Source organism: Stenella coeruleoalba, assembly GCF_951394435.1.
Source record: "Stenella coeruleoalba genome assembly, chromosome: 15".
In the NCBI taxonomy this organism is placed as follows: Eukaryota; Metazoa; Chordata; class Mammalia; order Artiodactyla; family Delphinidae; genus Stenella; species Stenella coeruleoalba.
Genome location: NC_137161.1, coordinates 33,813,015 through 33,885,103, shown reverse-complemented (window position 1 = coordinate 33,885,103; position 72,089 = coordinate 33,813,015). Strand labels below are relative to the sequence as shown.

The window sequence follows — 72,089 nt, the reverse complement described above, 5'->3', positions numbered from 1 at the left end:
TAAATACATCGAAAGGTTAACAACTAGTATAACAAGGTACTTTTTTCTATAAAATCTTAATGTTAATTATAAAATCAGATAACATTGTTATGGCGTGAAATATGAAATACACAAGGCAGCACTCCCCTGGGGCACAATTGATGTGTACTCTGTTCACAATGGAATTTTCCCACCTTCAGAGGATAAAAGTGTAAATAATTCTTTCTCCCTGGAAAACTAATATGAAAATTAGCTAATGTAGCAACATTTCAGAATCTCTGCTTTACATAGGAAGGATACACGTCTGAAGCTACAAACTATAGTTAAGATAGCCATGTATTAATAAACTAATGCGAGGCAGGAGATGGGGAATAACAAATAATTCCTACCTCCCACCAAAAAAAATTAAAAAAACATTTTTGGCCAATTTTGGAAAGCTGTGTAAGGCATTATTTTCCTTTAGATTTATCTTCCTAATGATGTTTATTCTTGTTAAATGAATGCCTCTCCAAATGTACTCAAGGTTAAGACACACAGGAGTGTGTCCACTTGGAGATTAAAAACAAAGCAGTATAGGATAAAAAGGTGCACAAATCATTTATAAAATGCCCCTGAAGTTGCAGTAAACAGTGAGTGAACAGTGAAGAGTGAACTGTGTAGACACAGCAGTTTAGTGGTTATTAAGGAATTACAGAAGCTTTTGAAGAGTAAATTAACCCTTCCAGGAGTGGCTGTATCATTTGTGGGGCCCAGTGCAAAATAAAAATATGAGACCCATGTTAAAAATATTATTAAGAACTTCAAACAGATAAACAACAAAGACCTATGGCACAGGGAACTATATTCAATATCTTGTAATAACCTATAATGGAAAAGAATCTGGAAAACTATATATATATATGTCTAACTGAATCACTTTGCTGTAATCTGAAACTAATACATTGTAAGTCAACTATACTTCAATAAAAAATAAATAGGGCTTCCCTGGTGGCACAGTGGTTGGGAGTCCGCCTGCCGATGCAGGGGACGCGGGTTCGTGCCCCGGTCTGGGAGGATCCAACGTGCTGCGGAGCGGCTGGGCCCGTGAGCCGTGGCCGCTGAGCCTGCGCGTCCGGAGCCTGTGTTCCGCGGTGGGAGAGGCCACGGTAGTGAGAGACCCGCGTACCGCAAGAAAATAAATAAATAAATAAATAAATAAATAAATAAATAAAACATTTAAAATTTAAAGAAAAAAAATATTAAGAACTTCAAGATGGTGTCAGTAGAGCATTAAACCAAGTGCAAGCCCTTCTGAGCACAGGGTCCTGCATGACTGCATAAGTTGCACACCCAGACCCCTTCTTTGGTTAAATGAACACCTCTCCTCTGCCTTTCTTATAGCACCTATCACTTTCTATTATTCTTAGTCCTTTGAGTCTCATCCTTAATTCTCCCTCTGGTCTGGACATTCCTTGTGGGCAGGGACTCTGAAAAGAGCACAGACTCTGGAATCAGATAAATCTACCTTTACATTTCCAGCCTCCACCACTTTTTAGTTGTATGAACTTAACCACATTACTTAATTTCCCTGAAACTCAGTTTTCTCATCTGCAAAATGAAAGAGGAAAGGATTGCTGTGAGGATAAATTAATTTCGCAGTGTTTGGCCCATAGTGAGTACTTAAGAATAGTGGTTGTTCATATTATTGCATTATAAGGTTGCTGTGAGGATTCCTGTGAGATAATAGAAGGAACTTCACAATGTTTAATGCTATGGGGCTGGTTGAAAATCGTATGGGAAGTTCATACAGTGGTGTGTCCAGAGCACTCTATCAATGGTACACCAATTAGCAACAACAGCAGTACCTGAGAGCTAGTTAGAAATGCAAATTCATGGACCCCAGCCCAGACCTCCTAAATCAGGAACTCTGGGGGTGGTGCATTGGGTGTGCCAAGCCTCCAGGTGATTCCAATATGCTCTCAAATTTGAGAACCACTGCTCTACTACATGAGTTGGATCTGTGAGCTGACGAAGAAAGTCTTCTATGCTATATTTTTATTAAATTACAAAGCAAGGTGCAGAAGGGTTCCCAAACTGATTTCAAGCCCAGAGATTTTCCAAAATTGAAGCCCATTTCTCCACCCTGGAGACGTTAATGATGGTATTGCTCTGGCCAGGGATGGAGGAACTAGTCTCACTCCTCAAACTTGTACCCGTTTCGCCTCTGGGGAGAGGAGCCCTTAAAGATTTTCCTTTTTCCATTTTGACTTTCTATACTGTTAGAATTTTCTTAACCATTCATATACATACATATGTGCATGTATACACACATATATATATACATATATAAATCTTGTCATGTGGTTTTTAAAAACTATTCCTCTTTATTTTTTTAACAATTATTTTAAAGTAAATAAGCACATGCATTCTAAATATGAAAAAAGCATGGTTCTGATTAACTAGAATGAGGCCAGAATAAAAGGTGTTTGAAAATCAGGCCAAGTAGTAAGGGCCGTTCCTCTAGAAGCAGAGAAATAGCCATAATCTGTGGACCTCTAACCAATGGAGCCAAGCAAACCCTCCTTGCCTGGGAAATCCTGACAGCAGGGCCTCTAATTTCATGAAATAAGCCAAGTTGACCTCAAAAACCGTTGGCAAGGAAATTACACAGGAGCCAAGGTACTTCACACAATCTCTCTTCGGGTTTTCATTCTTTTAGGGTTGGTTTCCATGGAAATCTGCACCTGCCAGTTCCCTGGGGTCTCTAAGCCTGAGGACTGTGAGGAAACAGGGAGGAGAAAAGTGGAGACAGTGCAGATTGTATAGGCTTCTTTTACTTAGCATTTTCACTTACAGTGTTCTCAGAAGCCTAATTGTGAGGCTTAGAGAAATTCCATTTGTAATATCCCCTTTATTTACCACTTTCGTGCTTTCTGGAACCTTGAAAACATAAGATAGCAAGGCTTCAGTGCATAGTTATTTTGTGTACAGATATGAAATTGGGTCAAAAGCCAGGAACAGTATTGTTTTCAGAATGTTTTAGTAATGATAAGAATCCTTTATATTTACAAAGAGAAATCCTTACCCAAAGACCCCAGAGCCCTTTAAATCTTTGAAATCTGCCTTGAGCCAGAGAAGTAAGAGCACATATTTCTACAACTTTGAATCCAGAGTGTTAAAGTCACTAAGACAGGTGGTCACCAGCTGGGAAGCAGTGAGCACAGCCAGGTGACCTCTGAAAACCCCTTCTGAAGTAAGAATGTGTGACAATTGTAGTTACAGACCAGAAGTGTCTCTGCCGACCCATATGTGAAGCTCAATCCTGATCGGCTACATGGCTCTGTGCCTTCCCTCTCCTCCTGTAAAAATTTAGGTTGAGAAAGGATTACATGAATTTCTGCTCCAACTGAGAGGGCACCAGTCAACTTTGACTGAGTTCTGTTTGTGGATTACTGAGGGGGCCATAGGAAGGTGATAGCAAATAAATAGAAGAAAGTACCTAAAGAAGCTTACAACTGTTTAGGAATACACAGTATATGATGCACCTAATATATTCAAAGGGCACTTGTGTTACTTTTACACAGCAAAATTAGCCTTGTTTCTGGGACACCATTTCAAAATTGACCAAGAGGCTCAAGGCCAGGTTGGTGTTAAAAAATTGGAGGTATAATATCTATTTTTTGTATCTGGTTTGCTTGCTTGATGGTTGATTGGTTTTATGTAGAATATCTTAAATAAAACAGTTTTACTGAAGTATAACTTACATACCATAAACACCCGTTTTTAAGTAATTAAATGAATTTTAGTAAATTTATAGAGTTGTGCTACCATCACCACAATCCAGTGTCAGCATAATTCCATCACCCCAAAAAGATTCCTCAGGTCCGTTTGCAGTCAGTGTGTACCCCAGACAACCAATGAACTGCTTTCTGTCACTATCGATTTTCCTTTACTGGGCATTTCATATAAAGGGAATCATACTATAAATATTGTCTTTTGGCTCTGGCTTCTTTCATTTAGCACAATATTTTTTAAATTGATCCATGCCGTAGCATGTATCAGTAGTTTTATTGCTGAAAAGTATTCCATTGTACGAATATACTGCATTTTGTTATCCATTCAATAGTTGATGGGCCCTTGGGTGGTTTCCACTTGGGGCTATTATGCATAAAGCTACTATAAACATTCACATAAAAGTCTTTGGGAGAACACAAGTTTTAATTTCTTTTGAGTAAATACTTAGGAGTAGAATTACTGGGTTGTATGATAAACTTATGTTTAACTTTTTAAGAAACTGTCAAAATGTTTTCCAAAGTGGCTGTACCAATTTACATTTTCATCAGCAATGTATGAGGGTTCCAGTTTTTCTACATCCTTAACAATATTTGCTACAGTCTGATTTTTTTTTTATTATAGACTTTCCAGGACTGTCTTATTGTGGCTTTGATTTGAATTTGCTAAATGACTAATGATGGTGAACATCTTTTCATGTATTATCAGCTATTTGTATATCTTCTTGGCAAAATACCTAATCCAATAATTTGTTCAATTTTAAATTTGCTTGTTGTTCCTAGTATTGAATTGTAAGAATGCTTTCAATGTTATGGATACAAATCCTTTAACAGATATATGTTTTGCAAATATTTTTATCCAGTTGTGATTTGTCTTTTCATTTTCTTAACTGTGTCTTTGAAGTGCAAAAGCTTTTCATTGAGATTTATGAAATTTTTCTTTATGGATCTTGATTTTGGTGACATATCTAAGAACTCTTTGCCTATCCTAAGATCAAAAAGATTTCTTGAATGTTTTCTTCTGGAATTTTTATAGCTTTTCACATTTAGATGGTGTGGTACATTAATCTATTTCCAGGTATTAAACTAACTGTGCTTTCTTAGAAAAAATGCCAGTTGGTCATGGTGTATAATCCTTTATATATGTTGCTGGATTTGGTTTTCTAATATTTTAGAACTTTTCATCTGTAATCTCAAGGGATATTGGTCTATAGATTTCTTGTAATGCCTTGTCTGGCTTTATTATCAGGGTAATAATGGCCTCATAGAATGAGGTGAAAAGCATTCCCTCCCCTATTTTCTTGAAGAGTTTGTGAAGGATTGGTAATGTTGGCTCTTTAAACATTTGATAGAATTCACCATAGAAGACATGTGAGCCTGGGCTTTTCTACATAGGAGAGTTTTAATAACCAATTCAATTTCTCTACTTGTCAGAGTGCTAGTCTGATTTTCTATTGCTTCTTGAGTCAATTTTGGTAATTTCTGTCTTTCTTGGATTTTTTCATTTCATCTAAGTTGTCCAATGTGTTATGTAAAATTCTTCCTAATATTTCCCCTTATAAGCCTTTTTTATTTCTTCAGGGTTAGTACTAATATCTTCTCTTTCATTCCTGATTTCGGTAAGTAGTGTGTCTTCTCTCTTTTTCTCTCAGTCAGCCTAGCTAAATAATTGTCAATTTTGTTGATTTTTCAACCTTTGGCTTCATTAATATTCTCTATTGCTCTTCTGTTTTATGTTTTACTGATTTCTACTTCAGTCTTTATTGCTTCCATTATTCTGCTTGCCTTGTGTTTAGTTTGCTCTTCTTTTCATAGTTTCTTAAGGTAGAAGCCTCAGTTATTGATCTGAGATTTTTCATCACTTCTAATATAGTTTTAAATTTCCCTCTAAGCACTTCTGTGGTCGCATCCCACAAAGTTTTGGTTTTCATTCTATTTAAAGTATTTTCTAATTTCCATGTTATTTCTTTCTTGACCCATATATTATTTGGAAATGTGTTCATTTCCAAATTGGGGTTTTTCTAAATTTGTTTCTGTTGTTGATTTCTAATTTAACTATGTTATGGTCACAGGAAATAATTTGTATGATTTCAATTCTTATAAATATAGTGAGTCTTGTTTTATGGCATAACATATGGTCTTTCCTGGAAAATATTCCATGTGCTCTGTTGTTGGGTGGAGTATTCTACAGATTGTTAGTTGAAGTTGGTTGATATACATTATATCTTCCTAATTAATTGGCCCTTTTACATTATAAAATGTGAAATTTTGTCTCTAGCAACATTTTTAAAGTCTATTTTTTTCTGATATTAATAGAGCCATTCAAACTCTCTTACGGTTATTGTTTGCATAGAATATAATTGTCATGCTTTTAATTTTAAGCTATTTGGATCAAAAGTGTTTCTTTTATAGGCAGCTGGAGCTTGAAGTTTTATTCAGTCTAATAATCTTTGCATTTGATTAGTTTTTAAGCCATTCACATTTAATGTAATTATTGATATCATTTGATATATATCTTCCATTTTACTTTTTATTTTCTGTTTCATGTCTCTTTTTTTCCTCTGTTCCTGCATTACTCCTTTTTTTTGTGGTAAATCGATATTTCTAGTGCATCATTTTAATCCCTTTGTTATTTTTTTTCTTAAATAGTTTGGGGTTTTTAAAGTGGTTGGTTTAAGACTTGCACTACAGATCTTAGCTTATTTCAACCTATTTCAAATTAATACTAACTTAATTTTTATAAAATATACACACTTAGTCCAATATAGCTCTATTTCTTCCTCCCTCCTTTTTGCTATTATTTTCATATATATTACGTCTTTGTGTTATAAGATTAGTAATGCAGTTTTATGAGTATTGTTTTATGCAATATTACATATTTTCAACCAGTTAAGAGGAGAAAAGAGAAGAAACTATATTTATACAATTTCATGTATTTTCCTGTATATTTAATTTTGCAGTGTTATTTATTTCTTCACATGGGTTCTAGCTACCATCTAGTATAATATATCTAGTATGATTTCCTTTCAGTCTGAAGGAATTCCTTTAGTATTTGTTGTAAGATAAGTCTGATAGCAACAAATTCATTCATTCTTTATTTATCTGGTAATGTCTTTAATTTTGGAATGTCAGTTTGGGATTGTCCGTTTGTAATGGATTTAGAAATCTTAGTTAGCAGTCACACTCTTTCAGCATTTTGAAAACATCATCCCATTGTCTTCTTGTTTCCTTTGTTTTCAATGAGAAGTCTGTTGTTAATCATAGTATTGTTCCCCTGTATGTGATGTGTCATTTTTTTCTTATTCTTTTCAAGATTTTCTTTGTCATTGGTTTACAACCACCATTTGACTATGACACCTCCAGGTGGTACTCTCTTTGTGTTTATCTTCCTTGGAACTCACTGAATTTGTTGGATATGTGGACTAGTTTTTAATAAAATTTGGAAAATGTTTGGCCATTATTTCTTCAAAAAATTTTTCTGACCTTTTCTCTCTCCTCTTTTTCTGAGACTCCCAATATACATATGCTAGTATGATTGATAGCATCCCATAGGTCTCTGAGGTTATCCTCATTTTTCTTGATTTTTTTTCTTTCTTCTCCAGCTTAAATAATTTCTACTCATTCACCTTCAAATTTGCTGACTCTTTCTCCTACAATCTCAAATCTGCTATAGAGCCCCTATGGTGATTCTTCACTTCAGTTATTTTACTTTTCAAATGAAGAATCTCCACTTAATTATTTTGTATTTATTGAGATTTTATTAATCTAGACTTTATTAAGAGTCTCAATTTGATTAATCATTGTTATCATAGTGTTCTTTAATTCCTTGAAAGTTACTTTTAGTTGCTTGAATGTATATATAATAGCTGTTTTTAAGTCTTTGTTTAGTCCAACAACTGGACTCCTCAGAGAGAATAGGTATTCATTTTTTTTCCTGAACATGGGTCATAGTTTCCTATTTCTTTGTATGCCTTACAATTTTTTTTTGTCAAAAACTGAACACTTTAAAACTGGACATTTTGTGTAACATGATACAACAACTCAAGGTTTCCTATTTTTCTTTCCTGGAAGCTATTATTGTTGCTGCTTTTTTGTTTGTTTCTTTATTTGTTTAGTAGTTTGCCTGGACCAATTCTGTGGAGTCTGCCTCCCCCATAACATTTGACCACTAGTGTCTTTGCTCAGATTTTTCTTCATTCTTGCTTTTATTTGTTGAGTTTGGCTTCCTTTGATTTGCTCTTGCGTAAGCGTGGCTTAATGGTCAGCTAATGCTTGGTCAGAGATTGTACTCAAACACCTTGAGCCATTCTACCACTTGACAATAGAGCTACGTGTAGACTGGGAAATGTATTTAAAGTTTAGGTGGTTTACAAAACTGCCCTGACTTACTGTCTGTGTGTTCAAAACCTCACAATCAGCCAAAATACATAGCTAGGGACCTTTCCAACCTCTCCTGAGTATGTGTATAGCCAAAACATGCAGACAGCTTTCCAGATGACCAGAAATATCTTGGAGCTTATCAAGGTCCATCAAGCCTATATTATTCTCTGGCTCTCCCTGTAAAAATTTTCCCCCAAGCAAGATCACAGCTTCAGGCTAGTTGAATTATTGGCCTTCTTTGTTTGCCACCAAGATCACACTATTTTCAATAACACTTAGGGATGTGATTTTTTTGCACTCTGTTCCAAATCAAGTCATTCCTTCCAGCAGTGAAGCTGCTGGTCTTCTTATCTTAACATGCCACAACAGAACTTCTGTACTAACTGAAATGGAAGCATCCCCAGGCTGAAATGCCATCAATTTTCACTGTTCTACCCCAAAGTTCTAAATTTGTTTTTATATCTTTGGTAGATTTATTTGTTCTAAATAGTTGTTTTCACAATTTTGCCCAATTTTATCATTGCTTTCTGGGAAGGGGATTTGCCTTGCTCCTTACTTCTTCTGTCTGGAATCCCTGAACTCTAGAATAAAATTGTGTGTCTTTGGAATCCCAGCAAAGAGATTACTGATGGGAAGAAATCTAGAAAATATCACTTTATTACAAAATAAAATAAAAATAAACAACCTGGAGTTGATTGCCCCTCCCAAATTGGTACTAAGCCCAGAGATTTCCCAAAACTGTACTCATTTATCCACTTTGGCAGGTGGCACTAAGGGTGCTCCCCAGGCTGGCCAAGTTTACCCACTCTGGTGTATACTGTTTGTTGATATGTGTGCCTTTTTACCAAGCCTCTAGGAAATAGCCTCTCCAAGTGAATCAGGATGTTAAGGGATATATTGGCTCTTACAACTGAAAAAATCAGGGTGAGGATCAGGTGTGGTTCAATCAGGCTTCCTATGAGGTTCTTGCCTCTGCTCATCCTTACCTTCATCATCAGGCTGCAGCAGTTTCAAGAATAATACCTGCACAGCATCTCAGAGAGAGGGAGGAAAGGACTATTACTTCCTCTGGCTCTCTCACTAAAGAAAAAACTCCCATTGCCACATTTCCTTGAAAACATACCCATTTCTGAGCCAATTCCTTTGGTCAGAGGAATGCCATATGCTGATTGGCTATAACCTGGGTTTTTAAACTGACCCTTGGCAAACTTCTCAAAGTTCCATGTACACATGAACCCTGTGGGGATCTTGGTAAAATGCAGATTCTGAATCAAGAGATTTGGAGTGGAATCTGAGATTCTGCATTTCTAGCATCCCAGGAAACACTGAAGGCCTACATTCTGAGTACAGAGGAATAGTGGCTATGTGGACTAGATATAGAAGGGCTGTAAGCTTCCTGAAGATGGCAACTTTGTTTTTATTCACCATTGAATTCCCAGGGCCTATAATACTACCAAGTACATATTAGGTATCCTATAAATATTTGTTGAGTTTTGAAGAATTATCTTCCAAAAAACTGGGAAATTGATGGCTAGGCAGGTAACAGATCTTCCTAATCCATTAACCCTCTCCAAGCACAACTGTCAACCTTTGAGCTTTTCCAATATTACTTAAAACACCCAATAAATTCTGAAAGCCCAGAATGAATAAGTGATACAACACTTGCACTTTGAAATTGGAAAGTTACAGAAGTCTCCTTTCCTTGAGAACTTTGATAAGAACAGCTCAATAACCCCATTGAGACATCAATATTTAGACAGAGGGATCTATTTTCTAGGTGCACAAAATTTTGCAATTAGAAGTATTATATACAAAGATTATTGAATGTTTGAGCCTCCAAGAAAACTGCATTATTTTCTGCAAACTTTTTAAAAATTGAAGTATAGTTGTTGTACAATATTATATGAGTTACAGGTATACACTATAGTGATCCACAGGTTTTAAAGGTTATACTCCATTTATAGTTATTATAAAATATTGGCTATATTGTACAATATATCCTTATGGCTTACTTTATACCTAATAGTTTGTACCTCTTAATCCCCTACCCCTATATTGCCCCTCCCCCTTTCCTTTTCCCCACTGGTAACCACTAGTTTGTTCTCCATATCTGTGAATCTGCTTCTTTTTTGTTATATTCACTAGTTTGTTGTATTTTTTAGATTCCACATACAACTGATATCACACAATATTTGTCTTTCTCTGTCTGACTTATTTTACTTAGCATAATACCCTCCAAGTCCATTCAGGTTGTTGCAAATGGTAAAATTTCATTCCTTTTTATGGCTGAGTAGTATTCCATTGTATATACATACTAACTCTTCTTTACTCATTCAACCGTTGGTAGACACTTAGGTTTCTTCCATATCCTGGCAGTCATAGATAATGCTACTATGAACATTGGAGTGCATGTATCTTTTCAAATTAGTGTTTTGGGGTTTTTTGGCTATATATCCGGGAGTGGAATTGCTGGGTCATACGGTAGTTCTATTTTTAATTTTTGGAAAACCTCCATACTGTTCCACAGTGACTGCACCAATTTACCTTCTCACCAACAGTGTGCAAGTGTTCCCTTTTTTCCATGTCCTTGCCAATATTCGTTATTTGTGTTCTTTTTGATGAAAGCCATTCTGTCAGGTGTGAGGTGATATCTCATTGTGGTTTTGATTTGCATTTCCCTAATGATTAGTGATCTTGAGCATCTTTTCATGCATCTGTTGGCCATCTACATTTCCTCTTTGGAAAAATGTCTATTCAGTTATTTTGCCCATTTTTAAATCAGGTTGTTTGCCTTTTTGATGTTGAGTTGAATGAATTGTTTATATATGTTAGATATTAACCCCTTACTGATCATGTCATTTGCAAATCTTTTCTCCCCTTCAGTAGGTGGATGGTTTCCTTTGCTGTGCAAAAGCATTTAAGTTTAATTAGGCCCCATTTGTTTATTTTTGTTTTTATTTCCTCTAGGACGTGGGTCAAAAAGGATCTTGCTGTGATTTATGTCATGGAGTGTTCTGCTTATGTTTTCCTCTAAGAGTTTTATAGTATCCAGTCTTACCTTTTGGTCTTTAATCCATTTTGAGTTTTTTTTGTGTGTATGGTGTTAAAGAGTGTTCTAATTTCATTCTTTTACATGTAGCTGCCCAGTTTTCCCAGCACCACTTATTGAAGAGACTGTCTTTTCTCCACTTTATATTCTTGCCTCATTTGTCATAGATTAATTGATCATAAGTGTGTGGGTTTATTTCTAGGCTTTCTATTCTGTTCCATTGATCTATGTGTCTGTTTTCATGGCAGTACCATTGTCTTGATTACTGTAGCTTTGTAGCATAGTCTGAAGTCAGGGAGCATGATTCGTCCAGCTCTGTTCTTCTTTCTCAAGACTGTTTTTGCTATTTGGTGTCTTTTGTGTTTCCATACAAATTTTAAAATTATTTGTTCTAGTTCTGTGAAAAATTCCATTGGTATTTTGATAGGGATTGCTTTGAGTAGTAGGATGAGTTTAACAATATTAATTCTTCCATTCTAAGAACATGGTATATATTTCCATCTGTTTGTGTCATCTTCAATTTCTTTCATTTCAGGATCTTGTAGTTTTCTGAGTACAGGTCTTTTACCTCCTTAGGTAGGTTTATTCCTAGGTATCTTATTCTTTTTGATGTGATGACAAATGGGGTTGTTTCCTCAATTTCTCCTTCTAATATTTTGTTGTTAGTGTATAGAAATGCAACACATTTCTGTATATTAATGTTATATCCTGTAACTTTACAGAATTTATTGATGAGCTCTAGTAGTTTTCTGCTGGTGTCTTTAGGATTTTCTATGTATAGTATCATGTCATCTGCAAACAGTGACAGTTTCACTTCATTCCAATTTGGATTCCTTTTATTTCTTTTTCTTCTCTAATTGCTATGGGTAGGACTTCCAAAACTATGTTGAATAAATGTGGTGAGAGTGGGTATTCTTATCTTTTTCCTGATCTTAGAGGACATGGTTTCAGCTTTTCACCATTGAGTATGATGTTAGCTGTGGGTTTGTCATAACATTGCCTTTATTATGTTGAGGTATTTTCCTTCTATGCCCACTTTTCTGGAGAGTTTTTATCATAAATGGATGTTGAATTTTGTCAAAATTTTCTTCATCTATTGAGAAGATCATATGTTTTTTATTCTTCAGTTTGTTAATGTGGTGTATCTCATTGATTGATTTGCAGATATTGAAGCATCCTTATATCTCTGGGATAAATCCCACTTGATCATGGTGTATGATCCTTTTACTGTATTGTTGGATTTGGTTTGATAACATTTTGTTGAGAACTTTTTACATCTATATTGTTCATTGATATTGGCCTTTAATTTTTTTTATGATATCTTTGTCTGCTTTTGGTATCAGGGTGATTCTGGCCTCGTTTAATGAGTGTAGAAGTATTCCTCTGTAATTGTTTTGTAATAGTTTGAGAAGGATAGTAGAAGTGGCCTGCTATAGGTGATGTCCTATGTGTCCTAGCAGTGCACTCCCCTCTTGTTACCCAAGCTATATGCTCTAGGGGTTCCCCTAAGAGGGCTGTATGGGTCCTTCTATTGTAGTGGGATGACGATGGGCATGATCTGTTAGGCTTGTTTGGACCCTAGCCTGGTTGGTTGCCAGGCCCTGCCTTGTGCTGATGCTGCTGGCTGTTGGTTAGCAGGGACTGGTCATGAATGGCTGATTGCAGAACCCCAGGGGGCTCCAGGGCTAGTGCTGGCTCACTGGTGAGTGGAGACAGGGTCCAAAAGACTCCAGGGCTGTTGCCCTCCCACTGGTGGGTGGAGGCAGGTCCTGGGGTTAGTGGCAGACTACTAGCAGGTAGAACTGGGTCCTGGAGTCTGGCTGCAGGGCCCAGGGTTCTTACAGCTGGTGTCAGATCAATGGGGGTGGGGGGGGGGTGGGGAGGGCAGAGTCCAGTTCCTGACATAGTTGGGTATGGGGTCTTAGGTGTCCCAAAGCTTGTGTTGGCTGGCTACTGGGCAGGGCTGGGGCCCAGTTGGTCCCAGGGTAAGCTCTGGCCTGCTGTGGGTGGGCTGGATCAGCAGGCTGTGGAATTGTGGTTTTCTTGCATCTGGTGTCTGCCCCCTGGTGGGTGAGGTTGGTCTAGAGGCTAGTGCAGGCTTCCTGGAGGGCAGGGCCAGTGCCTGCCCCCTGGTGGATGGGGCTGGGTCTTGGCCCTCTTGTGGGTAGGACCATGTCTAGACATGGTTGTGCGTTTAGGAAGTCTTTAGCCAACCTGTCTGCTGTTGAGTTGGGCTGTGTCCCTACCCAATTAGTTGTATGGCCTGAGGCATCCCAACACTGGTACCTATAGGCTGTTGAATAGGGCCAGGTCTTAGTGCTAATGAACTAGAGGGTGGATCCCATGATGGCGCCTAATTGCACCAGTGTTTACACAGTAGAAACCTCCCAAATATGGTTGACACCAATGTCTATGTCACCAGGGTGAGTCTCAGCCGCCTCCCCCCACCCTGTCCCTCTGGGAGACTATCCAAGACCAGCAGGTAGGTCCGGCCCAGGCTCCTATCAAATTACTGTTTTTGTACTGGGTCCCAGTGGGCATGAGATTCTGTGTGCACACTTTAAGAGTGAAGTCTTTATTTCCCCCAGTCCTTTGGGACTCTCAAAATTAAACCCCACAGGTCTTCAAAGCCAAATGCTCTGGGGGTTTGTCTTCCCAGTGCAGGACCCCTGGGCTGGGGAGCCCAACGTGGGGCTCCGAACTCTCTCTCTGCTGTGGGAGAACCTCTGCAGTTAGTCTCCAGTTTGTATGTTGCCCACCTGTGGGTATGGGATTTGATTTTATCATGAGTCTGCCCCTCCTACCCATCTCGTTGTGGTTCCATCTTTATGTCTTTAGTTGTAGGTTCTGGTATGTTCTGGTCTTTTTCATCGATGGTCATCTGCAGATAGTTGTGATTTTGGTGGGCTCATGAGAGGAGGTGAGCTCAGGGTCTTTCCATTCTGCCCTCTTGACTATCCCTTTGCAAATTTTTAACATGCCTTCTCGTATGGGACAAGGGTAAGTGGCATGTAAAAATGACACAAATTATCCAAATTCATATTGAAATATAGAAATGAAATGAGATATTCTTTTGTTAACACAATATACTCTGATTCAGTAGAAAATATAAGAGCAAGTGATTTAGATTTGAAAGGACTTCTAATACTTTCTAAGAAGTTATTCTGAAATATTTTTACATCTTTCTAAGTGTTTCTTTCTGATTGCAGCCCTCAGCAGTAGCTCTGCATTCTGTAGAAGGAGTGAAGCCACTTGGATCGATGCCTTCCTGAATTCCATGCATTCACCCAGACTGATGGCTTTTGAGAGAAAACATTATCTCCAAACGAAAAACTTCAAATGGAAGACTGTAAACCATAAAAACAGCCAACCAACCAAACAAACAAACAAAACCCACTCAGACTTGTGACCCTTGGTACTTCCCAACTCTAATACCCTAATGAAGCAACTTTTCTGAAGTTAGAGGGAATAACAGCCATCCTCACAGCAGTCAATGCCAATGTAAAGTCTTCGTGGACCCCACCTGCTTGGTAGTAGATCTCAGATGACTGTCATAGGCCCAGTCAGTTCCTGTGAAAGGGCTAATACCCAACCCCCATTTTCTTATCCCCCTTCTCTTATCAGGGGGAAATGCATTTATTCCTTCTGGGGACTGGTTTGTGGAGGTGACAATTAGCCTTATGGAAACAAATGCAAACTTGTAACTGAGACTTCTCAGTTGCCCCTAAACTCCAAGCCTGCCTCCTGACAAGCTCATAGGATAGAAGGTTATTCTCTGGACAGGAAGTTTATGAATGACTGTTTTTTTTTTTTTTTTCATGAGAGAAGGATATATAGGAATAAGAAAAGAGAAAGCAGGGGACAAATGTTATCATCCATTTTTCCCTTCCTCAAGCAGAAAATGGTCTGTGCTTCACACAAAGGAAGCATAGGGAACAAGACCTATTGCTTTCCCTGGCAATGAAAGGGAAAAAAAGAGCATCATGCACCAACTGAAACAACTTTGAAAGCATCAGTGAAGCCAGTTCTATAGCTGAGGGGCTGGAACACACCATGAACAACTTAGGGAAAAAAATCTCGGTAGCTAAAATGTCTACAAAAGCCTAGAAATTGCTGCCTTCAGTGAGATATTTTTCCCATCAAATTCTGTGGGAAGACCAGGGGACAGAATTGAAGAGAGACACAAACAGTAAGTATCCCAGGTAGAACCCCAAATCTCTGGGTTAAACCAGAACTGTTATAACTCTTGGGTATTCTTGGAAGAAAAGAGAATTTTCCATAGGAATGACTATACATATTCTTCCCTGCCAACCACCCTCTGCTGTGCCCCTATATTCTTTTTAAGCACTTATGCATTTTCGGACTTCCCTGGCGGTCCAGTGGTGAAGAGTCCGTGCTTCCTGTGCAGGAGGCAAGGGTTCAATCCCTGGTCAGGGAACTAAGATCTTGCATGCCGCGTGGCACAGCCAAATAAAATAAAATAAAATAAAATGACTTATGCATTTTTGCTCTTCCTGCAATGTATGCCAATCTGAACCCATAAGAACTGGATGAACCAAAATGGCCACAAAATGATCAAGGAGATAGTCCACTTCACTTTTCCTAAAAGGTTCTTCCCATCTCTTATCCCCTCTTGATTTTAGACTCAGGAAGTTTTGAAGAATGGTGGTAGCAATCAAAACTAAACTAGGGAATGAGGCGTTCTGAAAGCTCTAATAGGAAATATATTAGAATTAGGGAATTTTGCTTAGGAAAGGTAATTCTCTGAGCTCATCATTGCCTTTGCTGTGTTGGAAATCTTTCAAGAACTCTAGATAATGGGTTTTAAGAGAGTAATCCAAAATAGTTTTTGAAATACTAGGCAATCTAGAGAATGTACAGGACCAAAAGTGGTCAGACGAAAGTATTACAGACTTTCATCATTGCAAAGTGGTGATTTTCCCCATCCTTCCCATTTCTATGCAAATCCTTAATCAAGGAAGTAGTAGTGATTACTAAGTGTCTCTTAAACTTCTGGATACAGTGTGAATAATCAAAGTCACTCATTTAAAAGATGAGACATAAATGAGTAACTATGAAGATCATATAATCAATCTGTGGAAATTAACAACATTTCAAAGTTCAGTTGAATCCCCCTGAAAAGTCCTAGCTTTGTAATTCTAAACAGTTGCTGCTTCCAAGCCAAAAAGTAATCCTTTAGTCTTCTCTTTGGTAACTATTCCTTCCTACCTCACCCCCACCACACCTATTCCCAGTGTTTTTCTTTCTAACAAACAGAGAAAGAAAAAGGAAAAGAAAAATAATAACTGTTTAAAATTCCAAGGTTTTACTTCAAGCCAAGGTCACCTTTCTAACTAACTTTGATCAGGTAAATTACCTCTAAGTGTCTCAATTTTTCCCTCTAGAAAATTGAAATAATGTATCACCTTTGATCTGCAAATTTGTAAGGGCATTTAGAGATTGAATGAAACCTACCTGCTGGGATTTCTGTTTCCAGGAAGATGGAGTAGCCATCCTTCTACTTACTCCTCCTGCTAAGTTCAACTAAAAACAACTAAACTAAAAACAAATATAAGAAGATCCTAAAGTTGATAAGAGGAAGACAGGCCAGCTAGAGGCCTTGGGACCTGAAGACCATAGGTGGTAAGTTCCCTGAGGTTTCTCGGCACTTCATGTATTCCAGACTGAATACTGGAGAAGTGGCACCCTACCAACACCATAGATGGAAAAAAAAAAAAAAAAAAAACCAAAGGGAAGCCTGCTCTCTCTGGCCAAAGGATAAGGAACAGAGTAGTCTAGAAAGGTAGAAAACTTTTAGATAACAACCAGTCTACACCAGCTAAGCAACACAGAAATAAACTGCAGCCCAACCCCTACCTCCACCAGCAAAGGCCAAGTGGAGAGCTTAGACATCCACCCTTGGCAGGTTGAAATCAGGGGCTCCAATCCTCTCTCCCCCAGCGTTTGTCAGAAGAGGCCTAATGGAGAGTCAGGATTTTCACCAACATTAAGTGGTAACAATAACACCCCAACCCACAGCATTAGTGGAAGCCATTCAGGGACCCTGAAATCCCACCCCAACCAACAGCAACAAAGATCCCCTCACCCCCTGGGTGTCAGTGGAGGCAGAGGGGACAACCTGGACTCCAACCTCACCCAGCAGTAAGGTGGTGGCACCCGCCACCTTCACCCACCAGAGCACTGTCAGAGGAGGGCTGCTACAACACAAGATCTGAATAAGATCTAGAATCTTATAACACACCCAAACTGTCTGGGTTTCAATTTTTAAAAACTCACTTTTTATACCAAGAACAAGGAGGAGCTCAAACTGAATGACAAAAGACAATCATCAGATGCTGCCCCAAGATGATACAGATGTTAGAATTCTCTGACAAGGATTTTAAAACAGCCTTCATAAAGCTGCCCCAATGAACATTTATAAACATACCTAAAATAAATGATTAATAGAAAGTTTCAGCAAATAAATAGAAGACATGAGAGAAAACCAAATGGAAAATTTAGAACTAAAGAATGAAAATAACTGATATAAAAAGCTCAGTGGATGGGCTCAACATAAGAAGAAACAAGGCAGAGGAAAGAATCAATGAACTTGAATAGAACAATAGAAATTATCCAATCCAAACAACAGAGAGGAAATAGACTGGAAGAAATGAACAGTCTCAGGGGTATGTGGAACTATAACAAAAGACCCTGTCATCAAAGTCCTAGAAGAAAAGGAGAAAGAAGATGAGAACATACCCAAACAAATAATGGCAAAAATTTTCCTAAATCTGGCAAAAAAAAGGGAGGTTGGTGGGGTCCAGTAGATTCAAGAAGCTGAGTGAAACTCAAACAGAAAAGAAAAAGAAATCCATTCCAAGACACATCATAGTCAAACTTCTGAAACTAAAGACAAAATCTTGAAAGTAGCTGGAGATAAATGAGGTATCCCTTAGAGGAGAGAAACAATTCAAATGGCAGTGTATTTCTCACCAGAAGCTATGGAAGCCAGAAGGAAGGGACAGAAGATTTTTTTAAGTGCTGAAGAAAAAAGAACTGCCAACTCTGAATCTTATACCCAGTGAAAATATCCTTTAAGAATGAAGGGGAAACTTTAGACATTCTCAGATGAAGAAAAACTAAGAATTTATTGCCAGCAGATCTACTTTGAATGAATAGCTAAAGAAGAGTGCTGGCTGCTCATGCGGTGTGGGACAAGTGCTGGCCTGGCTGCCTTGCTCTGTGGTGGACTTGCAGCCATTGCAAAGGCCAACAGGGAGCTCCCCTCCTCCTTCCCCATGGGCAGCAGCAGCCCCAGGGTGAGGGTGCATCCAGACCCCTCCCCAGCCAGCACTGTAAACAGAAGGCAAATGATAAAAGGACTCTTGAACATCAGTAAGGAAGAAAGTCCACAGAAAGAGGAAGTATATGGGTTAAGCACAAGACTTTCCTCCTCCTTGATTTTTCTGAATTATGTTTGATAATTAAAGTAAAAATTATAACATTGTCTAATGTGATTGTCAATGACTGTAGAGGAAATATTTAAAACATCTGTATTACAAATGGGGATGAGTAAAGTGACATTCAGGGAGGTAAGATTTCTTCACTTTAGTTAGGGATGGAAAAAGATATATGATGCAGTATATTTTATGCCTGTGATATACATGAAAGCAAAAATTGGTAGGCCTGCAAGGAAAAGTCAACAAATCCACAACTATAGTTGAATATCTCAACTCCTGTCTCTCAACACTTGATAGAATAACTAGACAGAAAGTCAAAGACAGAGAAGAATTGAACACCACCATCAACCAACAAGGTTTAAGATCTAAAGACATTCACAGAACACTCCACACAATGACAGCAGAATTCACATTTTCAAGTACTCACATAGCATATACCAAGATAGACCAAATCTTGGCAATAGAACAAATGCTAACAAATTTAAAATATTTGAAATCAAATACAGTATGTTCTATGACCATAATGCAATCAAACTAGAAATCAATGGCAGAAAGACAAAGTGAAAATATTCAAACACTTGGAAACTAAAAAACATACTTCTAAATAATCCACGGGTCAACAAGGAAGTCTCATTGAAAACAATAGAAAGAAAGTTAAAATAAAACATATCAAAATTTGTGAGACACAGATAAAGAAATGTTGAGAGGGAAATTTGTAGCACTAGATGCTTACGTGAAGAATGAAGAAAAGTCTCAAATCAATAAACTAAGCTCTCAGCTCAAGAGCATAGACAACAAAGAGCAAAAATAAACCAAATAGGAAGAAGGAAGGAAATAAAAAAGAACAGAAATTAATAAAAATTGAAAACAGGAAAAAAATAGAGAATCAATGAACAAAAAATTTGGTTCTTTGAAAAGATCAATAAACTCTATAAAGTAAGTCTGACAGAAAATAAAAGAGAAGACACAGTTAAAAATATCTGGAATGAAACAGAAGATATCACTGCAGACCCTGCAGACTTCAAAAGGATAATAAAGGAATATTACAAGAAACTCTATACATAAAGTTGACAATTTAAATGGACCAATTCCTTGAGAAGTATAAACTAGCATAAATCACTCAATATGCAGTAGAAAATTTGAGTAGCCCTATAATTATTTTAAAAATTGAAATTGAATTCATAATTTAAAACTTCTCCAAAAAAGAAATCTTCAACCCAGATGGTTTCACTGAAGAATTCTACCAAATGGTCAAAGAAGAATTAATGCCGATTTTGTACAATCTCGTCCAGAAAATTCAAGAAGAGAGAACACTTCCTAATTCATTCTATGAAGCCAGTATTACCCTTATAACAAAACCAGACAAAAATAGTACCAAAAAGAGAAAAAGGCAGACCAATATTCCTCATGAATATGGATGCACACATCCTTAATAATATATTAGCAGACAGAATTCAGCAATGTATAAAAAGTATTATACAATGACCAAGTAGGGATTATTCCAGTGAGGCGAGGCTGTTTGAAATTTTGAAAATCAATGTAATCTACCACATTAACAGAGGAAAGGAGAAAAATCATGTGATCTCAGCAATTGAAGCATAAAACACATCTCTTCTGCATGTTAAAAACTCTCAAAACACAGGAATATAGAAGGGTTTCTTCAACTTGATAAAGAAACATCTTTTAAAAAATACCTACAGTAACATTCCATATAGTGGTGAAAGGAATTCAAGATAAGAGAAACATGAAGATGAGACAGGCTGCCTGACAGTTGGTCAATGTTAGAGAGAAGATGTGTTGGGGAAGAGGAGCCAGCAGGACCCAGGAGGAGAAGGGTCTGAAAAATGCCCCCTTGCCTTTGTTTTTTTAATTGAAGCATTAGTCCATCTTCCATTTCAGAGGGGGAAAAGTGTATTCCACCTGGTGAATGTTTTAAGTTCCTAAAAAGTAAATAACTGTTTCAGCCTTTGAAATTTCACATGAAATTATCAATGAGTCAGGAGAAAAATGCTAACGTCAAAATTAAAATCAAATGAATCATGGCTTCTCCCTGCAAAGCAGAAGCACTTTGGTCTGTGCTTATACTCTGCTGATGGACAATTGGCTGCCAGCTCCCTCCCACCTCACCCCACCCCCACCTGCCTGACTGGCCCTTCCCCCCAGCATCCCATAGGCTGGGTTATGGAGAGGAGCAGAGCAATTCCTCTCCCACCATGAGCATTTTCCACGAGGAAAGGCTGTGGCATTACTCCTTTCCCCAAACTCAGTCCTACAACCCTGGAAAAAAGGGAAATCACGATAGGATTGTGTTCCCTGTCCAAGCTGGCGTCTCAGAAGAGACCTTCAGCAGAGTTACACTTCGGTTCAGCAAACTCTCAGATTGGTGACAACATAGGACCAATTCCCTCTCCTTTTGTGTCAGATCAGGTTAGCTTTTCTAGCTCCTTTTTCCCAAATGCATTTCCTCATCTCCCAGACTGTCCTGGTACCCGGAAGAAGGGAGAAAGAGAGAGAGAGAGAAAGAGAGACAGAGGGAGAGCTGAATGTAAAACAGAAGTATAGGAAAATTCTAATTGGTTTTTTGAAGATTATGTAAGTGATGGGGACAAAATATATCAATTTCCACTCCTGCTAAACAAGGACCACCACTTGACTTACCTCATCACTGGACAGCCTGTGATGTCCTTTGGGACCCAGAAGTCAAACCCCCACAGATCCACTTGGCAGGAGCTTTGAGAGAATTGTGTTTTGGCAACAGCTGCTATGGAGGGAGGCTCCTATTTTTACACCACTGGGGCTGAAACACAACCATCTCCCTGAACTTCCTAGAAATGGTACATAATATGTGGTTCTAGGAAGGGGGGATCCTTGAGACACTGCCCCCCTCCCCATGTTATGAGAATGCACCTGTATTTTGGGAGTATCTGGCAACCCCCTCTCTGCTCCTTCATGCCACACCCTTAAAAGTATCTTAGCAAACTCATGAGTACACCAAGGTACAAAGGAACATCCAGGCCTCAACCTGACCCAGTCAGTGAAAGTGATATTCAGGTATAAAAGGTACAAAAGAGAAAGGATCTAGAGTTCACTTAGATGTTATTCCCCAGCAAGGCAGAAACACATTTTTCTCTGGGTTGCTATTGTTGGTAAGAGGATTCTAGAATTCTTAGTCTCAGCTCTTTTTCAGGTAACAAAACTGAAACTCTTTTTCAGTTTCTCCACAGTTCAATAAAAAGGGAGGTATCAAAAGTCACTTCTGTGCCTTCTCTGCACAGGTAAAATACTCTGTAGCATCACCAAGGAAGGAGTTACTGTGCAATGGTGGTATTTGAAAATCACCCTTCTGCTCATAAAAGCTGCATTGATCTCACTCACATATGTATTTCTTTTCACCACAAAACAATGCTTAACTTCTCCAGTTCTCCCCATTTTCTTTTATTCAACCAAGCGATCTTCAGGTAAACACACAGCACATCCTTTGAGACTAGAAAATATTGGAATTTTCTCCTGGGCCTATTTTCTTATTTTTGTTTAGCTCACCCTTTGATTGTCATGAGGTTTGCAGTCTGATTCATTTCAGGGCCTTGATGTTGAAACATCATTATTGTCATGCCTCTTAATATTGACAAGACAAATGTGCTAGTGAGGACAGTAGGTTTACTGGTGAAGCCAAGTGACTGAGCAATGTTTAAGTAAGTCAGTAGTAAGATTTCTTTAGAGGAGAACATTTTATCAAATTGGTATGTACAGGCCAGATGGGCTTCAGAAGATCCTAATTTCCAAGGCAGTCTATGACGAACAAACTTCAGGGCTCCCTGTTTGATTCCCATGCCAGGAAATCCTGCCTGTAAATGATTCAGAAAAGCTGATAAAGTTTTCCATGGATTTGACTGAATTACAGCACAGGGAACCCTGCGAAGAGGAGAGGCAGAAAGACAGCATCTCAGAGGATGGAGGAGGGAAAAGGGTAGACCTGAAGTGAGCAAAGCACAAGCACGTCAGCTACAAATTGTGTACACATGCAAGATGAACTTGTGAACACACGTCCAACTTGGCAGATGTTTAAAGATTGGGTATTTATAATGTGCTCCTGAAACATCTTACTGAAATGATGATGGTTTAAGTGACTTTGATTTAGAATTAGACTTTTAAGAATTTTTAAAAGCATTTCCAATGTTATCTACCAAAAACCAAATGCAGCTTCATGGAGATAGGATTCTCCATAAACTGACGTCTTGTGTTTCTGAATGTTGCCTCCAATCTTTTCTCTACCTCTTTGCCTTGCAACAATTGAAGCAGCTGGGGGCTGGAGCTCACTTTATTAGTGATTTAAAACACACCCTTGGAAACTAAGCTGGCTTTTTTTTTGTCCATCCAGGTGGGAAGCGTGTTCCAGCAAATGGGAACAACACTTAAGAAAGTTCTCAAACAGCTAATGCTTTAAGAGCTCAACTTCAACAAATCTTCTACCAGCCATCTCGGCAACAAAAGACCAGGGTAACCTGGTAAGAGAACTAAGCCTTCCATATAAAGACAAAGATAAAACAGCTCAGCAGCCGAGATTCGACATCTTTAAAAATGCCTTTTCAATCTTTAACTTTTGTCTGGTTGGTTGTCTAGCAACCAAGTGCCGAAAAGAAACTCCACCCAAAACAAAGTGAAACAATGCAGACACTTATTTAGGAGTGTGTGTGTATTAAGGTTCTCAGGGTGCAAAGATAGAAACTTGCTTTCAGACAATTAAAACAGAACAAGTCCTGATTGTAGATGGCAGGAAAGGAAGTTGGGAGTGAGGAAAAAGCAACTCGAAAATGCGTAATGTGGGATGAGGGTATAGTTTCCACACACCGGGCTAAAGCAAGGTTTACACTCTTAAGTAATAAAAACAAACCATTAAGCTCGGCCCAGCACTGTCAGGAAGTATAAAACAGTTCTTGAAACTTTGCAGTGACTATACAAAGCTTTTCATAAACTCTGTTTCCTGATCTTCATTAAATGTTCACATCAAGTTGCCATGGGGCAATTAGCTTGCCTCCTGAAATCAATAAAGAATCAACAATTTGGAAATAGTTGTACAGTAAAATAGTTCAATAATTATTCTCTCATCGTGTTGTGGCCAAGCAGTTCCAGTGTAAATGCAGACCAGATGAGAGCCTGTTCCTCACGAGGGGAGCTTTCAGCAATGGGCGGTTTGCAGAGAGAGCTGCTCATCGGCACGCACTGCAGCGAGAATGCAGTCCTGGCACTGCTTGGAGTGTGGCCCAGAAGGCAGGGCAAACACGGGCTGGAAGTGGCGTTCAAGTCAATATCTGGCACACTGCTCACGCACCTCAGAAGGACTCAGTCCAAAGTGTGGAGACCTAAACGAAATGATAGACCCAATGGATACAAAATTAGGCACCCTACACTCAGCATTTGGACCCCAGACAGGAACAAACCAAGATTTTTTTTCCCCTGGGGTATATATATCTGCAAGAGAAAACGTAGGTATATCTATCTATCTATATATCTATATATCTGTGTGAGTATATCTATATCGATATATGTCTACGTTATATATGTATATAAAGAGTGTATTTGAGATTAGGATTCATTCATTTCAGCATTTCTTCAACAAATATTCAAATCTGAGTTGCTTGTAAGAAACCTTCAAAGTGCTCCCTTAGAAAGTAAAATGAGGCTACTAAACAGATGACCTTCCTAAGATGTTTTGCTACAAAAGAGGGGCCAAGACAAAGTTCTTTCTTTGCTGACCCCCTTTGCAGATGGAAGTCAATTCCTTTAACTTTTTCTAGTCAGAGCCCATTCACTTCAGCACCTTCTTCGAAGCCAACCGTGGCATCACAAATTCCAATATCCATTAAAGCAAATGTCAAATACTAGCTTGGGAAGCTTTATATCACCCTCTAGGCTCAATGGTGCTGTAGAGTGAACTGTCTTAGAACTTGAAAAAAAAATAAAGCATCATTTTTAGTATAAACAAATGCTTCAAATGTATGACATCTATTTGCTGCCTTCAAAGGGAAAACTTTTAACTCAGACGCTTGGCACTAAGATCACACGGGATCAACTCAGTGGACTGACTTAAGTGTTAAAACTTTTTAAAAGTACGTTAAGGGCTTGCACCTGCTCCCCCATCCACATAGATGTACTGACACGTATTTGACTAAACTGACTACATACATGCCCAAGCAAGCAAGCTGAGCAGATTTTACAAGATAAGCAACCAAGTGTTTTCATGTCTGAGGGTGGCTAGAACACAAAATTGCCAGTCATCTTGTGGGGGAAAAGAATGCCTTTGAAAAAAATATGTAGGGCATCATTTCAGATAAAATGTATCCAAATGCCATCCTGTATACAGGTTTTGTTGTTTTGTTTTGTTTTTCCTTTTAGTGCTATTTCTTAGCAAGGGGCCTAAACTTAGTCCCGCTTTCTGCTGTTGTGATTGAGAATTCTTACAGCCTTGCTACTCAATGTGTAAGACCTTAAGCCGGTGGGTAAAGGCAGCTACACCTGGGAATGTGTTGGAAATGCAGAATCTCAGGCCCCACCCCAGACTCATGGCAACAGAACCTATGTTATAACATGATCCCAAGGGGTCTGTATACACATCAAGGCTGCATTCTCCTGGAGCTAGTATTGGTGATTCGCATGCACATTAAAATCTAAAAGTTTTATTTAGAGCATTGGTCCCCCAAGTTAAGTAGAAGTTCACTTTGAAGTTTGCAGGGCAGGGAAACAGTGAGAAAACTCTGCCATGGAGAAAACCATAAGGATATAATTTATGTCAGTGGGGTGCAGGCAAGAGGAAAAGCAATTTACCTGAGTGAAGCAAACCTGCATTAATCCCATCTCACCCTACCTGCCCCCTGCAAAAAATAAAGCAGAAAAGGAATAGAATAGTGCCAGGGCAGTCCTACTTCTTTGTGATTGCCTATCCATGTCACACTTATTTCTACACTTAAATTGTTCTTTACTGCAACGCTAGGTTCCTTTTGCCTTATAACAGACTGGGGGGCTGTGGCATCTAACACTCCATGAATCAATATTTTAACATTAATATGACTCTAGAATAGAAATACACTATTTTAAAAAGTGCTGTGAAATGCACAAATGATTTTTCCACCTCCAATAAAAAGCTGAGGAAAAAGATATGGAACACTTAGATTATCCAGTAATGATGTAGCCTGCTACCTAGACCAGACTGATAGATCATCTCTCCACTCTTGGCCTCCTGAGGTACAATTTAAAGCAGCAAATGGAGTAGAAATTACGCAAAAATGGAAGCACAGAGAAATTTGTAAACGACTCATCTTCTTCTTCCCCAATTTTGAAGGCAAAAAATGAACAGAGCAATCTGGACCTGCCATACAGGTTAAAACCATGCCAGGGAGGTGCACACAGCCCAGACAAGCACAAAACGAGATGACACAACTTAATTTTGAAAGGTGATCTCCCCAAATTCAGAAACTTACTACATTTTTTGAAAAGCCAACTCTAAAAAGATTCAAAGTTTCCTATAGAATAATGACTGAAAACTGAAGACATTCAGTGCCATGGGGTTAGTTATGACACTTTTTTTCTCAGAATGAAGAATGTGAGACAAAACGTCTATAGGAATGTAGAATATATGTAAGAATATTATGTTTCTCAAATGAGCTGCCAAGAGGGTCAGAGTCCTCAACTATTAAAAAAATCTCTGAAATTAAACTGAAAGTGCCGTCATCTATATATATGTAATACTAATCACATATATCTTCATATGTATATTTATACATATTACATATGTCTATATATATTTACACATATATTTATATGTATTCACACATATATTTGTATATTTACCCATATATTTGTGTATATATTTATATATATTCACATATATATGTCTATATATATTTACACATATATTTATATGTATTCACACATATATTTGTATGTATATTTACACATATATTTGTGTATATATTTATATATATTCACATATATATGTCTATATATATTTACACATATATATTATGCACGAACCATTTGAGAACCGTTTGAGAAAAGAACATTTGAGAATCATTTTAACCGAGAAAATCAGACCCAATGAAGCAGAGAAATAAAAAGGGACGGAACTGCCAAATGTATGGTAATTCTTGTGCTGTACTTTTACAACTCTTATCTAGAGTATTTGGAGATGAGAAAACGTGGGTTATTATTTTTTAAGATGTTACGACTGTGCAGCCTGCCCCTCACACCCGTGGCAAGAGAGGGTGAAGAATGCCAAGGGACAAAGACGATCCCGCCCTCCACAGGGGTGTCTAACACCAATGATACATAAAGAGCAATAGAATAGGGATAAAAAGAAACTAAAAGATTTTAACAGTGGAAGGAATAAAAGATAACTTGTACTAATTTTTTAGAAAAATATGATCTACGTAATCTCAAAACGAGGGTTAAATCTATCACACCCAAAATATAACCCAAAATGTAACAGGGTCATTGCAAGTTAATTCCTGGGACGAATCTGATGATAACACTCTGTTCCTTTACTAACACACTTTTTTTCAGCCGCATCAAGGAAGGGCTAGGAAAGGAAATTAGAACTAGGCCTCACCAATCACAGCAGGATCAGAGGTGACACAAAGTCCTAGAAATTGACCTTAAAATACTTCCAGTAAAATTGTGGGGTTGTGGGTCCCCTGGCCATACAAGCATACCCACCGAACCCTTCCTTGGGTCTGATTTCAACCCAGAGCACAGAAGCCCTGCCACTGGTATGTGTTCATTCTGAGCGGCCTAATTCGACTTCATTCTGCTTGGGCTTCAGTCCAACTGGCAGATGTCCTTGTAGAAGCTTGATCTCAGACACTTTCCCTTTCTAATTTTTTGGCACCATTGCCTCTACTGCATGGGATATCATCTCTGAAACTTTATCTTGGGTTCCCCAGGTTTGGCTTGATTTTTGTTGCTTCGGTTTTCTCTTAAATCTTCCTGCCCCAAAGAGGTTCATGTGAAATACTAAATCATTGATTAATTCCTAGGAATTAGCCAATGACTTGCCTGCAAATTTCCAACTATTCCTTGCCTTCTCCCTACCTCCCTCCAAAATGAGTAGCCTCAGAAGCAAAAATGCAAACACAAGGTAATCTTTGTGAACGCTGTACAAATGCACCATTTTCTCTTACAGGTTGGCCTTTATAGAATGAAATGCCAGAGCTTTGATATTTATTATCTGAAATAGGTTTAACATTTGGAGAAATGTGTTCAAACACATAACCTTGGAAAGAAAAGCAAGCTGATGGAACAGAGAACAGGGGTAGGCAGAAAACAATTTTGCTGTGGAGAGGCAGTTAGAAAATTGAGTCCTTTTGAGCATAAAGAGCTCTTAGGTGAGGTAAAAGTAAAATACAAATCAATTTTCAACTCTTCATGAGGGCCACTAGATATCAATTTTAAATATACATGACCACAATATCAATAATGACGAAATCTTATGTTTTATTTAATACTTTGGCCAGACCAGCCCCTTTGAAGGGGTCACTAGTTTAGGAAAGAAGAACAACAAACCATCATTCACTTTCCTGCAGGTTCATCTTTTCTTAATTATTTCTATTGGTCCTGCTTTACTCTTTCTGCAAACTAAGGGGTGGGGGGTTTCTATATTCGATCAGCAATGTCTGGTTCTTATCCAAATATTCCACCTAATAAGGATGTAAGTTCTCATGGACTGGACAACCACTCTGCAACATTCCTGAGAATTGAATAATATAATAATCTTGAAAGTCAGCAGAGTGGATTATCCACTTTTTTTTTTTTTTTCTGGACATGAACTTGTGACCTTAACAGTAGCACTGCAAAAAAAAAAGCAAATGTGCTAAGCACTTTGCCAGAGTAACCTTCCATGTAGACTTTTCATCTTAAATACACACGACTGAAAACAACTACAATTTTTGGAAAATTATGTACAAACCCAATACTTCTTTTGATTACATATAAATACAAATTAGCTATTTTTCCTAAAAAGTGGTTATAATAGTAAATAAATACAAAATAAATCTGACCATTATACTTCATGTGCTGGGGTTGAACCCATATAAAATGTACAACTAAATACATTTTAAAATCTTTAAGGAATAATTCTCTGATTAAAATATTTGTTTTCCCAACTTCTTTTCGTAGATATAAATATATTTTCAAAATAGCTGTTTTTTTTTTCTCCATTCCATTCCATAAATAAAGTCTTCATTGGGAAATATTAAAGTGTCAACTTGATTTTTTTTTTTTTTGCTTTTTTCTAAAATATATATATATATATATATTTATTTATTTTATTTTATTTTGCTGTGCTAACGACACCCACAACCCTCGACAACCATGTCCTGATAGTTCTTTAATACCACCTTTTCATTCTCGTCAAGGTACAGCATGGAGATGGCACTGAGTTCTGTTGGGACACAGCACGCCTTGGGAATCTTAGAGTTAACTGAGTTGACCAGCGTCTGGACGATGGCGTGGTTTGTGGAGTTCAGGTGATCAGCCAGGGGGAAAGGGCACTCCCCGTGGCAGTAAAAGGCATGATACCCCGGGGGGGCGACGATCCAGTCATTCCACCCCACGTCACTGAAGTCCACGTACAAAGGGTGTCTCTTACAACTGGACTTGAGGCGTTTCCGCTGTTTGTGTTTTGCCTGACGCTTTTCTCTTTGGTGGAGAGGGTGTCCTTTCCCATCGTGGCCAAAAGTGACCAGCAAAGGCCTTCTCTGTGACCAGCTGTGCTTGTCTTGGTGCAAAGACCTGCTAATCCGCACGTGCCTCTTGGAGACCCCGTGGCTGTCCTCTGGGTGGGCCACCTCCACCACAAACCCGTGGTTGGCGAGCCCCTGCGCTGTCCACCTCATCACGGCAGGGGTGACATCAAAGCTCTCCCACCTGCTGGCATTCTGAGTCACCAACCTGGTGTCCAGAAGTCTGGTCACAGGGAACTTGGAGTTGGCTGTGGCAGGTTTTATAATTTCATAAATATTAATTCGGTGATGGAAACTGCTATTGTTTTCCAAAGTTTCCTGCATCTGTTCCCGAAAGACCTGAAGTTCTGCTGAGGTGATAAACTCCTCAGTGGGGATAGAAGTTAAATTAAAGAAGAATCTACGGGTTGTTTTTCCACTTATTTCTGGCAATTCTTCCAAAGATTCTAATTTAATGGAAAAAAGTAGAAAAAAGGAAAAATCATTCAGTAAGGCAAGTATGACAATTTGATTCTATATAAGGATTTATATACATCACTTCAGGGTTTGATTTAACACATGTAAAAATCTGCAGCCAGAAAGTTAAAATTTGCCCTTTAGATAAAGAAATGATCCTCCCTTTTCTATACATTTATGTCAATATACACACCATGAAACAAAATTTCACAATTCACTGTTACGTGTTTAATCTAATACGTGAATACTGCTTCCAGGTGGCTATAATGATGGGGGAAATGGTGAAGCATTTCTTTGGAATTCACAGACTTTAGGGCAAAAAAAAAAAAAAGTCAGCACTATAGTTAATAGAGGTCTAATGAGTGAGGATTTGAGGAAATTATTGCATTTCTTAAAAAGAAAAAGGCTTTAATGTCAATCCCTTAAGCAGTATTCTAAAACATTACTCTGCAATTTAGATGATTTACAAATCTCGATATACAGATTTCAGTTTCCTAATTAAAGACTCTGAAACTCAACATCAACGATGACATTTTGCAAAGTACACCCTACTATTTTACTCAAAAGTCCAGAGACAAAGGCATTTACAGGGATCTACTTCTTTGGAAACGTAAGGGTGGTACTAGGACACTGTAGTAATTAAGGCTGGATGATTTCAAGAGAAATAACTTCCCAACTTTGTCTCTTCTCTCACCTCTTTATGACCTCAAAAGCAAAATCTCATTGCAGATGCTTTTGGGAAAAAAAAAATAATTCTCTTCTGTTTGTAATTCCTTTATCTTTAAAAAAAAATAAACCATATTAAAATTATACACCTACCCAATAATAGGCTACAGGATACAGATAAATCTCTCCCAAATGTATAAAAATCTACAGAAATGTCATTATTGACATTCATGATGTAAGGGATAATCTAATTACAGAATAATCATTTTATATCTATTATCATTATTTTAAAATAGTCATTCAAGTGAGCTATTCATAAAAGTTCTTCCTGATTTAAAATTCCAGAATTTCAATTTTAAGGAGTACTGCTTGTCAAGCAAACAATAAAATATAACATAGCACCTTGAATGTATAGTCTGCAAATCATCAAAGGTGCACATTATTATTAAATTGATAGTAAACAGCACTAGAATTTGGGATATTTGGGTTTACTTTCTTCTAGCTTTATCACATCCTGTTATTTCACTGTCAACAAATTTTACCTGCTTCATTCAGGATCCAACCTGAGTGCTAACAAAATCTATTTGGCCCTGCCATCACCATAAGAGGAAACCATATTTTCATTAATTTTCTGGTTGTATTTCTCCTGAACCAAACGGCTATTCATTGTTCACAAAATTTAGACATTTTAGCAAAGGATAATCACTTCAGATCGCTCACTCAAAGATTCTACCTGTGTAAACCTTCATCATCAAAGCAACAGTCATCACTGCAAGCTAAGGTCAACAGGGGTGGTTTATACCAAATTATGGAGGAATGCTTTAATGGGACGTTTCTCAAACTTCAACCTCTGTGCAAAACACCTATAGGACACCTTAACTGTTCAAATGCAGATTCTGATTCAGTGGGTAAGTCTGGGGTAGGGCCTGAGATGCAGCATTTCTAGCAGCTCCGAGGTGAGGTAATGCTGGAAGCTGGTGAACTGCCCTTCGAGGCTAAAGGTTTTAAAGAACGTTTTTCACATGCAAGTATAAATTGCCAGGAACTTTTTTTTTTTTTTGCGGTACGCGGGCCTCTCACTGTTGTGGCCTCTCCCGTTGCGGAGCACAGACTCCGGACGCGCAGGCTCAGTGGCCATGGCTCACGGGCCCAGCCGCTCCGCGGCATGTGGGATCTTCCCGGACCGGGGCACGAACCCGTGTCCCCTGCATCGGCAGGCAGACTCTCAACCACTGCGCCACCAGGGAAGCCCCAGGAACATATTTTAAAGTGCCTTTTTGTTAAATAATATAGAAATGAATAGAAGAACCATTAGCGTTGGCCAAGGAGTAAGACTTGAGGCCAGGGGTGAGCAGCCAGACTCAGAACAGAAAGATCTAAATCGCCTCTCCTTGGACAGGGAGACCATCAGGCCAAGAAGGGAGTCCCCCACTGTCCCCTCAAGCCTGCTAACCGGTACCCGTACGGATACCTTTGGGGAGCCGCTCTAAACCCCGCTGCTGGCTAATGGTACTTCTGGCCAGGCACTATTTTTAAAATAATCCTCCCACCAATCAACCAGAGCTCTCCTCTGTGGCTCCGACAAGTATCAAGGGTTGTGTTTAGCCCCTTCTTTCCTTTCCTCCCTGCAATTCAGGAGCCCTCTGATGTTTTCCCTGAAGGCATTCTTTCAGCAGAGAAGCCACCAGCTACCAGAGAAAAGAAGAGTGACCTAAAAATCTGCACACCCATCAGACGCAATGACACAAAGCCAAGGCCTGGACCCGGGCAACTGACTTCGCTGCTCCCGGCACACCTAAAAGCGCTTTCTCTTCTTTTAAGGAGAGGAAGGAACGGCACATTATCCAGGGCCTTTGGGGAACAGCTGTATTAACAAAGGTGCCCAGAGAAATCATACACACACACACACACACACACACACACACACACACACACACACACACACAGACACACACAGACACACACAGCCAGGAGGAGGATGAAGGAACAATCTCCCAGGTAAGCACGAGAGACAAGTAAATGAAGTAAAGAGGATGGGTATAAAAGGGGCATTAAATAGAACAATAACCCTCCAAAAGACTAATATGAGACTGAATTATACAAAACTACCACCATTCAACTGGATTTAACCTATAAAAAAGCAGTTTCATGTGCTTCAAAATCTCATTGGAGGTAAGTGGCCAAAAGGATAATCACTTAGCAAAGGAAAAAATTACACTATTAAACATTAACAAGTAATGTGAAGATCCCTCTCCAACTGTGCAGTTTCATCTCAGTCAGCCTAATCCCTGAAGGACCACTATCCCTCCTTAATACAAAGGCCTCCATGACAAGATCCCTGACTGCAGACTCTGGTCACAGAGATAAGTCAGAAAGTCATAGGAACCCCCAAACCCAGGAAAACAACTGACCAAGGTTAGGGCACCTACTACCCTCTCCTTTGATCTTCAAGGGAACATGAAATTTTTCTAGAAGGCAGAAAAAAATCTGAACGTTTTGAAATGAAGTAAAGAATCTGCAAATCACCACAACAAGCCTAGGGATTCTGAAAATATGGAGTATTTACCTAAGTAGGTAATGTATGCTTTTCTGGAGGTATATACAATTATTAATTCTCTGTAAATAACCCTTATTGAATAAGCTGCACTTGCCAAGGGATCTGAGGATTCCAGCCTATCTTAGACATGGGTTCTTGAACCTCTAAGTTCTTATCCAAATAGATGGAGCTATGGCTACAAAAATGTGGGAAAGTAAAGAAAAATAAGGCAACAATGACATTTGACCTCTCCTCCAAAAAGTGAAGTTCTAACTTAATCATCTACGCTGTCAATTATTCACCTACATTCAAAAAGACAAGACTGAATTCCCTCAGCTAGCCTAGGTCCACTTTGGCCTCCTCTTCCCTAGACCAGGGGAGAATAGGACATAAAGAAACAAGTCATCACGATAATGACAGCAGGTGTGCTGAATGGTTGTTTGTGCCAGGTCTGGCACTAAGAACTTTATATGAATTACCTTATGACAAATCAGTTAGAGAGGAACTGTTACTGGCTCCATTTTGTAAATGAAATAGTTGGAGCTCAGAGAGGTTATGTGATTTTCCTAAGGTCACAGAGCTAGTAAACTAAGAACATAGCTATGAACTTGAGTCTACTGCAGCTCCCAAGTTTCTGGCCACTAGACGGCACCATCTAACATAGGGGAGGAGTCAAAAACTCAAGCAAAAGTCAAAACCATTAGAGGCAGATTTATATTTAACACAGTGATAACGGTAGGGCATGTTCTGTCCCAGTTAAAGGGATAGAAATGGTGGAAGAAGCAGACAGAACAGAAAAGTAAAGCAGAGAGGTAAAGTGGCAGGAGCCACTGGGACATACAGATCTTGTGTGGAACCACTGATATTTTGTGACTGCCTGTTTGTCCTACAGTATGACGAGGACAAGTTTTGATGGGTTTTAGCAAAAAGTGAGTTGTCATTACATTTTGAGAATTTTGCAACACTCTTTAGACAAAAAATGTCCATTAAGAAAACAACAATAAAAACCTGGGAATGTTCTAGTAAATCAGTAAGGTTGGAAATCACTGCCCTGAAATAAAATGAAAGTAGTGGAGAATAATAAATAAAATTTTCCAAAATATAAAATAATGGTTAGAGAATTGATGTATCAAGGAGAAAAACAACGATAAAATACAAAAGGTTAAAATGAATCAGTTAAAAAAACAAAGACAACAAAGGAGATGGCAGCTAAAAGAAAGAGCATGGTCGTTGTCACCAACCCTGATTTGGCCTCTACCCACTCTCTTAGCTCCAACACCTTTGGAATGATCCAGGGCCCTCTTATTGTTGCTTATTTGGTGAAACACACAAAGGGAAAGTCTTAAAAAGACAAAATAGCTCAATGAGGAGGGATCAAGGGGGAACAGAGAGGAACCACTAAAAACGAGGCAAAATGGAAAACATAAGTGCAAGAACTATCTCTGGGCACCAAAGCCTCAATCTCTATGAGCATTTCCAAATAGAATGCCTGTTCTACCTAAAGGGGGCCTTTCACAATCACAATGAAATACCTGGGGACACTAGGGAAGCACCCCAAGTGAGCACTGGTTTGGGGGGGTGTATGTGTCCAAATCCTTTGGTTGCACTGGGAATTTGTGATACCAGTGCTCCATCAAAGAGCAGTGGTTGTTTCTTGAACTTTCCTTTTAAATGAATATTTTCAAGAAAATTACATTTGTGGGAACGGGGTTAATCTCTATTTCAAAGCTTCAGTCATAGAGGCAAATAATTCAGTTATTTTGGGCAAAAAGAGAACTGTGTCCTTCAGAGTCTGGAGAGCGAGCGCGTGGTCCTTCCATATTCCAATCTGACAGGAAAGAATGAAGATTTTTTGCAAGGCCAATCAAGTCAACCAATTTCAATGTGTTTTTAACTACAAGCAAAACACAAAACACTGTTTCCAGTTGAAGAAGTGATTTTTCTATCCTCAGTGGCAGTTCCGAAGCACTTTTTAACAACTTTGAAAAAAGAAAAATTTTCCAGCGCTTGGGCTCTCCCGAATAAAAGCCACTGGAGAAAGGACTAGACAAAGCTTAATAGGAGAAATGACAACTGATAATTTCTGTGTCAGATCACCTATGATGTAGACCCATTATCTTCACACATCGGTTGAAAGAATGCCATCATGATACTTCTTGTCTTGTATTTCGCCAAATAACCCAGATCCCACCCGCAAATAAAACCAACAGGTAATTCTCGTAATCAGGTCCTTTACCAAAAAAACATCCACAAAGGCTCTAGGAACCAAATTCTGCTCTTAAACCTGCAGCCTTAATCACATGGTTTATTAAAAGATTTTTTAGTGCCATGCATGGATGTTTTATAAAGAAGAATATTTACAAAAACCAAATTCTGGTTTACGTAAAAATGAAACGGTCTTCAAAAAAGGGCAATTTGTAGCCTAATGATTATATGCTAGTCTTAAGAAGAAAAGGAATGGGTTTGTTGAAATTTGGGGCAAACATTACATAGCTTTTTTTTTATTATCTGATTTCATAAAGATCTGAAGTTATTATTGCAACTTGATTTTAAGCAAGTTGGTAACTTCTGCACTATTTGGTGCATAACATTTACACGTTTAAAGACATAAATTCTGACTTATAAACTCAAGCAGGCTCTTTAAGTTAAAATTATACACTCCAATAAGTTCTAGACTGTTTAGTTTTGGTCGAGCCACTTCCAGAGGAAGGAGAAATATGCAGACTTCACTGATGGAATCCTCATGCAACTGAACGTTTTTAGGTGTCAAATGCCTTAAATGATCTATCTTCCTTTAAAGTTCTAAGAGACACACACAGTGCCTTCTTGGCCTTAAAAATAAAGTTCAGAATGGTTTCCATGCTATATCTCCAGGAGAGGTGGCTGAAATAGCAATTCTTATTACTTTTCTATCCAGAGAAACAATTCTAATCAGCAGCAGCTGGGAATGATGAGCTGGATCTATAATCTCCCCAAGGTGGTGATGACAGAATGTACAGGAACAAGAACATTTCTGCATGACAACAGACAACTTCTGCTTTCAGTGGATGAATCCTGAAGGAGTAAAATGAGATCTTATTTCCTTTCAAATATGATTTCTGCTAGCAGACAGCACCTCACTTAGAAATGTGCTGAAAAATGAATTGATTTTTCAATTCATGTCCCCTTCACTATGTATAGCTGCCTTGATGAAGTCCCTTTTGTTATGTGACCGGCCTTTAGGACCCCTTCCCACTATTGACTGTTCTCACAAGTATAAGTTCTCCTTCACACTGGCAGAAAATGCCTGGCTGTGACACTACTGATTTGTTTATATCAGAGGGTAGATTTCCACTTGAAATTGACCACCTCAGCAAGGCAAGGCAAGAAAACCAGAACAATATCCCAGTTCCCTGATATCCTACAAGTGGCTTCTCTGTGATATACATCTTTGGACCATTCTCTAGAACTTGAACGAACCTGAGCTCATTTAGAATGTGTTAAGCCAAAGGAGCATTTAAAAGTGTAGAAAAAGAATTGAAGTGGAAAATATTTTTGACCAATTGCCCTAAGAACTTGGGTACAACAGATCTCACTAGCTGCTCTAAGACATTTCAAATCCACTAAATGCCTTTCTGATGAAACAAGTATAAACATCCTACCTTAAAAGAACCACATCCAGTATCATAAAAGAAAAAAAAAACCCACATTTCAGTGCACATGAAGGAAAACAGGCAGTTGCTGCAAAAGCTTTTATCTGAAGGCTAGCCTTGTCTCTACTCCGGAGTTCATCTCAGATTTAAGCACAAGACAAGAAAGTCTTTGTGGAAACAATAAGATTGATTGTGGAATTGATCTCCCACGAGGATTAGATAGGGATTTGAAATCTTCCAAATCAGGTCCAGATCTACTGTAAATTAGAAAGACATTGGAGTCCTGGGCTTTGATTTTTCAATACTATCTCTGAAAATTCTGCCCTTGGCTCTGTCATGCTTGAAACCCCGGCTTAAGCAAGAGAAGCAGATTTATAGAGCAAAGGCTTCCAAACAGACCTAAAGAGATCCCAATCTGCCCCCCTCCTCATTCTTCTACTATGGAATTCTTGCACGTTTAGCTGACTAGGGGCAAGCCTTTTGCCCTCATCTTCCCCATCACTTGATTTCTCTCCAGTTCCTGGAGGAGGAGTCGCTCTTCTGGCTGCAAGCCAGGAAAAGGGTGCAGATTTACCAAAGGGGAATCCCTGGCTCTCCCGCCACACAGGCAGTGAGTGAATGTCAGGTTCGTAAAGGTTCTTACAGAGGCAAACATGGAAACGTCTGCAGCGCCCCGGCCAAGCTGCCCTTCCAGGGACGCCTGCTGTCTGCCCACTGTGGGGCGCTTGGATGGACGACTCCCCGCCCCCGTCTCCGCCCCCGCGCCCCGGCTCCAAGCCTCACCTTCGTGGTGGAAGCTGCGCACGGTGTTGGCGAGGCTGGCTGCCCTCTCCAGCCGGTGGTCCGGGGCGGGCGCGCCAGGCTGGCCCGAGTGCCGGCGGTACAGGTCCAGCATGTAGGGGGGCACCACGGCACCCCTGCTGGGGGTGGGTCTCTGCTTCAGGCCGAACATGCTAAGCAACCGCAACTCGAACTCACTCAGGACGTCGTCCGAGGGCTGGGACGAAGACCGGCCAGCAGACACCGCGAACTTCCTCCGGCCCAGCTCGGGAATGAGGCCGGCCGCAACGCCCAGGAGGACCTGGGGAAGCAGCAACGCTAGAAGACAGCGGGTCCCGGCCACCATGGTCGACCTGAGGACAGGGCCGACGTGAGTCACGGAGTTCTCCGCCCAGCCCTCCCCCCTTCCGCCCCCGCGGTCCCGGCTCCCGCTCGGTCCCCTTGCTTCCTCCTCCAGGGTGCCCACCCGGCTGACAACACTCGCGGAGACACTTCAGAGGAGCTGAAGCTCAAACGTTTAGGAGAATGGAAGACCCTTAGTTCCTGAGCCAGATGGATTTCACCCTCCCATTCCATTCTCAATCCGTCTGACAAAATTTGACCCCCACCCCCCACCCCGCGTCAGTGACTGTCACCTTTTCTTTCTGTGACACGCTGACAGCCTGTGCAGGGAACCTGGGGAAACCACCGTTTGGTCTCACACCCCTCCGTCCCCTAAACTAACCCAATCACACAGCGCTCGCTGGCATATAAACACAAATGGTGCATGTGACTTCCTTAGAGGCACTGTATAGAACTTCCTGATACACACACACGGTCTATAACTTCCAGAGCCAGTAAACTCAGGGGCACAACTTCCGAAGTCACTTGCAACCTGTGGCCCACGTCTCTAACCTCAGAGGTGTCAGGGCAGGCCACTCCATCCCCGAACCCCCTCCCCCCAATGCAGTCAAGATACGCAGGTATCTTCATAGGATTACGTAGATGGCTAATATCTATTAATTCCCGTGTCAGCACAAGGTGGCACGAGAGAACTGCCCCCTCGCATTCCTGGAAACAAACAGGGAGAATCCCAACTTCTAATATTTTCCCAAATGGGACGCAGCTCTGAGTACAGAGCGCAGGTCTCCCGGAGAAACTTGAAAAAGTCAGAAGGGATCGCCACGGCAAGGTGTACAGGTTGGCAGCTAACGGGTGAAATCCAGGGGCCACCCTCTCCAAGGGATTTCTTTGCCTTAAAAATAAAATCATCTAAGTGTTAACAGCCCTAATAAAATGCCGAAAAGAAGGGAGGGAGGAGGGGCGGAAAAGTGCGAGCCGGGAGTGCAAAGCCGACGGTCGCCCGGCGGCGGTAGGATGGGGGCATCCCCGCAGGAGCTCGGCTGCACGTGGACCTGCTCTGTTTACGTCCGGCCCAACCTGGCCCCGGGAGGGGCTCATCCGCCGGGGCCCCACGCCCACCCACAGCCCCGGCCTCGGCCCACGTTGTCTACCTTTAGGAGACCGCAGACCGTCTAAGAAGCACGCGGGGACACGTCCATTGAAAGAGCCTCCACATGGAAAAAGCTCTGGCTGAAGGACCTGGCGCAGGGACCGGGTTCCCTTCCTTCGCCTCCTCCTTCTCCTCCCGGGTGCCGGCCGGGCAGTCTCTCTCCGCACGCAGGGAAAGGCGTCTCGGGTCGGGCCCAGCGGTGGAGTGGAGGGGCGGCGGGGTTCGCAGGCGGCGAGGCTGGGTCCGCTGGGGCAGAGGCACCGGCGCGAAGTGGGGAGCGCAAGTTACTCTCCCTGCAAGTTCAAGAAGTCTCCAGCCAAGTGCTGACACACAACAACAGCGAGCAGGGGGAGGAGTGCGGAGCAGGGAAGGGAAGGGAGAAAGGAAAAGCTGGTGCTGTCGTCGTCCTTAGGAACCAGAGCCCGCGGGACGCGTGGCCCCGCGGGGGGCTGGCTCCGGGACTGTGGGGGCGAGGGTCGGGCGCTCGGCGCTAGCTCTGCCGGGGCCCATGGCTCGGGCCAGCCATCCTGGGAGACGCCGGGTCCGGGGAAGGGCGCAGCGGCGATCTTGGTGCCGGGAGAGTTGCCCCCCCGCATCACTCTGCCTTCCTCCAGTGCACCCCCATTAGCGCTAGCCAGTTGAAACCACCGCGGCTCCGGCGCTCCGGCGTCCTCGGGCGCATTCTCCAGAGAGTCGAGCCGAGTTTCGGGCTGCCGAAGCGGGTGGCTGCGCTCTCCCCTCGCTCTCCTCGCCCCCGGGCCAAGCCGCTGTGCCCTTTGTGGCCAGCCTGGGGTACGATCACACCTCGGCCGGCACGTCCCAGGCCCCCGAGCAACGGCGGGAGGTGATCGGCATCGCGGCGCTCGGGCTCGGCTCCCGGCTCCCCGGCGCTCTGCACGCCGGTCTTAGGCTCCGGCTTGGCCCGGGCAGCCGAGGCCACGGCGCAGCGGCGCGCACGGCCGGGTGCTCCAACCCGCGCAGGGTCTGCGGGCGCGGGTGCCTCGGAGCCCGCAGTAATCCGCAAGGCGCTAGCGCCTAGGTCGTCCGTGTGGGCGGCGGAGCCTGTGGCGGCCGATGTCCGGCGGCGGCTGCCAATCCCCGGCCGGGTGTGGGAAGCAGAGCGGCGGGCGCAGCGCGAGCCGGGCGCAGCGCGGCGCGGCGGGGCGAGGACTCCGGCGGCGACGGCGGCGGCGGCGGCGGCGCCGTGGCGCGGCGCTCGCGGCTTTTAAAGGGGACGCCGCCCGCCGTCTCCCTCCCGGACGAGGCCGAACACCTCCCCCTCGGTGGCGCGGCTCGCCGGGGATCCCCGAGCGGGCGGGAGCAGCGAGCAGGGGTGTGGACGGCGCACCGGGACAGCCGCGGCGGGGTGGGGCCGAGGGCGGGGACTCGCGGCCGCAGAGGGGGCGCTCGCGCCTTCAGCCCCTGCCCTCAGAGGGGAGATCCGTGGGAGCGGCGGCCCCTGGCTGGGGCTCCGGGAGCGAAATCCCGGACGAATGCTGGGTCGGGCCTTATTTCCCCTCCCGGCCCGTTATTCAACTTTCAGTTTGAAGATGTTCAATAATAGTCGATTAAAAGAAGAACTCAACCAAGTTACAAGGCATCTTGGCATAGGCTTGGGGTACACACTTCTGTGTTTCCCCGGGGTGGGAGGAGAATTAAAACAAAACTAGAGATTGGACATTGAGTGTTACTTAAACTTTAACACAGAGAGATGTATTCATTTACATATGTAAATGTATTTATATAAATGTGCACTATTACTCCAATAAGTATATATGTAATACACAAATATTCATATATGTAAATATGTACTAACGAAACCACACATTTCTGTAAACTTATGTCTATGTGAAATGGATGTCCTGCTATACGTGACATGTGCATTGTGGACTCTGTTTACGTCCACGTGTGTGTGTGTGTGTGTGTGTGTGTGTGTGTGTGTTTGTGTGTGTGTGTGAGAGAGAGAGAGAGAGAGAGAGAGAAGAGAGGATGAGAGGGATTTTATTTCTTCTTACGGTAGCAATCACTTCATACCTTGTGATATTTATCTTGCCCAGCTCAGAGGCAACTCAGAGGAAGGTAAAATAACGCACAGTGTGAGCCAAGCAGACAGGACAATTCTGGTCTGAGACCTTAGAACCTTCTGCCCCACCCACTTACACCAGGCCCCAGCAGCTGATCTGTGACATGTGGTCAAGTGACTTGTCTTCCTCAGCTGAGAGAGTCCCCAAATCTGCTGCACCACAAATTTCAAGGCTAAGGCTTTCAATCCTTTCCAGGATTCCAGGACCCCCCATGCACAGCTCAACAAGTTTACCCAAAGGGAGAAAAGTTTTGGAAAAGACCAGATGGGCAAAATCAAGTTCTCTTGCACAGACCCTTCAGCCTGCAGAGCAGAAAGAGAAAAGCCTGAAGCAGGAACTCATAACAATCTATTATCCATGTGTATTATTTTTTCAGTCGGAAAGCTAAAATAATTCTAGGTTCCGCTCACGTAAATCGGATTAGTAACTCACAGAGGGGAATTAGGCACTCGCTGTTTCTGCAAGTATAAAGGTCAAATAAGGTATTTATGAGGAAGACTGCCTACTAGGAAAATAAATGGGGGGGGGGGGAAATGAGGGACAAAATATTCAGGAACATGGTACTATTTTTCCCTGAAAATGCACTATGGAAGCTGTTTGCCACTCTGAATCATTGGACACCAAACAAGTTGGCAAGAGAACATGTTCTCTTCACAGACACTTTAAGTCAGAAAGTGTTTATTGTGCTTCTGAAACAATTTCCTTCCCTATCAAGTTTAATTGAGGAGTTAACAATAGTTTCTGTCATCAGTGAGATTTAAAAAACAAAACAAAACTTATATGAAACCTAAATCAGTGTGTAGCTTTTAAAGAGGAGGAGAAAGCTGACAGCTATTGAATGTGCCTCAAGTAAGGATGAAAAATAAATCTTTGGTGTTGACATCAAGGATGTCTCACAGCTGCAGGCTTTCATAACTTGGGAGCCTTGTCAGTCTGTGAAATAATCTTTGATCATCAAGAATCGGAGGGAGAGTTGGCACTTCTGGACACTCTATCCCATTTCAGTGTTGCCCATCACAGAACCTCTTGTGTGTGATATGTGATTACCCAGGGGCTGCTGAATGCCCTGCCCAAGCATAACTTCCTAAATGTTGGCCCTATTTCTCTTAAGATCCAGGCTCTCTGGCTGTTTTTTAGAGATGGCTGCCCTCTTGTGGTGGAAATGAGTTTGAACGCTTGGGAGAAAGAAGTCAATAAAGAAAGAAGTAAATATGTAAGTAAATAAATAATCTGAAAAGACTGATTTGGGGTGCGAAGTACAGGATGATCGAACCTACCCATTTTCTAGGCATTAGGAGTAGTTTGAAACAATAAATTTAAATGGAGATGACCTCTTTTTATTCTCTTTGTGCACAGCTACCTTCCCACCTGCAACTCAGAATGCAGGGTTATTACTTTGAGGTGACAGTGTCTATTTCCCTTGAAAATATCACTTGCTGCTAGCCATGGTCCATGCTACCTTCTTCAAAGGTTTATTGCAAGTTTTTCAGCCCATAAGGTGAGAGTCATTCTTTCTGGGTGTATCAAATTTAGTGTATGTGCCAGATGTGGGGAGTGGTGAAAGTTGGGGTCAAGGGTCATTTGGGGAAGGTGATGGTAGCTGAAAATTCAGCTCCCTCAAAGGGGACACACAAGTTATGTAAAAAAGCAAAGCCGGGCTTCCCTGGTGGTGCAGTGGTTGAGAGTCCGCCTGCCGATGCAGGGGACACGGGTTCATGTCCCGGTCCGGGAGAGATCCCACATGCCGCGGAGCGGCTGGGCCCGTGAGCCATGGCCACTGAGCCTGCGCGTCCGGAGTCTGTGCTCCGCAACGGGAGAGGCCACAACAGTGAGAGGCCCACGTACCGCAAAAAAAAAAAAAAAAAAAAAAAAAAAAAGCAAAGCCTACCAGGTTAGGATTCTATATAAAGGAGGTTGCTGCTATTCCCTTCCAGTCACTTATTGCCAGTTTTTCAAGAGATACCAGAAATCGCATTTGATTGAATGTGGACATGACCTGGGATGAAATTAAGTGCTTGAACAGTCATACTTTGGCAACTTTTCCTTTAGCAGTTCAGCCCAGATGATGTTTAATTTTATTGCATCCTGCAGCTATTAGCATTCACCATTGTTCTTTCAGACCTACCATTATGCAAATTAACATTAAAATAATGACTCTCATATATTGTAAAGGTCACAGCAGGCATGAAATGATCCATCTACCTTGTAATTGTTATTCCACTGAAACCTACAACAACTCCTCAGGGAAACCTCTAGGCTTGTTAGCATACCTGTCACCTTGTAACTAGTGTGACACTTAACAGCAATTCCACTTACTTCACCTGGATGAAGTTCTTTCACAGGAACCAAGAGCCACAGCAAAGAGCAGCATGTGATCAATCAAACTTTTAACTTTTACCTATGTGATGTATAATTAGATGTGGTGGAAGGATGGGTGGGGTAAAGTGACTTATTTGCCAACTAGTAGGCCTAGTATTCTGAGTCTGGGTTATTCCTTTCAGGCAAATACTGACTACTCCTTAAAAATTTAGAGACAATAAACTTTATGCATTTAACTAGATTGTATTGTATTGTAGGATACGCATAGTAGGTGCTCTATACACATGTTGCTTATGGCCCAAGACATAGTTGGGTGACTTACATTTTAATTCTGGTTTGGATGGCTGAATTTAAAATGGCCACCTCTTGGCCTCGTCTATTAATCGGGGTAAATAGATATGTTCTACCTGCCTCAGATGGCATGATAAAGGTCAAATGCTTAGCATGTGTGGACTTGGAGAAGTAAAAACTGCCATACAAACACAAGGTTTCGATTGCTACTTACTCTATCTATCTTTAAATGTATTTCTTGGCCTTCTGCCTGAAATTTTATGGCCTGATTTTGAGATAGACTTCGTATGCTTTTCTTCTTCTTTTTCTTTTCTAACAGTTTTTATCATCAGAAAGTTTACCACTGAGGTTGATTAAGCCAATAACAAATTCTGATAGTCTCAGCTCCCTCATGAATAATATGTAGAGATTAACTGCTTATCTCCTCACAGAGCTGTAGTGAAAAATAAGTGAGAATACATGTGTCAAGACAACAAAATTTGCCCAATTTGAATTACTACACACATGCAATTTAATATCAGTGGTTCTTGGAAGATTCGTTTTGTTTCATGTTATTTTCTTTTGTACTTGGCAGACAGCAAAAATCAATGTTAAATGAGCACACGCTTCTGAAAAATAATTATAAGCTTCCTAATATGTTGTTTTAGATATCCATTAAATATTATTTTATTATATTCATATCAATATATTTGCATATCTTGTCAATGATATTAAAATCTGTGTTAATTATATTGTGGAGAGTCAATGATAATATTTCTCTTTACATATCCAGTCTGCAAATATGCTTGAGCAGCTATTATGGCCATGGAACTGTCCACTTTGGGCCCAGAAAATACAAAGATACAAAATCTCTGCCCATAATGCATTTAGAATTCAGCAGAAGAGATGGTGTTGCAGGAAGTGGGACCCCTTCCAGGGCCCGGGAGTGGGATCTTGTCTAACACTCGGAAATGAATTGTCTGAGGAGACACTTGTGCTGACAAAGCAAGAGATTTTATTGGGAAGGGGCGCCCAGGGGCGGAGAGCAGCAGGGGAAGTGAAACCAGGAGGACTGCTCTGCCATGTGGTTTGCAGTCTCAGGTTTTATGGTGATGAGATTAGTTTTTGGTTTGTCTCTTGTCTGTTGTTCTGACTCAGGGTCCCTCCTGGTGGCACATGCATGGCTCAGCCAACATGGATTCCAGAGAGAATGATAATGAGAAATATTATCTTTGACTCTTCATAACGTAATTAACACAGGAGGTTGGTAGGACATACGGACTTGCGTCTCCTTTTGACTTTCCTGAATTCTTCCAGTTTGTGGTGGCTTATTAGTTCCCTGTTCCTTACCAGGACCTCCTATTGTAAAATAACTCGTGAAAATGGTTACTGTGGTGCCTGGCCAGGGTGGGCAGTTTCAGTCAGTGTTTCCCCTAACAATGGGACATGTTTGCAGGTAAATGAATATAAGACATATGAAGTAAGAACTTTAATAAGAGAAGTGAGAAACAATTTCTATAGGTTTAATGGAGAGCAATCTCATTTCTGAAAAGTGGACTCACTAAATTCATAGACATGAGAGAACTTGAGAGAAAAATTCAGGGTGTGTAAAATTTCAGTAGGATCAGTAGGTGTCTTTATGAATGAAAGCATTAGCAGCAGCAGAATTTCCACCAACACCTTTAGTTACTGAGTTTCATGTACTAGATGCTTTCCACTTATTTTTTCATTTAATCATCACAAGACCCTTGCTCAGTGGGTATTATTACGCCCATCTTACAGATAAAGAAACTGCCTAGAGAGGTTAAGACAGTTTCCCAAGGTCACACAGGTAGCAAGGAGCACAGTCAGTAGTTTGTTCTAGAACTCATGTTTTTGTTTGTTTGGATTTTCTTCCCCCATCATGCCAACAGTCTCTAGATTCTAGACAGTAGAAGCAACCCAAAGGCAAGACATCAGGTGGGAAAATGTCGGATTGTGTTCTGTGGAGCATGGCTGGTAGTTTAGATTTGGAGGTGGGTTTGGATAGGATACTAGGAGGTAAGTTTATTCTTTAGGTAGGATCCCAGCATGAAAGTAATAGTAATAACATTCTTTAAAAAAGAATTTAACAAAGTTTAACAAAGGGACATTTACTCAAGGTGTGGGGAGAGTTGAGGAAAAATAACCAGGGATAGTGAAGTACTCTGGCCCTACATTAGGAATCCAAACCAGAGGCTTTACCAACCTTAAGTCTACAGGGGCACAGGAGGGACAGTTACTAGCTCCCTGAGATGGCTGTAGCTAAAGAGAAGCCATTGGCAGAAGTTGGGGGCAGTGGGGAGCTCTGGTAGGGTGTCAGCTGGCAAGAAGCTGGCAGGGAGAATAAGTATCTCAAGATCTCTTTCCTCCTACTCTCTGAACAATCTTGATATATTCTATTGACCTAATTTGCCCAGAAGGACAAGGGTATTAGTTAGCTATTGCTGTGTAACAGATTGCCACAAACTTAGTGGCTTCATGCCCATTTCTTATCTCATGTGAGTCAGCAATCCAGAGCAATTTAGCTGGTTCTCTACCAAGGATCTCACAAGGCTACAGTCAAGATGGTGGCCAGGACTGCAGCCTCATTTAAGGCTCAGGGTACTCATTTAAGCTTATGGGGTTGTTGGCAGAATTCATGACCTTGCAGCAGCAGAACTCACTCATGATCATCAATGCCAGCAGGAGAAATCTCTGACTACTAGACTGTCTTCTAAAAGAGATCAACGTGTACACACTGCTATATTTAAAATGGATAACCAACGAGGACCTACTGTATAGCACAGGGAACTCTGCTCAATGTTATGTGGCAGGCTGGATGGAAGGGGAGTTTGGGGGAGAATGGATACATGTATATGTATGGCTGAGTTCCTTTGCTGTGCACCTGAAACTATCACAACATTTTTAATCGGCTGTACTCCAATATAAAATAAAAAGTAAAAAAAAAAAAAAAAAAAAAAACACTTACCTGATTATACTAGGCCTACCCAGCATAATCTCCCCATTGATTAGCTCAAATTAAATTGCTTAGGGACCTTAATTACATCTGCAAAAATCCCATCACTCTTTGCCATACAACATAACCTAATAAGGGGAGTAATATCCCTCCATTATATCCGTACATCCAGATCATACTCAAGGGGAGGGGATCCTGTAGAGGCTGGGAATGTCAGTCCATGCAGCCATAGAGATCAGCCTCTCAGGCACAGAACAAGGTGAAGAGTGGATCTGGGTACCGATATTTAGTATATTTTGAAACATAAGCACACTTCAGGACCTCAAGACTCTTGAGTGCTAGTCTAAGAAGTTTGAACTCTATCCCATGTAAATGGATCACTGTGAGATGATTTTACCAGAGGAGTGCTCTCGTTGGAGGTGCATGTTAGGAAAACCAATGTCATATTTGGTGGAGTATAGTGGTAGGAGTAGAGAGTACAGACAGAGACTGGAGATGAAGGAACTGGATAGTAGCTTCTGTAATTATACACTCAGGTGGTAATGGGGGCCTGAAGTCCACATGAAGAACAAAACAATGTCGTTGGGTAGGGGAAGAATCAACAATATCTATAGGGTTAGGAGCCCAGGTGACAAAAACCTAGTGGTGCCCTTAACAGATAGGAGTGTGTGCAGAAGCCAGATGGGAGATGCAGGGGTGGTTCTTTTTGGAATTACCTATGAGGCTCTGGTCAAATATCCTCGTGGAAGTCTAGAGCAGGTGGGCCTGGAATTCAGGAAAAGGATTAGGTGCATTGCAGATTTCTGAGCTAAGGCTTAACCATTTGGAGAGGAAAAGATTGACAAGGAAGGGCATAGATGTAGAAGGAAAAGTTTCAGAGAAGTGAAAAACAGACAATAGTAATTTGTCTTAGAATTCATCAGAGAAGAACTTTCAGAAGAGGAATCATGTCCACAGTCCTAATGCTTGTGAGGTCTGGGGGACAACTGAGAGACTGAGAATTAACAAGAGCTCCTTGGCGATGTTTCTAGATGACAGGTATAGAAGAAGAGTGAAGTGGGGAGGGGGCTGCATGGAACTGAGGTAGGAGTACTGAGGAGGTTGAGTAAATGAGTGAAAGAGAAGGATTTAGCAGTATGTGAAAAGTATCTCCAAATAGTTCATGAAATAGTAGAAGTTCTCTGGGAGGCTTATCAAAATCAATAACAAGTTTGTATAATTGGCTTTGTTGGAGTTTTGTGTGGTCATTTGCTTTTTACAAGAAGGAATCTCCTAGTGGAATAGTGTATTTTAACATTGTAATTAATACCTAGAGCTTCTTCGTCTACTTAAAACTTTATTTGCATATTTCTTTCACAGTTTCTGGGAGTACAGGAAGCCTGAGAAACCTGGCACAGTTATCACTGAACTGTCAGTCATGTTCATCTCTCCACCGCAAATCCTTTTCATCTTGGTTACCTAGGAGTTCAGTAAGAGAATTTTGCAAAGGCAAAAGGGGTTTGAGGGCTGTGACTTTAGAATTATGATAAAATTCATTTTGCTATGAATAGTAGCAATCCAAGAGAATCACTCTGACTGGTGACTCTTAAGGGATATTCTCATGCTGGGCATATTTCTCAATTGTCTTAATTAGACACGAAAGATTTTGCTTCCTGCCCTAACTACTGCAGAACTTGTTTGCTGAGCAAATAATGTGGGGTATATGTGGCTAAGAGATTTTGGAAAATCATATCATATTATTTCATCCTCTCATATTTACAATGACCACTCAGTGTCACCAAAGACCAAATGCAGCCCACATGTCAATGCCCTGACCACACCAGTACACACCTGATTGCCAATTTCCCCCATTTGGTGGAGTTTGCTTTGCCCACATGTGCTGCTGGTCAGATGTGCTAGGGAGTTAATACCTCCCAGGAACAGCCCTCAATCAATGACCAATGGGACTTAGTGAGTGAGTACCTCACCTCCCTCACATCTCTGGGAGGGATAACTCTGGGATGCATGGTGATCTGAACTCCCACAGCCCCTGTCACCCCCAGTGTAACTGGCTTGATAATGTATCCTTTACTGGCCTTCCCTTTCCCTCCTCACTTCCCCATTTCCCTAATTGTGTTTTCTCCACCTTCATGTAAACTACCTGTACTAAAACCCTTGTCTTAGTGTCAGCTTCTAGAGGAACTTCAAATAAACCCTGGGTATTCTACTGACCTAAGATAGCACCTCAGATTCAGATTGCACTATGTCAAGAATGAAATAAAATGGTTAGCTTTAGCAACCTACCTCCTGCATTTTGTTCAATGACTTTTACTTTTATTCATTCAATGACTTTTACTTTTCCAGACTGCTAAGTTTCTGGGGCTACAAAGATGAATACAGTGAATTATGCAAATTGATCAAATAGAAGCTTACACAAGGTCCAGAATGTTAACTAATAATAGAGTTACCACCTTCCCTTATAGGTCAGAGGTTTGCTGGGAGGACATAATACTTGAGTTAAATCATGAAAACTGAGCAGGTGTTGAGCAGATAGGAAAGGGGGAAGGGAATTCCAGACAGGAGGAACAGTAGGGGTAAAGGCAGGAAAGCATAAAACATCAAGATGCATTAGAGAAATGGTTGACAATTTACTGTGGCTGGACAGAAGAGGAGAGAGAGGTGCCAGCACTTTGCTGGGCAAAGGAATTTGGACTTTTCCCCATAGAATCTACTTTGAGAAAAGGCTTTTTGGTAGAAGGGAGCATGATGCCTTGGAGAAGCGCCAGACTGATGATGCTATTTTTTCTTCTGAGCAAATTAAAAGGTTGTTATAATTATTTAAGCAAGAAATGGGGCGTCCTTGAACTCAGCAGATGCATGGGGTGAAGGAGAAAGCTATAGGAGATTGAAAAGATAAGATCTGATGGCACTTAACTGCCCACAAGGAATGAAAAAGGAGATGTAGAAAGTGTAGGAAGGGCTCAACTTACATGAGAAAATTCTTGATAAAACTCATGTGGCTTCCAGGATCCAAAATTTCAATTTTAAACTAACAATGATTATGTCCTTAAGATTCAACTATCAGTGATTGTGTTCTTAAGCTTATTCCCTCAAGGTCATTCATGCCAGTAAGTATATATCCAGCAGTAAACTAAGTCTACTTACAGTGTGAAACTAGTAATTTTAAGTTATTAGTGTGCCATTTTGTGTGTGAACAATTAATAAAAGACCAATTGGCATGCATGAAGTAGCTAAAAGATGGGCAATATTTGGTCTAATCCAGGGTAGAAAAAGTTATAAGACAATTAAGGAAAACAGCCATCATTACATTCCATGCCTTGAAAATTAATGTTAACAGTAGTCCTCCTCCTCTTCTAACAATTAATTTTTGCTAACTCAGCAAATTACTGTTTAAGCATCTTATTAGGCAAGTAAACAGAAAATGCATACAGAAAAGATGGGGACTTAGGTGACTTAGTTATTTTAATATGCAGATGAATGGACCTATCATATGTATTGTTTCAAAAGTGAACTCAAAATGCAATTTTACATTTTACTTATTTATACATTACATATAATTATAAGAAAATGTCTCTGACCATAATTTAATCTATTTTTGAAAATTTTAAGTTTGCTTAGTTTTTTATAATGAAAACCTCAGTACCATAATACTTGATAATGACCAAGTATTATCCTTGTACCAGCTGTTAATCTAAAAATAATATATAGAAATTGCATCATATTTGTCTTAACCATTTGAGACACTATGGAGTGGGTGTTGCAAAGAGAGAAGAATAAAAGGGAGGTAGGAAGAAAAGAAGGAAGGGAGAGAAGGAAGGAGGGAGGGAGGGGGTAAGAAATTAGTTCTACCTGCTATTCATTCATTTGTCATGAAAGTAGTATAAAGGAGTAAAGATCTCTGGTTGTTTGAGTGTTCTTGTTATTTGAATTCAGGGTAAATTTAAGTTTGCTTGACTTTAGCTAAAGAGTTAATACAGTGTCCCAAAGTGCCAAACATAGAATCAGACAGAACCAGAACTATTTGGCTATTTTCAGTATAAGTGTATTTTCTATAATTTATTTCATTTATGTATACTGAATGATTTTCATTATGGCACTACCAAGAGATGTCTGAATTGCAACCCCATATGTCCTCCTTCATTTTCAACAATCAACAAATGAAGCACTTTTAGATAGGAAGAAACTTTCAGATCAGCTGACTCTTGCTTTATGTCCTATGTCAGTAATTAAAAATCAAAACTGGATGCTTTTCCCATTTTGTCAATTTGGCTTCTACCTTTCAGTTAAGCCACAATGGAAGTTGAATGGTACCAGCTCTTCAGTTGTCTTTCTGTTTTTGAAATAACTTGAGTAAGGTGAACGGATCTTAAAAATGAATGACTAATTAATTCTTTCATGAAATCCTGCTTTAATGAACACTTTCAGAAGTGTATTCTAAGTTGCTTTTCCTTTTCTGCTTCATACTATTTTCAGAGCTCTGTGGTCTCTCCTCCAAGTCCACATACTAGGAAAGCCTCCAGGGATATCTGTTTTTAATGGAGTTTAAAGATTTCACTTCGGAGGAGAACTAGGGGAAGAAGCCATTGTCTTGCCATATGGACCAGGTTACCATCAGGGGAGAAAGAGAATACCAAGAGCCAATGATAGCCTTGTTTAACCCCCAGATCACTCCTTACACTATAAACTGAAAGCATTGCTCCCAGTTTACAAAATATCTGAATACTTTACGGAATTCACTTTCTTTTTAACATAAGAGAAGTTTATAACCTATTAAAAATTGAATAATGATGATGCCACATTTTATTTTAAATAATATTTTAAAGCATTTTTAATAGAGAAAAGCAGAGAAAGAAATTTATGATGACTCATGATTCTGTTACCCAGATAACTCCTGTTAACTTAAAAAATGATCCACATGTATATAAAAAAATTAAACATTACCAAAATGCATAAAATGAAAAGAAAGGTCTCCCTCCTCCTTTTCTACCCCAAAATGACTTTTCTAAAGGTAACCAGTGTTAATGGATGCATATGTAATCTTATGGCAATCAAGACATTACACATATACATACACATTTGCACGTATGCATGTATGTGTATTTGTGTGAAAACATTTTGCACAAAGGACTGATATCCTACACACTGATATCCACATCTTTTGATTTTTAAAATACATATATCATGGAGATATATGTATATATAAGACAGAGCACACAGATCTGTCTTACTATAAAGGTAGTATTATTGCCATGATCTCTTTAATCTGCCCCTCCTGATATTTTAGATATTTTCAGGGTTTGTTTTGTTTTGTTTGCTCTTATAAGAATGTTTTAATAAGAAATTCATGTAAAAGTTGGCAAGTATATTCAAAGGGTACATTTCCAACAATAAATTTTCTCGGTCAGAATATGTTTATTAAAAAAAAAATTGAAAGAGTATAGCTGAACTGTCCTTCAAAAAAGTATATACTGATTTATTCTACCATCAACAGAATCCTTGTGAATCTTGTGTGTCATCAAATGTTGGTAAAATGATTAGGTACAAACACTATATTACAATTTCTATTTCTTATTATGCATGGTTGAAAGTCTTACCTTATGCTACTGGCTATTATATTTCAATTTTTGGTCACACTCTTTACCTATTTTTCTAGATTGTTTGTCTCTTTCTCATTAACTTAAGCAAGCAAACAGAAAAATATTATAATACTATTGTCACACTTAAATTTTTAAATTAATTTTCACATGTTCTTTATATATTAAAGAAATTAGTCTTTTGTCAGAAATGTGTTTAAATATTTATTCCTTCTGTTGATGGCTTATGATTTTATGATGCATTTTTTCTGTATAGAAATTTCAAATAGTTTTGTAATTAAATGAATTAAAATTTAATTTAGTGACTTTTGTGTTGTATGTCTTACTTCAAAAGGACTTTTCATACTGCAAGATCATAGATTCACCAATGCTTTCTAATAATATTTTAATGGGTTTCAATATTTATCTTTAAATCTTTGACTCATCTGGAATTTTTTTTGACTTGTCAGTTTCCCATAACATTTATTGAGTTATCCATCTATTGTTACTGGTTTGAAATGATATCTTATCATGTAATTTCTCATTTATATTTGAGAATCTTTCATTGATCTGTTCATCCACTTCTTTTTTTCTTATCTAATTGCATGGCCTAGTCTTTTCCTACTAAATTTTGAAGGAGCAGGGATCTTATATGCCTTGTTTGTAGTTAAATCCACACCACTTAGAAGAGTTTCTGACACATAGTAAGTTTTCAAAAATACTAGTTGAACACATGAACAATAAAAAGCTCTATTTCTTCATTCATCACTTTTAGATATAATCTTTTGATTGTCCATATAAAAATGGGGAGATTAGTACACAGACACATCTCCTTAGCTCTGCCTTTCATCTCCGGATTTCCTGTTGCTCTATTATTATTTTTAAAATTTCAATATTTAGAATATTGACTTTCTGAAATCATATTTCTCACGTTGATTTAATTTTTGTTCTATGTGTAAATAGGTTCAGTGCATCCACCTGTAGTCTGATTAGGGCTTCTCCTAAGGTAGATTTTATTAAAAAGAGCTCATGGGTTTCATGAGATTTATTTTATTCTTGTTTAATGAATTAACTAACACTTACATAGTGCTTTCTATCTGCCTGGCACTGTTCTATGTGCTTTGTAGATATTAAGTAACTTAATCACAAAAAGGTATTGTTCTTGAACTTTTGCATATAATTTAATTGACCTTAAATTTATATACCCTCTTGGCTTGGTTTAGGATTTTTGTATCAACCCCTCCAACCCAAATAACTTGAAGACAACAGATATTGCTGTAAAGAAGTCTGAAGCCAGCTTGACTTTTACCCTTATACTTCACTTGCTTTTTCTATCTGTATTCCTGAAGAAAATCATCTTGATCCTTGACATTCAAATTTTAGCTGACATGCCTGTTTTTGTCATTATTTATTAGTTTATCTTAGAACACATTACATAACCCCTTTAATAGATTTGTTAATTTAAATCATTTTCATTTAGGTGACATTTTCTCCTGTGTATGTCTTAATCCCCTTCTCTCTTCCGTCTGTTAGGATTACTTGTCAGGTTCTTTTTTTAAAAAAAATTTAAACTTTTAAAATTAAAGTATAATTGAGGTATAATTGAGGCTAGTTTCAGGTATACCACATAATGATTCAATATTTGTATATATCACAAAATGATCGCCACAATAAGTCTAGTTAACCTCAATCACTTACACAGTTACAAAATTTTTTTTCCTTATGATGAGAACTTTTAAGAGCTACTGTCTTGGTAACTTTCAAATTTGTAATACAGTACTATAACTATGGTCACCGTGCTGTACATTACATCCCCATGACTTTTTTTTTTTTTAATAAATACAGTGAATTTATTAAAAAAAATAAAAGAACCCCTGCTCTTCAAAGGGACTAAAGCCAATATTTTATAATAACTATAAGTGGAATATAACCTTGTGAATCACTATGTTGTACACCTGAAATATATAATATTGTAATCAACTATACTTCAAAAAAAAAAACAAACAACCCCTGATCTGGAACGTTACAGGTCATCTTGGGCAAGAGAAGCAAGTGTAGCCAACCAGACACTGGCTCTTTTATGTTGTTGTTTGTTTTTGGCCACACCGAGTGTCTTGCAGTATCTTAGTTCCTGTACCAGGGATCGAACAGGAATCCTAACCATTGGACCACCAGGGAATTCCCAAGGCACTGGTTCTTAAAAGTATTTGCCTAACAGTAACTCATCAGTTTTGTTCCTCTTCCATTGGGCAGAGCCAGTCACATGTCCAAGCCTGCAGTGATGGGACCATGCAGCATAATTCTCCTGGGAAGGACAGTGAATATTTGAACAATAAACAATTTACCTTGGGGTACATCTCTGACATAGAAGTTTTTCTAAATTGTTATTGCTCCATTTTCTTTCTTGATTCAGACTGTAATTTTATATCTTCCTGGATGATCACCATTTTATTGAGTCTTCTAAATTGATTGTGGTAAAGTCCTACTTAATAATCATGATTGAGTTTGTCTATTTGTTGCCCCCTTTCTTCTTTCCAATGTCTATTAAAATGGTTCTCAACCAGGTACAATTTTATCCTCCTCCCCCCAGGACATTTGGTAATATCTGAAGACATTTTTGACTCTCAGAACTGGGGAGGAAGGTGCTACTGGCATCTAGTGCAAAGGGTCAGGGATGCTGCTAAACATCTTACGTGCACGGGACAGGGCACAGCAAAGAATCACCTGGCCCCAAATGATTGTAGTGGTGAGATTCAAAACCCTGGCCTATTGGTATCTTTTCTTTGAGCAAACCTCCCTTTTTAATTTTTTTTTTTTTCCAGTATGCAGACCTCTCACTGTTGTGGCCTCTCCCGTTGCAGAGCACAGGCTCCGGACGCGCAAGCTCAGTGGTCATGGCTCACGGGCCCAGCCACTCCACGGCGTGTGGGATCTTCCCGAACCGGGGCACGAACCCGTGTGCCCTGCATCGGAAGGCGGACTCTCAACCACTGCGCCACCAGGGAAGCCCCAAACCTCCCTTTTTAACAGCCATTTTTTGTTTTTATTGATCAAGTGCTGTTCATCTTCATTTCTTCTAGTTTCTTGAGTTGCATATGGTTCGCTTGCTTTCAGCCGTTTGTTTAAAATGAACTGAAGTTCACAGACATTCTTCTGAAAAGTGACTAGGCTATGGGCTTTGATACATGGAGCTCCCCCTGTTTATCTCTTGGGAGTTTGTAATTGGATTTTTTTTTTTTTTTTGAGAGTAAAGTTACCAAGGTTCTTTATTAATACTCCTGAGATATGTTGTGAGGAATCTCCCCAGGAATCTTCTTCACTGGGCATCTGAGAAGACAGGATCCAGATTGGGTTCAGCTTCTGTGATGAGTCTATCAGAAGTCTAGTCACAGCTTGACTCCTCCTGGATCTTTGGGTTCCCCAGAAGGTGATGCTCAAGACCCTCAACCCATGACTTCTTTATGAGAAGTTTTCTTCACATTTTCCATGGATGGCCTTCACACCCTCTGAGTGCACATCACTACAAATTTGAGATAGATGTCCACTCATAGTCTTTCTTCCATCTGTTTGAGCTTGGGTAGAAGTGAAGGGTCCATTTGGGAGGTGGGGGGATGCCAGAGTTTCTAGTTTCTTTCTGATTCTGACTGTTACATTTCAAAGGTGTTCCTTTAGGTAGTGTGCCTTTTCCTTTTATTGATCCCTATCGGTATATTTCTTTCCTTCTTTTCTAATTATTTTCCTTTTTTTTTTTAACTTATTATTGTTCTGTTTCACTCTGCCATTTTACTTTAGATTCTGCATATCAACTATTTATTTACCATGTGCTATGTCATGTGTTTTAATTTGCTTGATTTAAAAGCAGATGCCACTGCGTAAGAATAGCCTTAAAATCCCACAAAGTTCATTGACAATAAATAACTTCCCCATGGCCACCAGATGATTATGTTGAAGGTAGGACTTATCCTACTTTTTCAGTTGCGGTGGCTAGAGAAAACATGTCGATAAATTGGTAAGAATATCAGAAGCAGACAATAGCATAAATGATAGCTATATTTATTGAGCATGTACAATGTGCCAGATACCCTACTGGGTGCTGAGCATGAATGAACTCATTTGCTCCTCACAGTAGCACCATAAAATATGCACTTTAATTATCCTGTTTTTTATAGAGGGAAAATAAAAGGCACAGGATGGTAAAGTAATTTTTCCAAAGCTACCCAGCTCCAAGTAGTAGAAATAATACTCAAATCTTGGGGGTCCAGTCCCAGAAGTGGTGATTTTAACCCTTACTTTATACTGCCAAGTCACATGAGGCTTTCTGTATTGCACATGTGACCTTAAAAAAAATTTGGTTGTCCTAAGAAGACTGTGCTAGCTTTCTAATTAAGTCAACTCCATCCGTTCATTTAGATACTCCATGTACAGCACTCCTGGTGGCTGGGTTTACAAAGTTCTTATTGAATTGTTTGGATGATTCGATTTCATATTGGCTCATCCTTAATCAATAAAAGCAATTTTATTGATAGCTCCTTTTTGTCTGCACATTTAGAGGTTGACAAAGAAAATGTAACAGTGAACTGTTAGGCTGCAGTGAGCCATCTTTTGTCTACTTATGCCTTGGTGAAGGAGAAAAGGACGGATTTGGCAGCCAGCCATGTAATTAGAATTAACATTGTCCGTGAAGGCACGACAGATGACCCAGCCAGATCACTCCAATGTTTGCCTCTTTGCATGTGCAATTCCTGTCTTAGACCGTGGCACAGAAGGAAATGTTCCTCTTCTGAAAATTTTCTCTGTATACCAATCAAATTGTTCCCTCAGGACACATCATAAAGAAACGTCATTGAATACTCTAATTGAGGCATTCACCAGAGCTATTTTTTAAAAAGCAACACTTGGTCACAAACTCAGATTTTAATCAAAAACAGAATTCTGGTGAGTTGAGTGGTTTTTCCAATATTTTTCAGCTTAAAATTTTTGATAGTCACTGGCCCCATAAATCGAACGTGTTTTCAAAAGATTTGAGCTAAATTAGTTCAACATTTTACAGTTAAGTTAAAATAGAAAAACCTGCATTTTTCTCTGAGTACAGCATACTCGCACACACACCAACATCACCTTACCGAAATGCTTTTTATTCTCTCCACTGAGTATTACTCAAAAGTATCTGAAAGTTTAAAACTCAAACTTGGCAGTTGTTTGATCCTCTCAGGGGAGGAAATTCAGGAGAATTTAAAGAAAATTGGCTTAGCAATGTGTTTTGAATATAGGCAACAGAACATTTTCTATTTGGGTACAACTACATCAATGAAACTTGAGTCAGTGGAAGTCTTGTCCGATGCCATTTAGAAAGTTGTCAGAGCAAAGGGAGGCGTTAGAAGAATACCAATTGGAACAGAAAACTGCCTTAAGGAAAGACTCTATTTCCTTCCATTTCCTGTTGTAGATAAATGAGGACCAAATATAGGAAACCATAAGGTCATTTCAGCAAATAAAAACCAACCCACCATCTGGGCATCATATATTGTGGTCATTGCTGCTGGTACTTTGCTCACTGTGATGGCTTCAAAGCATGGTTGCAAATACTTTGACACTTGGATACCCCTCCTGCACTGCTGGATCTGATTGGACTTGTCACTGCTCCAAACAAGAGACAGAAGAAGTTTCACTAGGTGACTTCTGTTGCCAAATCCTAAAAGGCCAGGTAGCTTCCACCTTGTTCACTGAAACACTCATTCCTGGAGCCCAGAATTGCCAAGCAGTAACTGAAAATCCTGGCTCTACCTGGCTGTTTAACCTCAGAACTATTACTTAATCTCTCTGTCTCAGTTTCCTCATTCATAAAATGATGATAAATAATAGTCTAGGGTAAAACACCTGTCCTCTTACCTGTACCTTAAGCAATTGTTTAAAGGGTCAAATGTCTTAATAGCTTAGAATAGTGCTGGCAAATAATAGATAAAAATGGTAGTATTTGTTAAATAAAACACACACGTCCTTTTGAATGTGCCTTATAGGTTTAGAAGCAGATTGTACTCAATACAGTTCAAAAGCAAATCATTCTGCAATTTGGATTTCAGAGAATGGATCCCCATGGTAGCAAGTAAAAAGGTTGTTCAAAGCTCTAATGAACTTGAGCAATTCAGCCCAAAGAAAATGGTAGTGTCTGAAAAGCAGGGATGCTTCTGAAAAACTCTTTGGCTTGTATTTCCCTTCTTACATTCTAGGCTGATGTTTGCCGTGTTTACATGATTGAACCAGGTATTTCCCTACTGATGTTCTAGCACTGAGTAAGATATTTGAACTTATAAAATTTACAAGTCTAAAATAGTTACCAGCATATACTCCCCCACTCTACAGCTTGCCTCTCCCTGTGAGGGATTAGGTTATAAAAATGAATGAAATCATCATTCTTGTTTACTGGATAATCCCAAAGCTAAAATTAAAAAAGGAACTTGGGAGACAGCAAGGAACATTTAAGGAGAAATGAAGATATATGGGTACAGAGAAACCTCACTAGATATCTCGCAGGGTAAATTACTGGCAAACACATCACAGCCTGATCGTCTGTGGTTTTCCTTCGCTCATTTTTCAGAATGAAAATGAATGAAACGGGAGCTAAAATTTGCTCATCAAAGCCCACTTAAGATATAGATCAATTAGCTAATGAAAATATACAAATATACATGTCTTCAGAGATGCCAAATGTGCTAGTCATTTGTCAGCATCAATGTTTCCCACACTCTGCTCTGGAAACTACATTTCCCAGGCTCTCTTGCACCCTGGCTTCCTGGTAGGGAAGGGAGGGAGCCAAAGGGAGGCTTTGATGGAAGACTGGCGGATGGTAGATGCAAGCAGCCAGGATATTTCTCCCCTACTTCCACTGCTTCAGACTACATCATCTCTGTGATTTCAGCTTTCACTGGGAAGCCCTCACCATGAATTCTAGCTTCCAATAGATGAACCCAGATGCTGGTCCTGGGAATCACTTTTCCTTCTGTTAACCTTAGAGATGGTATCTGCTTCTCGCAATTAATCTCTGGATTGCCTCACTATCCCCTGTAGTGCTTCTTACTTCCTCCTCATCTCTGCCATTGAGTTCCTCTATTAAATCCCTTCTGTTTGAAACACCTAAAATGATTCCAGTTTTCCTTACTGAATTCTCACAGATACCCATAAGCAGTTTTCGTTTGTTTGTTTGTTTGTTTGTTTTTTATTGTTTCTGATATAAAGCTTGCAGGAATAGTGTTGTTTTATGGGCCTGGCATTTTTATAGACAGAATGTACCATTTGCCTATATTAAGGATGTTATGACACTCATGTTAATTTTTATTTTCTCCTGATCTAAATGTGCTGTTTTTCATACACATGGACGTATAATTCTAGTTCCTCATTTAGAGGACATGAAAGTTGAGTTGCTCAAGAGAATGAATTATATACTCAGATGCAATCAAATTCTCTTTAATTTACCTTTCTATGGGGTCCTCACTGTACATTCTGTTCTGTCAAGTGTGCAGTACGTCAAACTCATGCATGTCATGTAATGCATAAAAACTCATCACCCATTAGAAAAAGGTACTCTCACTACCATGATTGAACAGATAATTAATCTTTAACACTGATGATTCTTTTCCTCAAATAACATTTTTTATTGACCTCAGGACCACCAAGACCTGGTAGCAATACTTCCCCATAAACCATTTTATTTTCTTGCAAGGTATCAATCTGGGGGCCTGAATATAGAACGTGCATGCTGGATTCCATCAGGAAATGCCACTGCACCCCCAGGGATCTGAACCTCAGTAGAGAGGCTACGATCTGCAGTCAGAGCTGACTGTTTGCACAGAGGCTTTATTGCAGCTGCAGACTTAGCACATATGAAAAGGTTTTCTGTGCTCGGTTTTTGGATGAGGCAGATTGCATCACTGGGAATTCCCGTCCTCTAACACATAGTGACCAACATGCCTTAATAAGCATTTGCCTTTTTTATTTTCAGGTTAATAACGTCATGCTTTCTGTTCATTATGGAACCAGTTTGTTTTTAAAACTCTTTTTAAAACCAAAGGGAAAGACATAAAATAATATTTCCAATGCTGTGACTCTGATATGTCCCTGTGCACAAGTAGTCAGCCAATGTAACTCAGTGCAAACAATGGGCAATGTTCAGGCAGGGTTTCTAAGGCATGGAGTCTGGCAAGAGGGGTTGTTGTCAGGGGAAAAAATTTGTGTATCCTTCCATGAGGTAGATGCCCTTGGAGGGGGTGGGAAATTGGCCTCACACTGTCAAGGACAGCATCCTCTTAGCAAAGAAGTCAAGGGTTCAAAGTTAATGCACTTTGGTTGGAAAAACTGACAACAGAACCTGAGGAAAGCAAATGCAGCAAACATGACGCAGACAATTTCAGAAAGCCAGAGGATGTGAGTCCAGCCAGCAGGCCAATGCCAGAACCATAACAGCCCCAATCAGACAGTCCAGACACAGAGGGAGGGGAAATAGAGGCAAAAGACTGGCTCATGGGCTACTTTCAGAGTTATCCTATTTCCTTATGGCATTCAGATACTGTAGGGTTGTGACATGTCCCTCCTAGGAGCAGGAGCCACAGGCTTGCTCTGGAAAGCCTTAAAGTACTGAAGAATGTCTTCTGACATACACAATCCCCTATACTTATCCCTCATTTGAGGAGCCTTTATCTCTATAATGATAAACAATCATTTAGACGGATTTTCTTACCAGATCAATGGATTGTGAAATCCCAAGATTCTCCTTCGTGTTTAGCACACATTATGCTGCTGTCAGTGAGATCCAGGCGAGTGCTTATAAATCAGCCGTCGACTTATACTGCTAGTAAAGAGGCACCTGGAAAATGCTTACAGATCACGTGAGCCAGAGGTTTTCAATGGCTGTGCCTAGGTGACTTTGAATCAAGGATAAATTAGAGTTTGGCAAAATGGGAATATAGTTCTAGAGATATTTTCACACAGTAATGGCAAAATGCACAAGAAAGGAGTTAAATCATGTAGACAAAGACTGGATGTCAAGGATGGTATCCTTAGATAATCATGCTGTGTGTGTGTGTGTGTGTGTGTGTGTGTGTGTGTGTGTGTGTGTGTGTGTATGTAAGAGTGGAGTATTTGTACATGAGGATGATGGGGAAGAGGGGACCCTGAGGCATAGGAAAAAGGTGATCAGGAGTCAGGATTGCCCCCAAAAGCAGTTGAGTAACTTCTTAGTGGCTTCTAGAACATTCTACAGTTTCTTTACTTTTATCATTGTAGAAGGAAATTGGAGCAGCCAGCCCTCTTCTTACTCCATGTAAAACTCTGCCCAGTGGTTTTTCATTCATGGACTCATTGAGTCTAGTAGCTGCTAACTGATAGCAGTAGGTGATATCTAGCTTAAGAAGTGTTAGATTTGGCCTATGAAGAACATATTAACTTTTGCAAATTTGTTGCCAATATCTAAATTTGGAAAAAATTCCATAAAAACTTAGAATTCCTGCTTTTTGAAAGAGACAGATTTGAAAACACCAAGTCTTCATTCCCATATAACCCCAGCATGCTGGGCCAATGCAGTGGGGTGTCTCTCTGGGGATATGTGTTCCCCAGTTTTCCACAGACCCCATTACTCCCTATTGTCCTTGGGCTCTGTGGCCATTTATCAACACACTCACATATTGCTCCATTTAAATATAGAATAAGATAAAAGTAAAATATGTTTTGTATGAACATCTCTATCAACTGTAAGAAAAAGACAGACCGAGAGCCTTTATGAATGTCAAGGAATGTTTTCTTATACCTGTTTTACTTCACTCATGGCTGTTGTAGGCATTTGAGTTTGAGAGTCTAAATTATACTTATTTATACTAGAAGGGTGAAAATGACAGTGAGTTTGACAGTGGTCGATCTGTGGTACACACATGGTCACTTGTGGAGAATGTTATCACTTCCATCTTTGTTCTGTAATCAGTATATGGATCTAGACAAAAAAATGTATGAGGTGGCTGGGCTCAAGAATTTATCTCCTCAGATTATTAGGATTTATTTGAACCATGAAAACTCCACTTTCATTTTTGTAAAAAAATAATTTCTGGAAATAGCTTTTAAAGGGTAAATGCTACTATCCTTAGTGAATTGTGTGAATAACCACAGAATTTTGTATATAAAGAGTGAGTTGAGGAAAGAGTCATCGACCTCTTTGTATCTGACAGGATTAGGGAGACCCAGGTGAGAGGGAAGCTGTTCTTGTCAGTCAAGACTTCTCAGCACACAGGGGCACGTGATGCCTCAGTACATGAAATTCTTAAGTGACTCTCCCAAAGCTATAAAATATCTCTTTTTAAAAAACAGATGGAAACATTGTACTGTGGAAATCTGAGGACTTTAATACATTTCAGGTCTTGCAGATTTTTTTGTAATGGACTACAGAGGTAGTTCAAAGGGGAGGGGAATGCTATTAGAATGGAACAGTTGAAGACCCTTAAAATATGAAACACACACATGCATAGACAACAGCAATGGCATTTACCAAAAGATACATTTTCGAAGAGAAAGAAAATAAAGGCAAGCACTGGATAAGACCAAAATCTAAATAGGATCATATAAATCAATAAGGTAACATCGGACATTTTTCCCTTGGTGGGGTGTTGAAGGAACTCTAAAGTCACATTATAATAATAGGCATTCTGCCAATCCCAGGTGTAGATTTTTTTTTTCAGTGCATCACATTGAATTTAAAGCATAATTAAGCCCAAGAACAAAACACACTTCCTCACACTGAGATCTTGCCCCACTCTTGACAATTATATTTTTGTACAATTTCTTAGTCTGGATCTTCTACAGGAAAAAGAGGCCAGAGGTGGATTCAACAGATTGAATATAAGATTGAAAATTCAAACGCTGGTTGGTTATTCTGTTTGTTCCCACACCCACCCCTGCCACCCCACCCCCAGTCCACATTCCTCTTTGTTCTATCCTGCTTTATGCCCCATGAGGTGATATCTATGGATGGAATCATCCCATGCCTTTGTCCTGAGGCTTGGCTTCTGGGAGGTACTGACAGGAGATTGGAGGGCAAGACAGAGATAGAGAAATCACAGTATTTGTTCTCGGATTCTCTTCCTTCTGGGCCTCATGTCTGAGAGTGGATATGATCTTATGCTGTGCTACAGCTCCTGTGTAGCTTTTCTTGCGCCTTCAGAATTAGGATGGTAAAAATTCCTTCCTGTTAGTGGATTCTGGATATCTCAATATCCCTTATTATTTCCCTTAACTATCTATCTTCACTCTTTTGCACATCGTCTAGGCATTAAACTCTCTGTAACCAGACTCTTTGTATATGGACTACCTGCTTCTGCTCAGACCCTGAAAAATATAATTTCTTTTCCTAGAAGTCCTGAGCAACTCTTTAAATGTTTGTGGCATTCTGGTTAATAGTAATAATGATTCTGATAGCAAAGTTAATTGAGATGTTTCTGTAGGTCAAGCAGTGTATTTTATATGCATTGTCCCATTTAAGCCTCATTCACCCCAGAGGTAAAGATTTTTTATCGTCCCTATTTTTCATATATGAAAATTGAAACTTAGAAAAATTAAATAATTTGTTTATGGTCCCACAACAACTAAAGAATGGACCTGAGACTCAAACTCAGGTTTCTCTGAAGCTATCATAGAAAGACAGAGTGGACAGCTGTCCTGAAGTCTCTGAGAAGCTGCTGTAGAAGACCTGGACTTTTTTTCTGTAAGGACAAAGGGCAGAATCACACCCAAAGGGTAGAAGCAGTGGTGTGGTGATAAATATTTAATAATGGTCTCTCACTGTGGGAGGGGGTGGGGAGAGAAGCCCTGATTTGTGGCTTTTGGCAATTTCTGTAGTGTAAACACACCCACCATAGTTGATTTCAAGGTGCCAACTTGAGGTCACCAAGTGTGGAGTTAGGAATAGATGTGCACAGTCAGCTCTTGAGTTGGTGTCAATAAGCATGGACCCACTCTAGTGCACCATTGGGTAGAAGTCTCAAGGAAGAAGATTTTTTTCTAAATAAGAGGAAGAGCCATCCAAAATGGCTATCAGCTGCCCTGTGAAGGAATGAGGTAGTCATTATTGTAGGTCACCTGAAGCACAGGGAGCTGTCGTGGACCTCATAGAGGGAATTCCTGTACTTGATAGGGCATGAGTTGACCTCTTAGATCATGTCTAAGTCTAATATTGAAAGATTTATGTCAAGGTTACATGGATTCTAGGTAGGAGAGAAGAAAGAGTTCAGACTTTGGAAAAAGACAAGTCCAAGATTCTGATTCCAATTTGTGACCTTGAACAAGATAGTAAACCACTTTGAGCTTTTGTTGTCTCATCTCTGTAAAATGGACATAATGATACCTCTTCCTCTTGGTAGTCACATGATTAAGTGACAGAGCCTTGGAAAAGTTATCAAATGTATATTCTATGTCTCTCCCTCTAACATTCCCACTCATCCCTCTCCTCCTGGGGGCAGAAAGCAAGCATCTATATGGGAACCTCTTTATAAGCAAATCAGGTTACAGGATTAACATCTAAGATTCCTACCTCATGGTCTGACCTGTGGCATTAAAAATACATATATAATGCATTGAGCTGTATTACAATGTGGTTCTATTGAAATTGGCTGGAAATTAAAAAGAAAAGAGAAAGGGGATTCTACCAGAATCTTGACCACTAAATCTAACTAAAGGCTGTGGAACCTTTCTGAGATACTCATATCAGAAGTCCAGCCAGCTGGAATATATTTTGTAACCCTGCCTCCAGTGTAGCATTATCAGAGGAAACAAATGAATGACTTGCCAAATTAGTTTTGGACACACCAACACACCGTGGCACAGCACAGTAAGGTTCAAGAAGAAGGAAAATAGAGGCCATGATTCCAAGCCCTGAGTCACTTTTAAGGGCCACAGTCAGTATGTGACTCCAGAACTTGCCTGTCCATTGAAAAAGGACAGGGAAGAGCAAGAAAGTCCTAAGACAAATCCTTTCCTTATTCACTTTCCTAAGAGCCCTTCTGGAAGTAGACATGTTGGAACTTTAATCACGTACTTAAGAGCAGAGGTGGATGAAAATTGTATTGTCTGCACTTAAGGTACTTCTATCTAGTGGGCTGAGCAGACAGAAAAATGGAGATTACATAGAAAGCTGTTAACTAGTCTTGCCTCAAAGAAGATTTTGCTGTTAAGGGGCCTAGTTAGATTTCAGAAAATACAGTCTTTTTAATTTTAGTTCAAAAAAGTTATTTGTTGGAAAATGTTATTAAATTTATTTCAAAATTCACCATCTAATTCAGGATACTGCTTGATTTCAGAGAGGCTGACAAAGAAGGCTTGGCCAATCAAAGATCTACAAAGCTGTTTGAGTTTTATCCTCTTACAAGACTGAGAAATTGAGACCTCTTCAAAGAAGGAGAGTATGGAAAAAGGAATGGACTTTTCCAGCACCTACAACATGCCAGACACTTAGCTATCTATTCTTGTTAAATCCTCACTACAGCTCTGTTCTTTCTGTATATGTGGAAACTGAGGTTCAGAATCATAAAATAACTTCTTAAGATTACAAAGAACCAAATTGGTCTGTGTGAGATTCAAATCCAACTCTAACTCCAAGAACCATTTTTTTAAACCATATTATTCAACTTCCTGCCCTATTTAACGTCTTAAGTCTTGCGTGTTTTTTTTAAATCAATATCAGGCATCTAGGCTAAAGCTCTTGGGCATCATAATGATTGGGCAAAAAGTGCAAAGTTCAGTCCCATCCGGGCACAGCCTGTATTCATGTGAACTCAGCCCGGTGGATTTGTGTGGGTATACATGACCTGCTGAGTTGGACTCTGTCCTCAAGGGACTCTGCCACCAGTTGGAAGGACAGAATAACACAGGAGAAACATTTAGAGCATAACACTACCCAGTGGCTAATCAAGCGTAAATGGGGTGGTTCCGTGCATAAATTCAATAAGAACTCGACAAAAGGAAAAGTCCATGTTGGTGGGTGGAGGAGGTGATGTGGGGATATCATTATAAGAAAGATAGTCTTTGCAGAGGGAAGACTGGTTGGTCAGTTTGGCCTTTGCTAGGTTAAGGGATGATTGGAAATTAACTGAAGCATAGAAATGAAAATGGGTGTGGAACATGCAGAGTCAAATTACAATGCAATATCACTACCTGCGCCCCAAAATAACTAAAATAAACACTGAACATATCAAGTACTGGTGAGGATATAGAGCAACTGGAACTCTCATACATTGCTAGTGCGAGAATAAATTAGTTACAGCCAGTGTGGAAACTGTTTGGCAGTTTCTACTAAAATTAATCACATGCACACTCCACATTCAGCAAGTCCTCTCCTAGGAATAAGCCCAGCAAAGATGTGGACATATATTCACCAAAAGACATGTATTAGAACGTTCATAACAGCACTATTCATAATAGCCAACTGGAAATTGCCCTAATAGCCATCAGCAATAGAATGGATATAGACTTTTTGGTGTACTCATACAACGAATATCAATAGCAAAGAGGGTGGACAGTCTGCAACTACACACAATAACAAGGATGAATTTCTCAAGCATAATATTGAGTGAAATAAGCCAGACATAAAAGAATAAATGCTATATTATTCCATTTATAGAAACTTCAAAGAAAAAGATTAAACTATAAACTATTGTATTAGAATTTAGGATAGTGGATACCCTTGGTGAGATAGTAACTGGGTGGGGTTGTGTGTGAGTGGCTTCTAGGTGCTATTGATGTTTCATTTTATAATCTGGTCTCTTGTTACACAGGTGTGTTCAGGTTGTGAAAATCCATCAAAATGTACGCTTACAATAAGCACAATTCTTCCTATGTGGATGATATGTCAATAAAAGTTTAAAAAATTAATACATGGAAGGTGACAATCCAGATTGGAACGTCTAATCCCCAGCAATGTTTAGTTGCTCTTGTTAAATGGGAAGGGAGGCTGGCCTTGTAGAAAGATGTTCTCCATCTTTACAGTCCCCATAGTCATAATGATGTTCGTGGTGGATTATTGAAAATCTAGCAATGCCTGCAGATAAGTGTATATGTGCATATACAAGAAGAAAAGCCACTTCTTCTGCTTCCCCCTGCCTTCTGCCTCTCACATTTCCAGCCCCCAATCAGCCTCCTGCTAAGTATTAGTTAACCTCCTAAATCAATACATCTTGATCTAAACCTAATAAGAAGGAATGTTTGCTTTTGTATCTGGGTTCAAAGTACAGACTACAGTAGTTGGCTTTTAAGTTTATGTTATAGGATTAATTTTCTTGCTCAAAAATGAAATGAGGAATACATTAAGACTGCGAAAGGAAAAAACACATGATTGATGAACTGGCTTATATGACTATAGTTCCTCTAGCAACAAAAATATTTGGTACATTCCCTTATTATTGAGATCAAGCAATGTGCCTGGATCTAAATGACACGAAAATGGTTTGAATTAGAGTCAAATAATTGCCATTCTTAGTGAACATAAACTTTTTGGAGGGGGGTGGTAGATGGGGATAAAAAATAACTAATAAACTCTGAAGCAAAAGCTCACATCTGAGCCTTAAGCTTCAAAGCTCTTAAAACGAAGGCTTCCCCCCCCACACTGCCGTCGCCAGCCCCCAGCCCTTAAGAGAGAGAGTGAGATGCACGCAGCAGGAGGAGTGGTTTTCCCAAGCTGATTTTTCTTAAGGGGTGACCCAGCCTGGGTCGGAATGTTACCATGTGATCAGCCCAGACTGTGGCAGCAACACAGTCTCAGCACAGAAGTTAGGACTTTCTGCAGCATCATTAAAATAATTGGGAGAGAAAAAAAATGTTAAGCTCCACAAGCTTGAATCACAAGCCTCCTGGAAAGGTTAATAAGTTTGCTGCTCTGCACCCTCCTCCCCTTTCTTCAATGCCTTGCCACCCCACCCCTCCCTCTTGCGGTGACAGACTGGTTATCAGTTGGGAAAGGAAGCTTCAGAATAAAGCTTTTCTTCTGAAGATGAATGGCCCCCATTCCAGTACTGGTGTTGCAGGATTCTTGTTTATGATGATGCCGTGCAGATCTAAAAGGGGGTCTCTGCTTTTGTTCTCATGACTGGAAGCTACTGAGCTAGGAGGCTCTTGGGGTCCAAAAGGAAGTCAGTCCTGCAGGATAAAGGTGAATCTGTCAGAGGAAAGGAGAGGAACTGGTGAGTGGGGTGGAGGCAACGCACAGACTGAGGTTGGATTCTATTAATGAGAGGTGAGCAGCATAGGTCCAGCGAGGGAGACGGAACCCTCATTAACCAGAGAAGCAGAAACAATTGTAGTGCAGCTCACAGAGAAAATGTTAAGAGCATGGAGTAAATTCAGTTGCCATGGGTGGTGTGCCAGCTAGGGGAGGGCAGCACTGGATAACTGGATTTGTGTCAGGAAAAAGAGTGAGAGTAGAAAGAGAGAGAGAGACAAACAGCTGCAAGGGATTGAGCTTTCTTCTTCCTACTCTTTGGCCTTGGAATACCCTGCAGTCCAAGATGGACTTTAGCAGAGTCATATGACTCAGGCAACCATCATCCCCCTCAATGGTCTGAAACTTGAGGCTGGGGTCAAGGTATGGTTAGAAATGAGGGAACAGCGCCCTCTCTTCCTCACCATCAGTGAGCTTAAGAAAGTATAGTTGGTACCAATGCTTGTTACTAATGGAGGCTAAGAGGGTAGTGTGCCTTCCCCAAAGAGATGATGACTTTTCAAATTTTGTTAAAACTGGTGGATTTGGGTGAGCATAGCCCCTAAAAGAAAGAGAGAGATGCTTAGTCCTTAAGAAAGATATTTCAGAAACCATATCCAGGGGAGCAACAGAGCCACAAAGGTAATCCTCACTTCTCTGTATTAAATGAAAGCCTTCCTTAATGTGTAGGAGTTAAAGTGTGGACAACTGTTTGGATTTGGAGCTTATCCTTCACATAGGCCACGTTCCCTGACAGATACAATTGACTCCTAATTGAACTCAACCTTCTCAGCTGAGTGTGTATCAGTGAAGCCACCCCAGGTAATCCTACCCGGAACATTTGGACCTCTCCAGCTGAAGTCTTTGCTCAGTTGTTTAGCCTTTTATGCTTTGCTCCATTCTACACCCTAATCTCAATGACTAGCATACCATCAGCCCCTTTTTAGGGACAACTGTTCTCTTCCAGCCCTGCAGAATGGACAGTCTTCTGATATAAAAACAACCCCAAAGTGTTAATCCTTTAATGCTTATTTCTTACAGGAATCCTTCCACATTATCAGTCAGTGACCCAGGCTCTTTCCATCTTGTGGCACTGCCATTTTTGGAGTCTTTGACAGGAAATTCGACCGTAGAAAAGGCACCAGCATTTTAACCTTTTTGTTTGGAAGCAATACACATAATTTCTGCTTATATTCCACTGGGGAATCTTAGTCACATGGCCCAGCCTAGACTCAGGAGGGACTGGGAGTTGTGTCTTCTCTCTAAGAATGGACATCTCAGCCTAACAGCAGCTTTGCTCTAAAAGCATGACTCAGTATGTGTGACTTCCCATCAGCCATGGCTGATTGAACCAAGGGTATGCACCTGCCTATGCACCTGCCCTATTCATATACTGGCCACTGGCACCAGATGTGGCTCACTGTAAAACTATATGCCTTAACTGGCACAGTGACTTTTAGCTGAGTCAAATTGATGCCAAATATGGAAAGCAGACAGGTAAGTAAAAAAATAGACAAGCAAAAAGAAATGAAGTCCCATTCATGGCAGAGCACAGGGAGAGATATCTACAAAGCCCTGCTGATGGACACTTTACCCGTTCCAGCATTCCCAAGACCTACCTGTTGTTGAAGACATATAGTCAGAAACGAATGGAGCTAAGATTCAAACTTAGATCTTCCTGGTACTTAAAGCCTGATTTTTTTAACCTCATTATAATACTTTCCTACTTGATGTTTTAGATGGAACATTCTGGTATTTTTGTAAATTGGTTCATTGTCTTAATTCTCATACCCTTCCTATTTTAGAATTATATTGGATTGGCCAAAAAGTTCGTTCAGGTTTTTCTGTAACAGCATATGAAAAACCCGAACGAACTTGTGGCCAACCCAGGATATTCACATCCTTTGCCCTGTAACTTTGCATTTTGTCTCCTAGAAGTGGAATTAATTTCTCTATCCATTGATGATGGAGCTGACCACTGATGAACTTTAATCGGTGAAATGTGGGTGGAAATGACTGTGTGCAGTCTACAGAAAAGGTGGTTTCTTTCATTTCCTTCTGCTCCTATGATCACAATGAGAAAAACACTACCCAGGTAGCAACAGCCTCATATAACTGAGTCCCCCAAAAGTGACACATGGAATAGATTTGAACCCAACCTAAAGCCCAAGCCAAGTCTAGTCAACCCCCAGTCTAAAGCAAACTAGCTGACTTATAGACCCATGAGTGAGAAACGTAAATGCTGTTGTAAGCACAGGAGATTTGGAGTATTTTGGTATGCAGCTCTATGGTGGCAAGAACTGACTAACACAATGCCAAAAAGCAAATACATTGCTAGTTAGCACAATTGTATATATCTGCACATTTTTAGCACCTACTATGAACATTTAATACAACATATTATTATTTCTGATCCCAAATGTAGTAAATAATGCCTGCTTTAGCCCAAATGGTAATCAACATCCTCTGTGGCTAGCAAAATTGATGTTCTTGTCACATATAAAAAATGTTATTGTTTAAAACTAAAAAAAATTTTTTTCAGCCCAACAATCACATTTATTAAAGCTTAAAGATTTAAGACTTGTCTAAGGACTTTTCATATGGATCATGCACTCATGGGTTATACACTGCAAAAGAGGGGCCGCCATTTCTCTTGACTCACCAATTAGGTGTGGTTTCTCAGTCCTGGCTAAGACCAAAGATCCCTTTGCTCAGTGCTCTGTCTAGTTCTTAGGTAAACAAGAGAAGCAAATCAACAGTTAAAAAGGATGACACCATCATTTCCTCATTTAAACACCTTTCTCTGAGCATCGGTCACACAACTTCTGTTTGGGACACACGAGGAGCATGGAAGGAGAAAGAATGCTGAAGGGAGCAGAGGAGTAGGGAGGTATTGAATGTGTTTACATGGAAGGGACTTGCGATTTCAGAAACAAATTATAATATGTTTCCACAGTTTATGACTTAAACTAGAAGGTAGTCTTTGAGCCCCTTACTTCTGTGTCAGGGTAAAAATATGATTACGGAGATGAAGCATGATTGGGCTAGAAGTGCCCTGAGTTGTAGTTTGATCCACTATGTACTCCAAATGAAATACTCAGGTCTTTATTCAATTTAATCAGTTACTAGAGAACTCCATTTGATATGTTAATTGCTTGAATGAACATTTTGCTGAGACCAGAAATGGCAAATTCATAATGTCTGTGCTGACACTCTCCTTCCCCACTCATCACAAAGGTACTACTGTGGCAGACATTACTAATCCTGCTAAGCCTGGAAGTGGCCTCAGGCTCTTTCTTAGTACAACACTGTCAACAGTCACTACCAATCAATGAAGTTGTCACCTGAGATGATAACTAGTTACCTCGCTTGACCTAAATATTTTTTGCATTTCTGATATTGTCGTTGTTCTATGTACATTTGTCAATTTCTGTCTGTCAAACCACTTCTAAAATAAAATCAGTGCAATTGTAAAAGGACAGATTGGAAAACAGATAATACTTTGAATAGTTATTTCCTTTTGTTCTTTTTTTCTTTTTCTTTGACCTGAAATTATCTAAAGATGGCAATACAACATGATAAACAAAGGCTCAGGGAGAATCAAAATTATTGACTAAAGAGAACTAAGAAAATAAATAGGGCACAGATCTTCTTGGTCTGTTAGAAAAATTCCTTAAGAAGCAGGTACAGTCACTGCAGCGTCACAGAAAGCAG

The 72,089-nt window shown here is 40.0% G+C and overlaps 1 protein-coding gene across 1 annotated transcript; it reads right to left on the bottom strand.

Moving 5' to 3' along the window:
- Positions 1-28,100: 28,100 nt before the first annotated feature.
- BMP2 (bone morphogenetic protein 2) lies at positions 28,101-40,331 on the bottom strand. The gene is made up of 3 exons (XM_079944979.1): positions 38,935-40,331; positions 37,445-37,794; positions 28,101-29,817 (listed from the first exon to the last, which is right to left on the bottom strand). Exons 2-3 carry the CDS (start codon positions 37,785-37,787, stop codon positions 28,973-28,975), a joined length of 1,188 nt encoding a protein of 395 aa, XP_079801105.1. The 5' UTR covers positions 37,788-37,794; positions 38,935-40,331; the 3' UTR covers positions 28,101-28,972.
- Positions 40,332-72,089: the final 31,758 nt, after the last annotated feature.

Coding starts and splice junctions, on each gene's coding strand:
- BMP2 (XM_079944979.1), bottom strand. CDS start 37,787: ATGGTGGCCGGGACCCGCTGTCTTCTAGCGTTGCTGCTTCCCCAGGTC. Junction 29,818..37,444: donor GCGCAGCTTCCACCACGAAG/GTGAGGCTTGGA, acceptor CCATTAAATTAG/AATCTTTGGAAGAATTGCCA.